The sequence below is a fragment of the Primulina eburnea genome, chromosome 1, assembly GCF_022965805.1.
Source record: "Primulina eburnea isolate SZY01 chromosome 1, ASM2296580v1, whole genome shotgun sequence".
Lineage (NCBI taxonomy): Eukaryota > Viridiplantae > Streptophyta > Magnoliopsida > Lamiales > Gesneriaceae > Primulina > Primulina eburnea.
The window spans coordinates 59,120,031-59,191,805 of record NC_133101.1 but is presented as its reverse complement, the minus strand read 5'-3'; the positions used below and the strand labels follow the sequence as shown (position 1 = coordinate 59,191,805).

General features: G+C 34.6%; 6 protein-coding genes, 1 long non-coding RNA gene and 1 pseudogene across 10 annotated transcripts; 2 read left to right on the top strand and 6 right to left on the bottom strand.

Annotated features, from left to right (window-relative positions):
* Window positions 1-2,534: 2,534 nt before the first annotated feature.
* On the bottom strand, window positions 2,535-4,011 carry LOC140813227 (aquaporin PIP2-1-like; annotated as a pseudogene).
* A 7,754-nt stretch (window positions 4,012-11,765) lies between these two features.
* On the bottom strand, window positions 11,766-12,540 carry LOC140834929 (large ribosomal subunit protein uL11-like). The gene has a single exon (XM_073200133.1). It carries the CDS (start codon window positions 12,446-12,448, stop codon window positions 11,948-11,950), a length of 501 nt encoding a protein of 166 aa, XP_073056234.1. The 5' UTR covers window positions 12,449-12,540; the 3' UTR covers window positions 11,766-11,947.
* Window positions 12,541-25,174: 12,634 nt separating this feature from the next.
* LOC140808994 (protein S40-4-like) lies at window positions 25,175-25,666 on the top strand. The gene has a single exon (XM_073166426.1). It carries the CDS (start codon window positions 25,175-25,177, stop codon window positions 25,664-25,666), a length of 492 nt encoding a protein of 163 aa, XP_073022527.1.
* Window positions 25,667-29,593: 3,927 nt separating this feature from the next.
* LOC140834906 (vacuolar fusion protein MON1 homolog) lies at window positions 29,594-38,524 on the top strand. The gene is given in 15 exon segments (XM_073200105.1): window positions 29,594-30,355; window positions 30,666-30,745; window positions 30,892-30,963; window positions 31,065-31,104; window positions 32,856-32,957; window positions 33,095-33,216; window positions 34,436-34,568; window positions 34,689-34,780; window positions 35,991-36,072; window positions 36,192-36,256; window positions 36,417-36,469; window positions 36,472-36,718; window positions 36,800-36,891; window positions 37,871-37,935; window positions 38,282-38,524. Coding segments are annotated over 15 exon segments (1,914 nt in total). The 5' UTR covers window positions 29,594-29,782; the 3' UTR covers window positions 38,378-38,524.
* A 197-nt stretch (window positions 38,525-38,721) lies between these two features.
* Window positions 38,722-41,434, bottom strand: LOC140834916 (CASP-like protein 5A2). Of its 2 annotated transcripts, XM_073200120.1 has the most exons (4): window positions 41,338-41,434; window positions 40,866-41,259; window positions 39,614-39,746; window positions 38,722-39,289 (listed from the first exon to the last, which is right to left on the bottom strand). In XM_073200120.1, the coding sequence occupies exons 2-4, from the start codon at window positions 41,084-41,086 to the stop codon at window positions 39,098-39,100; spliced, it is 546 nt and encodes a 181-aa protein (XP_073056221.1). In that variant the 5' UTR covers window positions 41,087-41,259; window positions 41,338-41,434; the 3' UTR covers window positions 38,722-39,097. The 2 variants fall into 2 exon arrangements, with proteins under 2 accessions (XP_073056221.1, XP_073056216.1); XM_073200115.1 differs by having other exon boundaries at window positions 40,866-41,389.
* Window positions 41,435-42,608: 1,174 nt separating this feature from the next.
* Window positions 42,609-48,493, bottom strand: LOC140834887 (protein-tyrosine sulfotransferase). Of its 3 annotated transcripts, none has more exons than XM_073200079.1 (13): window positions 48,206-48,493; window positions 47,902-47,977; window positions 47,320-47,497; window positions 47,096-47,167; window positions 45,510-45,798; window positions 44,793-44,933; window positions 44,577-44,681; window positions 44,308-44,455; window positions 44,025-44,071; window positions 43,881-43,949; window positions 43,663-43,782; window positions 43,426-43,560; window positions 42,609-42,861 (listed from the first exon to the last, which is right to left on the bottom strand). In XM_073200079.1, exons 2-13 carry the CDS (start codon window positions 47,945-47,947, stop codon window positions 42,703-42,705), a joined length of 1,509 nt encoding a protein of 502 aa, XP_073056180.1. In that variant the 5' UTR covers window positions 47,948-47,977; window positions 48,206-48,493; the 3' UTR covers window positions 42,609-42,702. The 3 variants fall into 3 exon arrangements, with proteins under 3 accessions (XP_073056180.1, XP_073056194.1, XP_073056185.1); XM_073200093.1 differs by having other exon boundaries at window positions 45,510-45,612; XM_073200084.1 differs by lacking the exon at window positions 47,902-47,977.
* Window positions 48,494-50,824: 2,331 nt separating this feature from the next.
* Window positions 50,825-59,801, bottom strand: LOC140834879 (protein ENHANCED DISEASE RESISTANCE 2-like). The gene is given in 22 exon segments (XM_073200068.1): window positions 50,825-51,253; window positions 51,384-51,485; window positions 52,013-52,108; window positions 52,711-52,854; window positions 52,933-52,983; window positions 53,115-53,216; window positions 53,655-53,830; window positions 53,947-54,010; window positions 54,455-54,759; window positions 55,137-55,283; window positions 55,685-55,756; window positions 55,830-55,894; window positions 55,976-56,071; window positions 56,595-56,692; window positions 56,763-56,809; window positions 56,877-56,925; window positions 56,927-57,002; window positions 57,524-57,579; window positions 57,653-57,718; window positions 57,793-57,846; window positions 57,987-58,061; window positions 59,472-59,801. Coding segments are annotated over 22 exon segments (2,190 nt in total). The 5' UTR covers window positions 59,628-59,801; the 3' UTR covers window positions 50,825-51,160.
* A 6,608-nt stretch (window positions 59,802-66,409) lies between these two features.
* Window positions 66,410-67,489, bottom strand: LOC140813223 (uncharacterized). Its single transcript, XR_012113853.1, has 2 exons — window positions 67,241-67,489; window positions 66,410-66,730 (listed from the first exon to the last, which is right to left on the bottom strand). It is a non-coding gene; the product is annotated as an uncharacterized lncRNA (long non-coding RNA).
* Window positions 67,490-71,775: the final 4,286 nt, after the last annotated feature.

Below are 71,775 nucleotides of genomic sequence, written 5' to 3'. Positions count from 1 at the left end.
TAGCTCACCTATTCCACCCTTTTGTACAATCTGAAGTTTTATTTGGATGAAACTTCAAATACAAGAATTCTTGATTTCCCTATTAAATATAATAATAATAATAATAATAATAATAATAATAATAATAATAATAATAATAATAATAATATATTACTATAATTAATGTGGAGACATAAATAATAATTATTTTTTGTCTCTTATAAATAATAATTATTTTTTGTCTCTTATGTCATATCTAATTATTTCCCACAAAATATCACTATTTTTTAAATAAAAAAACGTAATTAAAAACTAGATTTTAAATATACGACGTGCACGTCGTGTTCAAATATTATAAAATGGCAAGCAGAGTGGTGTGTGTATGATTAGGTTTTTACCACTCATCATTGGGCCTATAGCTGCCCAAAGTAGCGTGTGGAGACTGGACTGGACCGTGAAGGCTGATTTGTTCAAATGGGCCGAATCTCAAATCTCTCATTCGAAAAACGCAGTCCACAGTGAAGTCAGAATCACAGATTTCGAAGGTATAATTTTTTTTACTTTTATCTATAATTTTTTAAGTGTAAAAATACAATATGAGAAGCTAATACAAAAATATTGTTTAGAAAACCATAAGACAATTAATATTTAAATTTAAAGAATCAAGGGCACGAACTGAATAAGACTACAATCATTTGTTACAACAGACTTAAAAAAATTATAGAATTGCATCCGTCAACACCAATTTTTCCTCAATTTGTAAATGAGTAGGTCTCTTGTGAGACGGTCTCACAAATATTTATCTGCGAGACATGTCGACCTTAATGATATTCACGATAAAAAGTAATACCCTTAGAATAAAAAGTAATATTTTTTTCATGGATGACTCAAATAAGAGATCTGTCTCATAAAATACGATCCATGATACCATTTCACACAAGTTTTTGTCTTTGTAAATATTTTCGCGCGAGATCATGAACCACACATGTTTTGTTTTGCGAGATCTCTAAAAAGAAAAGAAAAACTTAAAAATGCTTAAAATATTTTTAGAAATTCGAATAAAGTATCGTTCTCGAAGCCGTCGGTGTTTGTTAGATTGAACCTTAAATCTTAATATTCCTTTTATCATGTGAGTTGAGATAAATAAATATAAATGTAATGTTTAATATTTAATAATGTACGACCTTTAGAAAATTAGTTTCGATTATTTCAACGAGTAGATTTAAATATCATCTATTTCATCACTAAACATCTATTTCACAAATCAATAAAATCATATTGATGCATAAATATAAAAATGATTCCATTAATTTATAGTTTTTGTTAGGACCAATAGAATGCGGATATCTCCACACTAGTATGATATTGTCCACTTTGGGTTTAACCCTCATGGTTTTGCTTTTGGAACCACCCAAAAGACCTCATACCAATTGAGAGATCATTCCATCTTTATTATCCCATGATCTTTCTCTAGATCTTCCAATGTGGGACTTTGGTTGCACCCCAACAATCCTCCCTTCAAACGAAGTTCTACTATTATTCTCATGGTCCGAGCCTCCCCTCAAGCTTTATTCGTCCTCCAATCGAGGTTACTCCACTCCACTGCGTTGGAGCGCGCGCCTTACATGAATACTAGGAGCATAAACCATCCCGAGAGTTTAATCAAGGATTTTTACCGGGAGCCATCACCTCTTTCGTTTAGGTATCGAGGATTCCACCCACATGGCTCGATCTAGACCATGGCTCTGATACCACTTGTTAGGACCAATGGAATCCGGATATCTTCACACTAGTATGATATTGTCCACTTTGGGTTTTAACCCTCATGATTTTGCTTTTGGAACCACCCAAAAGGCCTCATACCAATAGAGATATCATTCCATCTTTATTAACCCATGATCTTTCTCTAGATCTTCTCATGTAATATGTAGGACTTTAGTTACACCCCCAACAATTTTAAAGGTTAAAAAGTCCATGAACAAAGAAGTTATAATAATAATTAAAGAGGAAAACAAGATAAGATCAATTGTCTCATCGACCTCTCTTAATTAAAAATGTCATTTCAAGGAAGGGACAACGTAGATATCGACTTTTTCATTGAAAGAAAAAATTCATTGGAAATAAGACCATTTTTGTTGTTGTATCTCTTACTTGATCTACAAACAAATATCTCGACAAATAATATTAATAATATTTTGTTCTAATAATATTTTGTTCATTTTATCATCGACGGAAATATCATTAGAATATTTCGATCTCGTACAAATTTTAAACCTTGAGAAATAACTTGCAATTCTCCAAGAATTATCTGAGATAGAATATATGTGTATTTTGTCATGTGTTGCATGTAGTATATTCCATATTGTTTTCTGTCACCTATAAGTTATCTATATTTATAAGTTTTCTAGCTTGGCAATGGAAGTTATACTCCACCTCAAATTGTGGATGCATTTATTTGATATATCAAATCTCTCCATATCCAATAATATATTTTGAGATTCTTATTATATAAATCTAATCTTTTAGTTATGATATATTTAATTCAAATCATCAAAATTGTTGTAAGATGGTCTCACGACCGACTGAACTCATGAAAAAATATCAATATTACTTTTCAAAATAATTATAGATCTGAAATATAACCACTTTTTTTTCATACAACTGTGACGACAAAGCATTTCTCCTGAATGATCCCAAAGCCTTGAGAGCTGAAGCTCTCAGTATGTGTTCATGGTACAGCGCAGGCTGCGCAGCTATCGCAGCTCCAATGAAAGGCCCCACCCAGAAAATCCACTGCATGCATCAAATCAATTACACCAATTTTCTTAATTCTTTTATATATGTGTGTGTGTGAATAAAATTAAAGGGAAAGTGAAATTACGCGGTCATCCCAGGCCTTATTATCCTTATTGTAGATTACGTACGGCGGCGTCGATGCTTCTGGCGGGGTTGATGCCGGTGCCGGTGACAGGGATGGTGGCCAGGTGAACCATGAAAACGGAGAATCCAATTGGAAGTGGAGCCAACGTTCACCTATTAATTCAACGTGACTTTAATTATTTATACAGAAGGATAATCATATTTTTGAAGTTTTATCAAAGTATATATATTATTAGAAATACTAGGTGGAATATGAATTAATTTGCAGGTTATTGAATATTAAGAGATATTGTTCGATAGATATGTGTAAATATATAATCAACAGTGTAAATTATGAATTTATGTTTTATCAAAATTATATTTGTTTCGATATTTTTAACGTAATTTTTACTTATATCAGTAACATCACGGTTATAACTTCCTAAGAGTAATAAAAGTTTTTTTTTAAAAAAAAGCAGACTTCAGGTTACCTAATCCTTAATTAATTTGTGCAGTATGAAATAAATTGTGCATTATTATATTATTAGCATTAATTAATTATTCACAAAACCAAGGACTAGCGGAAATGCCGTGAGTAGATTAGATTAGATGCTTACAGGGACATTGGAATCGCGAGCGCTTCGCTTGGGATCCGTGGCAGAGAACACAGTACTGTACACCAACACGAAGGTCCCAATAATTTCAGCTCCCAATCCCACCCCCTTGTTAATTCCCGGGGCGAACACGTTTGCCCCGCTGCCATACTTGTTTGTAGTAAGTTTCTGGAATGATTTGACCAGCCCCACGCCGCAGATCGCCCCCAAACACTGTGCCACCATGTACAATACCGCTCTGATAAGGGACACTTTTCGACCCAGGAACAGCCCAAACGTCACCGCTGGGTTGATGCGCCCTCCTGAAGATCAACAACGATTAATTGACTAAGGTAATGGAACGTTGGAAAGGGTGTTTGTTGGAGGCTTGGAGCCAGGGCGGCGTACCAGAGATTCCGGCGGTGCAGTACACAAGTATGAAAATCATGCCGCCGAAGGCCCATGCAATGCCTAGGATCCCGACGCCTCCGCACTCATCGCCGCCGTTTGCAGTGTCCGACTGCCTACAGTATCCGATAACCGTCAACACACTTACGTAGAGGAAAAGAAGGGTGGCGATGAATTCTGCTAAGGATTGTCGATACTGGATAGACTGGAGAAGGGCTGGTATTTATTGAGAGAAGACTGCAGCCAGAAACTAAATACTAATATTAAAATATTAAACCTTTTTTAATATGTAATTTCATTTTTTAAATATAAATAACAAATGCAAATTAAATAATAAATACAAAGATATAATTCGTTGGATTAGTCTAGAGCCATTTTTTTGAAAAAAAATGGCTCTGCAGTCACCGCTCGTATTAACAATTTTTTTCATTGATAACTTAAATAGAATATTTGTCTCATAAAATTAATCTGTGAGAATGTATCATAAGAGTTTTTGTGAAATCATTTTTATCAATTTGTTATTAATTTTTAATGTTCAAACTTAATAGATTAGTAAATAAATTACCTAATAATACATTAATCTCTCCCTCCTCATCGAACTAGAGATATTAATCATTAGACGCACTAACGTTAATAATTAACAAATCAAATTATATGTACATATATAGTATTTAATATTTTAATTTAATGAGTAGTGGAATAATTTAAAAAAAATTGAATAGAGATTATCATCTCTTAACGTTAATCTCAATTGAATTATAAATACTATGGGATGAGTTGGGAAAGTAATTTAAAAATATTTTAATATTTTATAATTAAAAAACTTAACATATGTGTTTGGATAATATTTTTGTAAAATATTTTAAAAATAATGTTTTCGAGTATAGTTTTTAACGAAAAATTAAAGATTTTTTTTTGATGTTTTAAAAAATCTAGGCAACGCTTGTCAAAAAAAAAAAAAAAAAAATCTAGGCAACGAAGAAAATCAAAACTTTTTAACCATGTTAACATTTTTATATAATAATCATCGAAACACATGTTATCTTTTTTTAAAAAAAAACATTTTATAAGTATTTGTCCAAATATACTTAAATCTAACACTTAATATGAATGCATTGTATTCGACTAGATTTTTGAGTGGTCGATAAATTTTAAATATATCAGAAATAATAAATCCACTTTTTATAATAGTAATAAATAAACTCATTTTTTATATAATTGTTATTATCAATATGTACTACTATTCATGAGGACAATTAATCCATTCAAGAGGAAATCTCTTGTGAGATGGTCTCACAAATATTTATCTGTGAGACGAATCATTCAATAATAATAATAATTAAAAAATCGAAATAGTTTTTCAGTGCTTTCTAAATCAGTAGTTACGTTTAACGAAATGTCGCACTCATTCTCAAGTGTACGTTATGAATTTGCACGGCATAAAAAATGGATATTAATATAACTTAAATAATCAGCCCAATTTATAGCCGACCTTTTTATAACGATCGCGAATTTATATGCTCTTGCATGTCCCACACCATCGTCATCAACCTAAATTTAAAATGCCAACATCAAATATTTATTGCTATACGATTTTATATATTTTTATTAATGAAACGAGTCAATTATATCTATATTTATAATAAAAATAATACTTTTAGAGTAAAAAAAATAATATATTTTTTTTATGACCAAAATAGAATACTTGTTTATAAGTCAATTTTGTGATCACGTGAGATGGTCTCACAAGTCAATTTTGTAAGAGCGTAACTTTTTATGTAATGGGAATTGTCTGTTACTTAAATTTTGCCATATCGCAAACACAAATCCCATCACGTAAAATTGCACTCCTCTTACAAATTATACATGTATTTCAAGAACCAAATTTTGCAATATGGATTCAACAAGAACTTTCCACCATTAAACCCAATTTACACAAAAAAGAGGCTCGAGCACTGTTAACAATCCAAATTCGTGAAATGATAATTAAAAAACATTGACCAAATAACAAATTATATTAAATCTTTAATTGGTAGTGGTGATTCGATGCAATTCATCTGCTGATACTACATCATGTTACTTTCACTAAAAGATTAATAATTAGATGTACACCTTTAAGTTGGCCATTATTACCTAAATTGGCAGCTAACATCCCTTCCTTGCGGTTAAGGTAACGATTTCGGGCATGTAGTGACGGACAATCAGTCTAAGAGATAAGATACTTATCTTTACCAATCGAGTATGATGTTTTTAACGATTGGTTCTATATTAATAATTCGCGACGTAATTAAAATATTTTTGGTCTAAAAAGTCAGTGCATGTACATTAATTAGCACCATTGAGTTGCACACTTTACATAATTAAAAGTGTTTTGACCCGTCCCGATGTTATCATCTTCTGGCACCTCAATAATCATTTACAAACAAATATTTTTAAACAAAAATAAATACGTGATACTGAATATCTCATATTCATGTCAGTATCGCATAAAAAAAAAAGAACTAACTTATAAATAAATAAAAAATAACATATTAAAAATGAAATTTGACGATACGAAAACTAAAATCGCATAAAATTATATATAAAGACCAAGTTTGAAATTTTCCATGAAAATACAGCAGTTGTTTATTAATCACCACCGCCACACCACGGCGGAGCCGACCACTCAAAGATATAAATCCACCTGTCGTTCTTCGTTTGCTGCAGTTTCTTTGTGGTGATTTTTGCAGCACTTGTCCACGAACAATTTGCCATTATAAAATAAATATTTGTTGGTTTAAATACTTGGGTTCTCACGTGAATATGGAAATTATGCTAAGTGCCTCTTACTGATTTGTCCTCACTTGGCAAATGAGGCACGTGTGTTTCGTCAAAGGTTTATCAAAATTACATTGTTTTTATTACAATATTGAGGTAGCGTGGGATATTTTTTTCCCTTTTACGTAGGTTCAAACTTCAAATACACGTTTCTCCTATATTAAAAAATAAATAAAAATAGATGTTTCTCCCTCGAATATTCCATTCCAGTCAGTGATGAAGCTATAAATATTGTTATGCTCGGGCTATAATTTTAAACTCTAAAATTTTTTAATATTTTAAATTAATCTATTCGGACTAATAACATTTTATTTCAAAATTATACAAAATTTACATATAAATTTTTTTTTTAAAAAAAAATTGGGCGAGCCGGGCATACTTGCAAGTGGCTATGCCCTAAGTCGTGGTGGTTATATATAGAAAAAAAAGTAGGCTTATTAGGTGAGACAAACTGATTCAGTCCATAACTACATTGAAAAATTATATTTTGAGATAAAAAATAATATTTTTATATAGATTGGGACGTATCGAAGATTCGAACCAAATTGGAGTCGTGAGAGGGTTTCATAGGAGTTTTTACGAGTGTAAAAACGATATCTTAATTAACAACGTACAATATATGATATATGTGTAGGAAAAATAAATATCAACGAAATTAAAATAATTTTTTTCTCCTAAACCATATTATGGTGATGCGCATTTACATGCATACCGAGAACAAAGGATTTTTATCCACCAAATGATATTTGAGATAAAAGTAGGTCTGTTGTGAGACGGTCTCACGAATCATTATCTGTGAGACGAGTCAATCCTACCGATATTCACAAATAAAAAATAATACTCTTAACATAAAAAACAATATTTTTTCATATTTGAACAACCAAAATTAGTTGGTGAAATTTAAAAGAAAAGTAATTTAACAAACTACGTACCCCTTTTATTTATTTAATTATTATACCAGTTGAGGGTAAATTTGGTTCCATATGATATTTTGTGTAAACATATCATATTCTAAAATTATCTATATACATTATTTTTAGGTTTAGATTAATTAAGTTTGCTTTTGGATCGAAGGATTTGGATTTAAGAAATTATTTGAGCAAATGATTGAATTGACATCATGTTGAGATCGATAAATATGAAATCATAATTTCAAATTTATTGCTGCAAATGTAAAATATGATAATTTTTACACATACGTAATGAAAATTCCAAAATGGAACTTGCGAAGATATTAGGGAGAGAATCAAACACGTGTTGTTCGATATAAGGATTGGCATATAAGATTTTTCGTCTACACGTGAGTTTGGTAGGAAATTTAGTCTTTTAAACGCAAATACTTATAAAACATTTTTATAAAAAAAATATTAAAAGTTTTTTTGACAATAAATATGCATTTGAATAACTATTTCATAAAAAAAATTATAATAAAAAATGATTAAGGTGTTTGGATCTATTCTATAAAAACATTTTAATTATATTCTTTTTTCTAGTTGTTATTTATTACCTGTTTGACCCAAAATTCTTTAATTTTAAAAATATCAAAATATATCTCTCGATTATTCTTTAAAAATTAAATTTGGAGAACAAAATTAAAAAAAAAACATTTTTAAAAAATCTTGTATAAACAAATGCTTTGAGTTTTTCTCACTTATAAACCACTAAAAATATTTTTAAAGTACTTGCTAAAACAGAACTTTAGTAATTTTAAACATAAATTTTTTTTAAAAAAAAAATCCTGTATCCTAACACATCTAAGATCAGCTTGTGTTCTTTAAAGATGGCTCGACTTCAAAAGGCCGGAAGTGATAAATATCTCATATTACTCAACTTCAAAACTGCAGAGATTGTATTTGGATGAATTTGACACTTATGGATTTCGAATTTCGATTATATCTTTATTGTTTAAATGAAACAATAAATGAAATCTTAAATTCACATTTTAGTTATTTATACATTAATTACACAAAGTAGAATGAATTTCAAATAATTTATTATTTAGCGAACTTTAAATTCATCCTAATTAACATGAAACATTATATAAACGTGAAAGTTGTAGATTTAAAGTTTATGGTCTTGTTTCTCTAAAAATATAAAAAAAAATTGAATATATTTGAAATTAATGAATTTGAAACCCATCAATTCAAATACAACCTTATTTATACAAACATTCATCATATAACTCATCTCACATCAAATTTTAAAACTTGAGATAAAATATAAAGTTGGGAAATCAATTACATTAAACTTTTCTTTCAACTAAAAAAACAAAAACAACATAAACAACACCTGACAACTACAAATTCACATTACTTCAACACCAAGTTTAGGTATACCATCAGTATAAAAAAAAAAAGTTTATATATAGTATAATTGATATGAATAATTTTTAGAAACACAAATACACTTCACATACTAGATGGGGTACTGGAATATTATTAGACTCCAACTTTTCACTTCCATCTCACGCTAAAGTTTGAAGTCTGAGACAAAAATATCAGATTCAAGACCTAATTGTAACAAACATCAATCTTCCCCACTAGAAAAACAAAAAACCAAATACACAACAGTGTGGCAACTGCAAATTCACATTATTTCACCACTCGGTTTGTATATAATAGATTCGATATTATGAATATTTTTTTAAAAATACAAAATACACTTTACATACTAGGGGAGATGTATTATTAATTAGACTCCAACTTTCACCTCCAAACATCATGAAGGTCGCGATCTAGCTACATCTCATTCTTCAGAAACCAGAATCCGAGTAGGTCACATAGGTTCCGTAAACAAAAATTGATGGCCGGATTTTCTACCAAGAAAATTTCTAGGACAACCCGCGAAGAAAGCAGACAGGATTCGGTAGAACCACTCGAGGACCATTACATCTCGTCGCCCTCCTTCTGCTCTATCTTCTTTGATGGTTTCTAGTTTAGGATAATGGGAAGGTTTTTGTGGGACTATAAGGTGAGATGGGGCGATTTCGATCCAATACTTTGTTTGTGACGCCTCCTTCGCCATTTTCTTTGATGAAAATAAAGCAAGAAAGATTGAGAAATTGAACAGTTCTGATTTGAAGAGAACTGCAAATGCAAGGTTGTTTAAATAGGGCAATTGCATGCAAAACATAACATATCATGCATCTGATAGAAATTGACGGTATCAAGATGCTACACGTGCGTACGAAGAAATGAGATGCCCTTGAAAACAGGCAAACTGCAGTACAATACTTCGCATGAAATTGATGTCGTGACAAATTATGATAAATGTTTTCTTAATCCTTTGGCACAAAGGCACACCACAAATTTCGTCAGTACAACTTGGTTCTAGAATGATCCATCAATTCCTCTCAGTTGTGATTGATTTCTTGGGTTTAAAATCCATCGTTTAGTTCCATCTTGCATGTTTGCTTACAAAAACATTGAAAATCACAAATTAATGTTTCAAGTTCAATATATATTTCAACTACACTTGGGTAGCTTGAAATCATTTCTTTATTAAAAAAAATACATTATTTTGTCACTCAAAACGCAACCCCGGGTAACTCATGTCATCCTTCAAAAAAAAAAAGTTGACTCGAATTGACCATCTAAGAATTACGTGTACTACACATCTAGCCGACAACCTCAATTTCCTTGCTTTCTTTTTAAGTTACTTTCTATATTTACCTTTCGGCCTTGCCAATATCTGTAACAACCACCATCCGACGTGGTAAAATTATGATTCATGTTGGACTGCCAAATGGCACCATCATGAATCCTATAAAAATGATCCAAATGAATGTCCACCGGAGATCTCGGGGGTTATACAAGGAAATGAGAGACCTCCAGCAAAATAGAATGAGAGACCTCCAGCAAAAATAACACAAGCCTTCGATGAGAAGGGGCAAGAAAAAACTGATACACCACTTAAGATCGACATATTCATGCTCCAGCAACAATCATAAAGCATAATTATTATCAGTTTCATGTTCGACTGATAAATCACAACATTCGCCTATTGAATGTTGCAGGGGTTAACAAAAGACGATGTGACGATGCGGATGCCTCACATTTCGAATCAAGAACCGCAAACTCTGGTTGATAAAGTAAATAGAAGCATGGGAACTTGGCCATTTCAAATGCCAAGAATTAGAGCATATGCACCACGATAAAAAAAAACACCTAATCAATGGACTCTCATCTCAAATAGCTGTTTTCTTGGCCCATGTGAGCCTTAGGCTCTTATGTCAACTTTGAACAGAATGTTCATTGTTTTGTCATTGATTTTCACATTGTCTTGTGTACAAAATCATGGGGATTTTCATAACAAAAAATAAACAAGAATTTCCTCAAATGACACAATCAACCCAAGATCATGAATAAGAGACCACAACAGGGGGAAAGAACAAAATTTTAAACTAGAGAAAAACAAATTAGTTCCAAGAACATCAACGCCTATGTGAGGAATAAAAAGATTTCACGTCCAAGCATTTAGGGCAGATCCCAAACGATTTGATCAAATTAAGTTCGAGCTCAAGATTGACTAAGCTAACGTAGAATATGCGTACCTTAAAAATGAGCTAGATTTAAGTATCTTTAACTCATGTCCAAGTTCTCATCAAGCCACTCAAAGGACAAACTATGATAGAAAAATTATTGTTATTAAATCACAACTTATCCATAATTTTCTTATCAATTACATACTTCGATATCTAATATCATATGCCGAAAAGAACTTTTTGTTCTTTCATTATCCCACATTAACCTTTGATTGATGCATGGAAAAAAAAACAGATAAAACTAAAATTGTTTGAGAGCTCATAATACTTTTATCAATCTAGTTAGAGCTGAAATTTTATTTTCAAGGGGCACTTGTGTAGGAGTTACTCGAACTACTCCGGCCCTTCACTCCGCTAAATTGCATCCAAAATAGCCTTCAAGATTAATCAATAGAACATACTCAACGAAACATCAAAATCAAACGTAGTTTATCCAACCAGTACCATGTACATTTAACAAATTCAAGATAACCATATATTGTTTTCGTATCGACCATGTGTCATGCAAAATAGGATGCATACAAATTAACAAAAAGAAAACAAGTCCCGCAATCAATTAAGACGCATTTCGAGAAAACATTACCCTTCTTCAAATTGCATTCTTTATCTAAAGGTACTCCAATAGTACATTCCGCACGAAGTTTCCAAATCAAAAGAATTTTTTTTTTCATATCGTAATCAAAACACAATGACAACGAGAAACAATCAATACTGGGAACTAATATGCGTACTTAACCTCATCTCAATCTCAGTCCTGTGGAATTTCCACATCTCCATCGGTGATCTCCTGCTGCAAATCCTTAGGATCCTTTCCGTCGACGGTACACCCAACAGAAACGCAAGTGCCGAGAATCTCCTTGACGGTGCCAGCCAAATCCTTAGCCATGGAGCGGGACCTCATCACCTTCGCGATCTCGATAACGTCGTCCAGCGAGATATTCCCGTTGTGCTTGATGTTTTTCGTCTTCTTCCTGTCACGCTCGGGCTCCTTCAATGCCTTGATGACTAAGGCGGCGGCGGAGGGGACAACAGTCACTTTAGCCTGTCTGTTTTGTACGGTAAGCTTGACGGTAACGCGGAGACCTTTCCAATCCTTGGCCGTCTCCTTCGCAATGTCTTCACCGATTTTCTTCGGAGAGAGCCCAAGGGGACCGATTTTAGGAGCAAGGGAACTAGCCGCGCCGACTTCTCCACCGGTGACGCGGACAAATACGTCGACAACCTGAGACGGATCAAACTTTGGAGGCATTGTTCGACAAAATGGAGCGTAGGTTTTGAGTGGAAGCGGGTGGACGTCGGAGCTACCAAGCTGGTTATATGCTAGGGTTGAGCTGGAGTTTCCTTTCTAAGTAAAATTGGGCTAATTTAAATTAGCCCATTAATGTTTTATTGGTTTGGGTTTTGAAACTATGATCCACTGGATCTCAACTTGGCTGGAATTATTAAATCACCTGAAATCGGTGATGATTCCATCCATCCATCCCTTCATTTTTATTTTTTATTTTGGAACCCGCCAAACCCAAAAGATCAACGTAATAGATTGCAAACAACGCTGACCAAGCAAACCTCACAGGACAAGTCATATCTAACGGACTCAAAGCTGGAAAAACAAAAACAAAGATATATTGAACATCTGACTTCTTGATAGGAGTTCATCATTCTCTGTTATCCAAGCTACCTCTTGCGGGTGATTTCGTCCCTTCATAGTTCTTCATGTAGCTGGTTTCAACCAGGCCAATCAGTCATGCCACTGATGGTAATGTAACAACTGGTTTTAGTCAAGTAGCACTCAAACTACCATATTTTTTTTATTTAAAAGATACATTTTAAGGATATTTCTTTTAAAAAAATAAGGACATTTTTTCTCTTGAAATATAAACCTCAAAATATGGGTGACATTTTGTACTTAAATGGGTAAATTGGGTATGAAACGCAAGATGTTTTCAAATGCACATATTAAAAATAATTAAGGATGTATTTGAGTTGATGGATTTGATTGAAGTAGATATTTGATTTGATTTGGAGATCCATTTAATAGATGTTTTTGAAATCAAGTCACAGTTATTATTGAAATTACGTAAGTTGATATAAAATAAATATAAAATTCACTTCAAATTTGTCTATCAAAACAAATCAAAGAATTCGAAATCAATAAATTCGATCATCTCAGATACAATAATCCAAGTATAACCTAGCTCAGATTCATTTTGTAGGTTGGTGTGTGTGCCCAAAAAAAAAAAGCAAATATTTCATAAACCGCATTTATTCAAATATGTGGAGGCTAAATCAAATGGTTTAAATTTATTCACTAAATAAAAAACATATATTATCACAACAAACGGAATTAGAAGGCATTGAATTTGAGCCTAAACGATGGAAACAAAATGTCAATTCTTTAAAAAAGGTAATAACGCCATTGAAGAAGCTGTCGCAAAGTCGCAACTTGTAAGCCACGACTTCGCTGATTCTTTTCTTTTAAAGCCAATAATTCAAAATTGTCGCTCATTTGGAAGTCGTTCTCCAGAAAAAGATGAATGAGACCTGAATTTGGACAATACCACCAACACCAAGAATTCCAACAATGGTCCCGATCCCAATTTTTCCAACGGCATCTTATGGCAGGAAAATGAAAGCCTGCAAGTAGAGAGAACCATCATCCAATCCACAGTTCAATTAAAGAAAGAAAGGTAAGGATCATTTGACTATATTTTTGCTGATATTCGATTTTGCGATTGGTTGTTTTTAGTCATATTAAATTGTAAAATGTTGATGTGACGTTGAAAATTATTGATTTAGTATTAAAAAAAATTTGATTACGTGTCTAACGTCATGTCAACGCCAAAGTGATATAAGTTTAAAAACCAATAAAAAACACAATTGCATGATTAAAACATGATTTAATGTTAAGTTAGACAAGGAAAAAAAGTAAAGACAATTTAGAAAATTTAAATTGACTTTTTCCCCATATATTATCAGCAAAGTACGACTGAGATGTTTTCATATCTTTAAAATGTGAAATTAAGTTTGAAAATATTGTGAAAAGTTTTGTCTTTAGTATTTACTGTAAAATTAATTTTGCATAAGTGTATTTACTGAAAAATTAACGTAAAAATAATGACCGTCTATTATTATTTGTGTCAGGAACGTAGTTATGATAAATTATATTTTGAGACAGAGCTTTTTTTTTAATGATGATTTCACTTTGTTTTCCTTTGTAATGACTCAGGTTTGAGTCCTCCTACCTTTAGATTAGGATTTCAAAAAATAAAATAAAATTATATTTTTATTTTCGGAAAAGGAGAAAAACGAAAAATAATTGAAAATGGGTCTTGTGAAAGAAACAAAATTTGGTTGCTTAATTCGAGAAGAGCCTTTGAAAATGAGAGGTTATGAAATGGAAAGATTATAATAACGTTTGCCCATTTGGGTTCTTAATTTTCTTTTCCTTTTTATTATATTAAAACAAAAAAAAATTTACGATTCAAACAAATTGAGATTCTTTTTCAACAAAAAGCATATATGTTCAGATGATAACACGTACAAATTACACAAACGGAGAACAAATTTATTTAAAAAAAAATATATAAACTTTTTACAAAAATCTTATCAAAAAAACATATTTTAAATTTTGTTTCCATTCAATGCAAAAACTTATGTGAGACGATTCTCATAGGTCGTATTTTGTGAGATTGATCTCTTATTTGAGTCATTTAATGAAAAAGTATTACTTTTTATGTTAAGAATCTTACTTTTTATTGTGAATATCGGTAGGATCATGGACGGAGCCACCCCAAAGACTGGGGTGGACTCAAGCCCTGGATAAAAAAAAAATCATTAGGAGTAATTATAGTATATATGTAATTTTAGCCCACATTAAATTTTTATCTGGTCTATAAAATAATTATATTTACTAACTTAGCCCACTAAAATTATTTTCAACTCATTTAATCATAAGAGAAATTACTCTATCAACAACTGTACTTTTGTAAGCAAGGATCTCGAGTTGAAAAAAGTTGCGAGGGTGAGGATTTGAAAGGAACTTTTGGTAAGAGATTTGAAAAAGCTTGTGTGGGAGAGAGTCTCGATTGAGTTTGCACGATGTGAAATAATTGTTTTTTGCTACATAATTAGTTTATTACATTTATTATGCAGAAAGATTCAAACTATGGCTTGGTTGATTTTGTAATTATTTTTCAGCTTATGTAGTGATGATGTCATAGAAGATTAGATTTTTGGTATGTAAAGAGCTCGAGATTAACGTCCATATGATGTATATTTTTAGTGGATTTTCAGTTTTTCCGCCTCAACGTGAATTTCGAGCAGAAAATTTCACCCGGGTTAATTATCGAGTCATTCAGCCCTACGTCAAAAAATTTTCTGGCTACATCCCTGGGTAGGATTGACACGTCTCACATATAAAGATTCGTGAGATCGTCTCACAAAAGACATACTCCAATATTTTCTGCTTCGTGCTTTTTTTCATGCAACATTTTGATATATGTATTTGAGTAGGAAAAAAACTATGATTCACAGTGGCTTAGATGAATCAATGTGTATATATTGAATTTATATATTCTCAGCGATTTCCAAAACAAAAAATATAACGTACAGAATAAAGCATTTCTTTTGGTTATATATATGTAATTGTATTATATTATGCAGAGAGAGATCGAGTGGAAGATTGGCTTTTGATACATTTGTTGGATAAATGAATAATGAAGAGGTGTTGAGTTGTAAAGGGAAGTGGGATGTCTCAAATGTGGCTTGTCCCACATTGAGAAAATCACCAAATGAAGTTTCCCTAATAAGCTCCAAGTTAAGACAAGGGTTTGGGCCCCAAGGGGTACCAGAAGTTTTTAGAAGGGGGAAGACGCTAATAGGCTGTGTCTCGGTGAAACACACGCGCGCGCGCGCTCGTCTCGGTGCGGTGCGGTGCGGTGCGGTCTTTGACCAAAGTTAATCTTTTTAGACCAAATTTATTTGGAAATTAGATTTTAGCTCAACAAGAATGCACAACAGTGTGCATCGTGCACGCACTCGGGCAGAACTGGGCGCGCGGTGGCGCCACATCCCGCGCGGATGCGCCATGTCACTGGAATTCGAACATCTGGCCAGAACAGGGCGCGCGGCCGCGCGCACCCTACTGTGCGTATGCTGCACATTTACAGTGTGTCGCGCGCGGCCGCGCGTGCAGCGTGTTGCTGAGAATCATGCGCGACCCTTGGTTTCAAAGCACCTGTTCGTGGCTTCCTTTGAGTCAAACAATGTGTTCTTTGGCTAGAATGGTGGCTCAATGCACCCAGTCTGGAGAGACATGTCTCCTCAACACATCCAATGATCACCTATAAATGATCCATCCCACCATTGTCCAAGGCCGTTGAAGTTTTGCATCTTCTCTTCTCATATTGCTGCACCATTTTCGAAAAATACTTGAGAGCTCTTGCATATAATTGTTTGCTGATTTCGAGATTTGAAGTGCTGCAAATTCTCGACGTGAAGTCGTTGTGGGGACGATTGCCTGCGACGTATAGCACTATATACGGGCAATTTCGTCTTGCGGAGAAAGGATTTTCCTTGCCTCGACTAGATTGTTTTGTTGCTGTTGTTCGTGATTCAAGACCAGATTTTCAGATTCGACGAGAAGATGTGACAACAATCGCAAGACGAATTTTATTATTTACTCTCTTCTCGTTTCTGAAGAATGTCGACTCCTCCTACCGTTCCTGCGCCAATGCCTACCGTCCCTACTGCTCCTGCACACGGCGAGAAGCCTGCAAAGTTTAATGGTGCCGACTTCAAACGTTGGCAACAGAAAATGCTCTTCTACCTCACAACATTAAGTCTATCTCGATTTCTTAAAGAGGATTCCCTGTCATTGATGTGGACGATAATGACTCCCAACGAAGGTCTACTGTGGATGCGTGGAACCACAGTGACTTTCTTTGCCGCAACTACATTCTAAACGGACTAGACGACACGTTTTACAGTGTCTACTGCTCTGTCAAGACCGCCAAGGAACTATGGGACTCCTTGGAAAAGAAATACAAGACAGAAGACGCGGGCATCAAGAAGTTCGTAGTGGGCAAATTTCTGGACTTAAAAATGGTGGACGCCAAATCCGTAATAAGCAAGGTACAACAAATTCAAATTATAATTCATGATTTGTTGGCAGAAGGAATGGAAATCAATGAACTTGAACCATTTCAAGTGACGGCCATCATAGAGAAGTTGCCACCAATGTGGAAAGACTTCAAGAACTACCTTAAGCACAAGCGCAAGGAGTTGAAACTTGAAGATCTGATTGTGCGGCTTCGGATTGAGGAAGACAGTCGTACTTCTGAAGCCAAGTCATACAAGAGAACAATGGAGGCCGAGGCCAAGGCCAACCTGACAGAGTCTAGCACCAGTCACAAGAGAAAGCGCCCTCAAATGAGAAGCGAGGGCAGGCCAAGAAGTTCAAAGGAACTTGCTACAACTGTGGCAAGCCGAATCATATGGCCAAGGACTGTCGTCTTCCAGTGAAAGACAACAGAAATCAGAATCCAAGGCAAGCCAATGTCATCGAAGATAGGAATGTACCAATAGACCTATCACGACTTGATCTATCCGCAGTTGTGTTTGAAACCAACTTGGATGGATAATCCAAGGGAATGGTGGGTAGATACCGGATCCACTAGCCACATATGTGCTGAAAAAGAAATGTTCTCATCCTACACTACTGTAAGTGATAGGAAATTGTTTATGGGAAACTCCACGACGTCTGAAGTCGTAGGAATTGGCAAAGTGGTGTTGAAGATGACTTCCGGAAAAGAGATGACATTGTTGAATGTGCTGCATGTGCCAGACATTCGAAAGAACTTGGTTTCTGGATCGTTGTTGAGTAAGGCGGGTTTTAAACTTGTGTTTGAGTCGGACAAGTTTGTCCTTACTAAGGCTGGTGTATTTGTAGGAAAAGGGTACCAAGATAATGGTATTTTTAAACTCAATGTAATGAATGTTTACCGCCATGAGGCGAAGAATAAAGTGAATGATTCTGTTTACTTGTTTGGATGTTCTAATTTATGGCATGAAAGATTAGGATATGTTAACTTCAACACATTAAAAGACTTGCAAATTTAAATGTAATACCTGCATTTAAAAGAAATCTACAAGAAAAGTGTGAGATTTGTGTTGAAGCAAAGATGGCCAAAGCTCCATTCCATTCTGTGACAAGAAGTACTAATCCACTTGATTTAATTCACACTGACGTATGTGATTTAAAGTTTGTGCAAACTCGAGGTGGGAATAAGTACTTCATAACATTCATTGATGATTGCACAAGGTTCTGTTACGTCTACTTATTGAAAAGTAAAGATGAAGCTATAGAAGCTTTCAAAAACTATAAGAATGAGGTTGAGAATCAATTGAGTTCAAAGATCAAAATGATTCGAAGTGATAGAGGTGGAGAGTATGTCGCTCCATTTGAAGAATTGTGCACTAACTTTGGCATAATTCATCAAACAACAGCACCATACTCACCTCAATCAAATGGAGTTGCAGAACGTAAAAATCGTACTCTTAAGGAGATGATGAATGCGTTGTTGATAAATTCGGGCTTACCTCAAAACTTGTGGGGGGAAGCAATATTATATGTAAACCACATTCTTAATAAAATACCACACAAAGGGAAAGATGAAACTCCATATGAGTTATGGAAGGGTCACAAACCATCTTATAAATACCTAAAAGTGTGGGTGTGTTTGGCTAAAGTAGAGATACCAAAGCCAAAACAAGTTAAAATTGGACCCAAAACCGTTGACTGCAGTTTTATTGGATATGCCTATAATAGTAGTGCATATAGGTTTTTGGTGCATAAGTCAACGATTCCTGATATTAGTGAAGGAACAATTATGGAATCAAGGAATGCAATATTCTTTGAAAACAACTTTCCTTGTAAGGAAAGAAAAGAAGGTTCATCTAAACGGTCTTATGAATCTACTGTTGATTCTAAAGAAGTCAATGAAGAACCAAGACGTGGAAAGAGAGCAAGAATTGAAAAGTCCTTTGGTCCTGACTTTATGACTTACATGTTAGATGATGAACCAAGAACTATTCAAGAAGCTCTATCCAATGCCGAAGCTCCTTTTTGGAAAGAAGCTATAAATGATGAAATAGAATCCATCATGCATAATCATACGTGGGAGTTGACCGATCTCCCTCCGGGTTGTAAGCCTTTAGGATGCAAATGGATCCTTAAAAGGAAATACAAAGAAGATGGATCTATAGACAAGTATAAAGCCTGTTTGGTGGCTAAAGGGTTCAAACAAAAAGAAGGATATGACTTCTTTGATACATACTCTCCAGTCACTAGGATTACATCCATTCGTGTTCTCATAGCTATTGCTGCATTGCATAACCTAGAGATTCACCAAATGGATGTAAGACAGCCTTCTTGAATGGAGAATTGGAAGAGGAAATATACATGGAACAACCCGAGGGGTTTGTCGTTCTCGGACAGGAAAAGAAGGTGTGTAAACTTGTGAAGTCACTATACGGACTCAAACAAGCACCTAAGCAATGTCATGAAAAGTTTGACACTACAATGAAGTCAAATGGTTTCAAAATCAACGAATGTGATAAATGCGTTTATATTAAAGGTAATGCTAGTGCTTATGTCATTGTATGCCTTTATGTAGACGACATGTTGATTATGGGAAGTAATCATGAGTTGATTATAAATGCCAAGGACATGTTGAAAAGGTCCTTTGATATGAAAGACTTGGGGTTGTGTGATATCATATTAGGGATTAAAATCTCTAGAATACCTGAAGGAATAGTTTTATCACAAACTCACTATGTTGAAAAGGTGCTTGAAAGATTCAGTACCTTAGACTGTCGTCCTGCTAGAACACCTATAGATTTAGGTGTTCATTTAGCAAAGAATAGAGGAGAACCCATCTCACAACTAGAATATGCAAGGATAATTGGTAGTCTAATGTACTTGACTAACTGTACTCGTCCAGATCTTGCATACTCAGTGAATAAGTTAAGTAGGTTCACAAGTAATCCAAGTAAGGATCATTGGAAAGCCTTAACGAGAGTGCTTGGATATTTGAAATATACGTTGAAATATGGTTTGATATATTCAAAATACCCTGCAGTTCTAGAAGGATATTGTGATGCCAATTGGATATCTGACACAAAAGACTCCAAGTCCACTAGTGGATATGTATTCACAATAGGTAGAGGAGCGGTGTCATGGAAATCGTCTAAGCAAACATGAATAGCTCGATCGACTATGGAATCCGAGTTCATAGCATTAGACAAAGCTGGGGAAGAAGCCGAATGGCTAAGAAACTTCCTAGAGGATATTCCTTGTTGGAATAAGTCAGTGCCTTCCATTAACTTTCATTGCGATAGTCGATCGGCAATAAGAAGAGCACAAAGCAGCATGTACAATGGTAAGTCTCGTCACATTCGACGGAGACATAATACCATAAGACAATTGATCTCAAATGGGGTTATTTCTGTTGAATATGTGAAATCAAAGGAAAACCTAGCGGATCCGTTTACTAAAGAATAAATAGAGATCAAATGTACAAATTGTTGAGAGGAATGGGCTTAAAACCCACAAAATAAAATATCTATAGCGGTAACCCAACCTTGTGAAGTGGAGATCCCATGACCTTGGTTCAATGGGACAACTAAGTTATAAATATTAGTTTGAGTACTTGGAATAAATAAAGGCTCATTCCTACGAAATCCAAGTAGAAAAGACCTGCAACATGTGGTGAGGTTAAGTTTCTTTTAATGATTCCTATACCTATGAGGTAGAGTATGGCAGGATACTCTACATAGGAGATCACCTATATAAGTGAGAAGTAATGGCCGCTTCAATGGAAAACACTTATGAATCTAAGATATGGTCCAGGGCCGAAACGGACACAACGTGAGAACAAGAATATGTTAGAGTTATTATTGTGTAAATACTATTAACTTGGTTTACATAAACGGTTGACTAGTTCAAGACATCGTGTCACTACTCAACTAGTAAATCCTATAGTATGTTACTAAGGAAGGTTCAAAGTCAAAAACTACCTATCCCAATGCAATAACAATTCATAAGAGCTTTCAAGTAAATCTGCATTCATGCATTAAGTTCATTTATGAGGGGGATTGTTGGATAAATGAATAATGAAGAGGTGTTGAGTTGTAAAGGGAAGTGTGATGTCTCAAATGTGGCTTGTCCCACATTGAGAAAATCACCAAATGAAGTTTCCCTAATAAGCTCCAAGTTGAGACAAGGGTTTGGGCCCCAAGGGGTACCAGAAGTTTTTAGAAGGGGGAAGACGCTAATAGGATGTGTCTCGGTGAAACACACGCACACGCACGCGCTCGTCTCGTCTCGGGTCGGTGCGGTGCGGTCTTTGACCAAAGTTAATCTTTTTAGACCAAATTTATTTGGAAATTAGATTTTAGCTCAACAAGAATGCACAACAGTGTGCATCGTGCACGCACTCGGGCAAAACTGGGCGCGCGGTGGCGCCACATCCCGCGCGGATGCGCGCATGTCACTGGAATTCGAGCATCTGGCCAGAACTGGGCGCGCGGCCGCGCAGCTGCGTGCGCCCTACTGTGCGTATGCTGCACATTTACAATGTGTCGCGCGCGGCCGCGGGTGTTGTCGTGCGGCTGCGCGCGCAGCGTGTTTCTGAGAATCATGCGCGACCCTTGGTTTCAAAGCACTTGTTCGTGGCTTCCTTTGAGTCAAACAATGTGTTCTTTGGCTAGAATGGTGGCTCCTCAATGCACCCAGTCTGGAGAGACATGTCTTCTTAACACATCCAATGATCACCTATAAATGATCCATCCCACCATTGTCCAAGGCTGCTGAAGTTTTGCATATTCTCTTCTCATATTGCTGCACCATTTTCGAAAAATACTTGAGAGCTCTTGCATATAATTGTTGCTGATTTCGAGATTTGAAGTGCTGCAAATTCTCGACGTGAAGTCGTTGTATCTTGGGGACGATTGCCTGCGACGTATAGCACTATATACGAGCAATTTCGTCTTGCGGAGAAAGGATTTTCCTTGCCTCGACTAGATTGTTTTGTTGCTGTTGTTCGTGATTCAAGACCAGATTTTCAGATTCGACGAGAAGAGGTGACAACAACATTAACTTTACCTTTTCTTCCAATCCGTATACAAAAAGAGGAATCACCTTCCCTATGGAGCATTTTAAAAGGTAATAATAGGACCATGATTGATACAAAGAATTACATAATTTAGATTAACATTCAAATAATATATTTAAGAATGTACAGTTAGCATATTATTATGTTAAGATAGCCACTATCATTAGCTAAATATATGAGAATACGTTCTTTCTCCTCCTTAAAAGGCTCGAAGCATTAACGTTGAAATTTTATGTGACAAACTGATCCGATCATGTATTAGTAAGGAGAATTAAACTTATGATTATTTATCAAACATTCACATATTTTACCAACTCGAAAACCTAAGACAACGTGCGACGAAATAATTTCACACACAAAATTTTACGTAAATAAATCAAGATACAAAATAAATATGCGAGAGTGACAGATCTCAAGGCATAAGATGTGTGAGAAAAATAATTAGATATTTTATGAGATAAATTTACAATCTATTTCGATATTTTGTATAAAAATATTTCATACAGATTATAAAATTCATCTTATAATTAAAAATGTGTAATACAAAAAAAATTACGCAATTATTAATTTCCTCAAACTTTGTATTTGGTGCACACATAATTGGGCAGAAACGGACAAAAGAGAAGATGAGATGATAAGCTGACACGTGACTGACCATTTGTCACCATTGATGGGTACAGAGAGCAGATGGCTTGTACTGCGCCTTCATCATGATGCCCCCGCATTTCTAATCTTATTTCCATCACCATTTCAATATATATTTTCCAGGACCAAATTTTATGTTATATATATACGAATTTGTTACTCTTCGCATCATGTGTATACGGTAATATGAGCACCGTTTACATAGCGATGTATGATTGATTAGTTTTTTTTTATAAAAAACAAAACAAAAAATTTTGTGTGGTCGTGGGCGTGTCACGTAGGCAGACGCACATAAATGTGCAGAAAAAGAGTGTAAGGGTATCATTACTTATATATATATATATAATATATATATATAGGGGGTGATTTTTTTAAACGATTTTGCATATTTTTATTTAAGAATGAGTTAATTTTTTCTATATTTATAATAAAAAAATATTATTATTTCATAAATGATCTAAATACATAATTCATCTCACAAAATTAACTCATTGAACCATTTTATAAATTGCGTGTGTATATATCATAACAACCCCAATTAAGGAGTAATCTTCATATTTAGGACAAAGGAATACTTAAAATTTATTTTTCGTAAAATATAATTTTTGTATCCATCGATACATCAATTTATATCATACCAATGTGTACATACGAAATATACGCAGACATGGGTCCCAGTTCACGTGCGATCACGCATCCTACAAGCGCTGCGCCACGTGGCTTATTCCAGGGACAGGCGTACACGTGTTGGAATTTCTTGGAAGCCTCAACTTTGAGAGCGGAACCAGGTGAAGGGCGTCTCCCCTAAGCGACAAATTTGGAGGTCTCTCTTTAAAGATACAGGGGTATGATTTTACCGCTGTGCCCCCAAGGGTTTCTGATTTTGGACGCACTCGAATTTAACAACGGGGACACGTGTATTGGAGTGGTGGCGAGTGAGATATTCTAATGCAGGGTAAATGCGGACATTTATTGTTACCTGAACAACTACAGTTGAGCCGATTTTAGTACCTGGAGGATGATCTTTCAAATAATTTCTTTAAAATTTACTAAATAATAATTTGTGTTAGATGGTCACACATGTCATTTTTTATGAGCCGAATCTATTATTTGAGTCATTAATGAAAAAATATTAATTTCTATGCTAAGAGTATTATTTTTTATTGTGAATATCGGTAGAATTGACCCGTCTCACAGATAAAGATTTATGAGACTGTTTCACAATAGATTTACTCAATTTCTTAATATTTTGTTTTTTGGAAAAAAAAAATTCGTCTTTATTCATTTGAAATTTCTTAATATCGTCGTTTTTGGGTGGACAAAATTTTCCCCCCAAAAAATACAATATTAAGAAATTTTTAAAAATTATTTCTAGTCCGATTTGATTCGGTTCAATCTGAACCCAATTTAATCGGTTTCGGATTGAATTGACTCCAACGTGAATTTTGGATACCATTTTAGAAAGAAGCTGAAAATCCACAATTCTTCCTAATGCATTCTTAGCATGAAAATGAATAATCTGTGAGACGGGTCAATCCTAACCATATTTACAATAAAAAGTAGTACTCTTAACATAAAAAATAATACATTTTCATGGATGACCAAATAAGAGACCCGTCTCACAAATATGACCCGTGAAACCGTCTCAAGTTTTTACCGACTAATTATACTATCAACTACGGTAAACTAATAAGAGGCATAGTCAGTAAAATATTGTATGAGAATATCATATACTAATCAAAATTATTTAATTAATATATTCTAAATTTATTAATTAAATTATTATAATTATATTGTAATCTCAATTTAAGGTCCATCCAATAATATTCTTAATCGTCACCCACGTTGTGAAGTGATGAAATCCTTTTTCTTCAAAAACAAAATGAAAATATTTTCTCTCGTAAATTCTCTATCCTAAATTAATAATAATTAATAAATGACGTGGCCATCTTGAAAGCTTTTCGGGGGTAAATTTGTAACTTCGAAGTGTCTCGCAGTTGCAGTTGTAAATGCAAAATACAGTTTTAGAGAGAGAATAAAGCTTATCCATTTCAAAAGCCCTTTATAAAAGCAGAACAAAGCCCACCTTTCTCAGCACGCCCTTCTTCTCCATACATATCTCCCACCTCCGTACAATTTCTTTTCTTCGGTCTCACATGTCGGCACCGAAAACCTGCCTCCCAAGAGCCAGTAACTACAGATTCCTACCCGCAGATCACGCACACGCCAACGATTCGATGATCTTCGAGCTCGACGAGTCCGACGTCTGGAACACGGCGACTCTCTCGGCTTCTCCGGAGTACCTTAAGAAGAGTACCAGAGTTTCCAGCAGGAATCCCACGGTTGCGGGGACGAGGAGTGTAGCTGGATCACCGGCGTCGCTTCCGGTGAACGTCCCGGACTGGTCGAAGATACTCAAGGATGAGTATAGGGAGAATCGAAGCAAAGACTGTGGCGATGATTACGAGGGGAACGACGCCGGGGAGATGGAGGATTGGGTTCCGCCGCACGAGTTTTTGGCAAGGCAAATGGCGAGGACTAGGATCGGGTCGTTCTCTGTGCACGAAGGAATTGGGAGGACTCTGAAAGGTAGAGAACTCCGCAGGGTTAGAAATGCGATTTGGCAGAAAACAGGGTTCCAGGATTGATTATTGATGGAGGTTACTAATTACCATCACTTTGTTGGAAAAAAAATTAATGCAATTCTAACATTTTGGTGAAGAAATCTGTATTATTTAATTAAAAATCCGAAATCTATAAATTTTGTCGAAATGGATAAATTAGTTAGTTGAATATCAATGCAGTTTCTTTTTAATATTGATATATTCTTCAAAGTGTTCCGAAGGCATAATAATATTCTGGAAATATTTGAAATCCATCCTTTCAGCAGTATATTGGGGACATAGGCTCTTCTATATTTTCTTATTTAGGCCAAATGAATTAATTTGGAATATTTGAAATCGATCATTTTAATTCTATATCGGGTTGGGGGACTCAAAGGCTTTCTTTTAAGTAATTGGGACAAGAAAAGCATAAATCCACTTCTGAATCCAGTTTAGAGATGGCAGTTTTGTCCATAGGTTTGGGGCCTGTGGGGAAAACCGAAAATGGGACAGAGATGTTTGATTTTTTCGGGTTTGGGTTCGGATTCGGAAATTTAATTTTTTTTTAAATCTTCATAATTCTAGATGGATATAAGATTATTATTTATATCTCGAAATCTCCGAACTCGTCCTGAAAATAAAATTAATAATAAAATAATAGTATTATTAATATTAATAATATAATAATATTATTATTTTTTTAAAATATTAATAATCTTATTATTATTGATATTGATATTAATATTATCTCTAATAATAATAGATAATAATAAGTTTTAGTTTGAAAAAATTTCGAAATTCGTCATCTTTTGTTATATTAATATGTTTGAAACGGGATGGAGGCAGGAATGAGAAGTTGATCTTCGAAATTTTGGGTTTGGGGATTCTCCGAATCCGAAAAAACGGGAATTGGGACGGGTATGAGAGTGAAGATGAAATTCGAAGATGGGAATGAGGATGGCAAACCCGCCTCTGTCCCGGCCTATTACCATCCCTAATCCAGTTTGCTTTCTAGGCTATATGGGTTAATCCTTGTTTGTTATGATCGCGGATAAATTTTGTATTTTGAAGCAGAGTTTTCTTCCCACAATCTCCGGTTGATAAATGTGTGTACGCATATATCACACATGTTTTGAATGACCAATTTTATTCACACCCAAAAGAGAACGTTTTACAACATAATTTAAAGCTAGTCGTATTTGAATTAATAAATTTCAAATATTCAGTAAATTTTTGTTATTTCAGAGAATTAATATCATGAATTTAAATCTATTTTTCTATCTTCTAAAAGAGACTTCGTTCTTTATAAAAGAGCGATGCAAGATAAATTTGAAATATATAAATTTTGATTAATTTTTATATTAAATTTTAAATAATATTTTATTTTCATATATGAATAATATAAAATATATTGAATTTTTAATAACGTCATTATTGAGTGTATTCGAAAAAGTATATATAAAATGTAAGTTCTGCATAGCAAAAATTTTAGAATGTGTCTCATGTGAGACCGTCTCATGGATCTTAATATGTGAGACGGGTCAATTTTACTCATATTCACAATAAAAAGTAATACTCTTAGCATAAAAAGTAATACTTTTTCATGGACGACCCAAATAAGATATCCGTCTCACAAATACGACCCGTGAGACCGTCTCACACAAGTTTTTGCCAAAATTTTACTCCACAAGAATCACGAATTTGATTGCATTAGATTCATATGATTTTTTTAACAATGAAACTCGGTAAAATGTTAGTAATTTGAAAATCATATTAGTTAGATGAATCACAATGAACAAACTATGTGCGATGTAATTTTTCAATAAAATTTTAGTTGAAAGAATCGAAATTCTGATAATTGAACTCACTATATCGAGGCAAGCACAAATCAAGGGCAGATTCAATGATTTTTCATTTATTTTTTAAACACTTGGTAATTTGATTGTATAGATTCGCATAAAATGATGAGCCATTGTTTGATTCAAATTTTAGAAAACAATACAAATATAAATCATTGTCATTATACTATATATATACATACGATTCCATCTTACATCATGTATTCATCGTTTTCCAATCCCATAATTATATTGTATCTGCATATTGCGTCCCAAAGTTGTCTTTAACGACATCAAATTTTAAAACATCGTGAACCCACCGGACACCAATTATCCACACACATAATTTAAACTTTTAGTTTCTTTTCTTTCTTATTTATTTATTTATTTTTCAAATTAAGACTTTTCTTATAATGTTACGTACAGAAGTCGTTCATTCTGTTTTAAATGATCTAAAATTATTTTTGGCTACAATCTTGGTCCAAAATATGCCATCTTCAAGAAAACAGAAACCCGGAATAAACCTTAAATCAAAGAATATAAAGATGGCAAAGCACTTTGATGAAAGTGTAGGATTGGGGTTGATATGTTCTTTATCACTTTCAGTGGGGGGCTTGTGTAAAGGGAACGTTCAGTAGAAATTTCAATGAAGAATAAATTCTTGATCCTTTGCTAATATGGTTCATTTTTTGACCAACTTTAATAATTATGGAACAAAATGTTTCAGGGTCTGGCATCTGTTAATTTACAAACTATTCCTTTTTGAAGTATATTACTTTTATTTACTCATATTTAAAATTAATATATTGTATTTTCATTCCCAGTGGAGCTCGTTGAGCTACATAGAAAGATCTGGTCATGCCTCGTGATGCCGGTCAGGGTTATCTAATGTCCTAAAATTTAGAAGTTTACTAAATCGTATGAAAAATTTGTTGAGTAATGGATATTAATTGTAACAAATCATGGATTGTAGACCGATTCGACATGAGTCTCAATTCATATCTATGCACCACTGCTGGTCATATCTCGTAGTCTAGCATTAGCTGTAACCTGTAGCTCATACACATGCATCGTCATTCATAGAAAGCTCAATTGATACCAATACTCTACGAATCTAGGTACTTAAGTCTGTATGGCCTGAGTTCAAGTATCAGAGAAGACGAAATAAACCGCTTTCCTAAGGCGAGATATTTTATAAGTGACAATGCATGTTTATGAGCTAAAATCACATTATGTCTTGCGACCATCATCGTAATATGTCAATAGTTTCCCCTTCTGCGTCACTAAAATAATTCATATGTTTCTGATTGGAACTTGAAAATCCTCGTGGATGTTTCGATCATTCCCTTAATAAAAGCTTTTCTTAGTAATTTTTAAAATGATATTACTAGTAGTAGTGGATTGTACTTTATGTGAATATTTTGAGAGTTTATAAAGAATTGAGAATTAAAGATTGAGAATTAAGAGATAATTGTATGGAAAAAATGAAGAGGTGTGAGTATTTATAAAATAAAAATCAGCCAAAAAAGTTCCACATTTGACCAGACGACCCAGGTCTAGGTCAACCGTTACACAACGGCCACGTTATTGTGATCCTTTATTATCAATGGCCACAAATCATGGCCGTCCATTTCATATTTAAATAAAATTTAGAAAGTGATTAAACGGTCGACCCGACTGTTCAAATTTGTCGGAATGTTGATCTCCAATGACCACGTGATCGGTTGATCGTGCCCGTACATTTTTTTAAAAATTAAAAGCAACCAACCCGCTTGGTTGAACGGGTCCAACCAGACGAGTCTATGAGTTTTTAACCATACCGGACGACATTGGATTGGTCACGGCCATAGTTTTGTGTCAAACCCATCGACCCGATCAACCGACTCTTTGGCCATTGACCAGGTGTGGTTCGGGTCTGGGTAAAACCCGAACAGTGGCCATGTTTTAATAAAATTTATTAATTACTGGGTATTGGACATCATCTTGAGGCCATCTTCAGATCAAAGAAAACATATAATTTCATTTTTAAAAAAATGCAGGCCTGTGAGTAAGCCCAAATAAAGTTTGGGCCCATATTTGCTATTCATTCTCAGCACTCCCAGCCCGACATCATTGATCAGACATACGCCGTCGTTTACCTATTGTCCGTCTCTTTCCACCACCAGGAATGGTAGATACAACGACTCCTCTTCAACATTCCCGACTTTACTCTAAATTTGCTGTTCGATCGAATCCAATTTTCTCTGCTAAACCCTAAATTTAATGATCCAGAAATCTAGTCCCATTGTTTAGTTTACTTCTTTAGGTAAAATTATTATTAAAAATGGCTTCTGATTCAATTGCTTCATCCCTCAGCTCATCCGCCGAGAGCAATGATCATCAAAACCCTGATTCCAGTTCGGATCAGGATCCGAACCCGGATTCGATTGATCAATCACTCGACGCCTTGGAAAATCAGTTAGCTTCTATCTCAATTTCTTCCAATCCTCCGTCGATTACTCTAGATGATGATGAAGTGGAGGAAGACGAAAAGGTGGAGGAACCCGTTGAGCGCATCAATATCTCGAATGAGCCGTTGAACGGAGAAATTAGAGGTAACGAGGTGGAAGATGAGATCGAGGAGAAGCAGTTCGGAGGTAGGTCGATGGCGGAGACTTCGGGTGTGATTAAAGAAAGCTCTTCGTTACCGTGGAGGAATATTTCTGAGGGAGAAGAGACTGAGCTTCCCTTGAGCCCGAGCAGCAGCGGATATGCCGGTGAGAGGGGAAGCACCAGTGGCGGTGATGAAATTAATGATGATGATGAGGGGGATGAGAATGAGATTCGCGAGGTTAAAAACGATGGAGTTGTGGGGTCCCAGGAGCCAATTATCTCCGGCAAGCGCCACCCAGATGAGGTCAGCTGGGTACATATCTTTCAAATTTGAATACCAATTTGGCTTTGTATTTCCTGATGGAAATAGTTTACAAATTGTTTTCAAGTGTAGCAGTAAGACGAAGTTAGTCAACATCGTGTATTTGCTACTTGGAAAACTGAATGCTATACAGTTAACGATCTACTGTATGAATATCATATGCTTAAATTGTTTATTATTACGTTATAAAGCTAGATATTGTTTGTTATGGTCTTTATAAGAAAAGAAATATAAATGAAGGTAAAATTCTCTTGATCTATGTTATATGGGATGTTTGATCGTTTAATTACAGGACGATGCTTCAATTTCATGGAGGAAGAGGAAGAAACATTTTTTAATTTTGAGTCACTCCGGCAAACCTATATTTTCAAGGTTTGTGCCCCTGCTCTTTTACTAGATTCTGGATTATGAGGCCCGTATTCTTTTCTTATTAACATGAAGTCGTTGTGCTGTTCTATGAACTTCAAGTTAATAATGGATGATATTTCTCTCTTCTGGTTTTACTGTTGACTTCAAAGATATGGGGATGAACATAAGCTAGCTGGGTTCTCTGCAACGTTGCAGGCCATAATTTCTTTTGTTGAAAATGGGTACGCAGTGTTGCAACAACAGTATTGTTACATATTAATACTTTCAATTGTTGTTAAATTCATTGACTGGATGCCATTTATTACTTTTTTGATATTCTCAGGGGAGACCGGGTCAAATTGGTGATAGCTGGAAAACACCAGGTTAGACGTTAGAGTGTCAACTTTACTTTCAAGTAACATGTTTTACAGTTTGCTAAAAATCTTCTGGTTTGTCACAGCTTCTTCATAGAACAATTTTAGGAGCTACCTTATGACATATAAAGTAGGTCCAACAGCACACATAAATTTATTGCCGTTGCCACCTTTGTTTGCTTGTGATGTTTTCTGTTCTTGTATGACTTTGCTGGAAAATAATAATGAGCTCACATTTTTATTTATCGAAAAAAAATTTGCAATGTTAAAATTCAGCTGTTAAAGCATGTAAGTTTTGCTGGCTAGGTTTCAATTTACATGAATTTGAGGTTTGCCTCCTTGGTTAATGTGGAGAGTTCGGAAATTAATTCAGAGAGCATAATCATAAATGAAACATTGTAAAAATGATTTTTTTTAAAAAAAATAATTTTCAGAAATTTACGAGGAAATTATAAAGCTTCATCACATTGGTTGCTGTTTTCAGAAAGAACCTACTAGATCTAGTGACTTTAAGAAATTCAAATTTCATATCCATCTTCCTGGTTCATTTGTACGAGATTGTATGCAAAATCGAGCTATTCTGGAAAATTTTATTTCTTGTAGGATTGCCTTCCATATTTGAACCAAAATTCATTTCTATATGGCTTCATACCTGCTGCCAATGATTGTCTGACGCGACTCCAATGGACAACTTTATGTGATGGTTGAACTCATTCAGATCGTAGTGAGGCTTGTAGAGAATATTAATGTGAAGTCGAAAAGAAGATTGAATTCAGTTGGTATTGTAATAGGGAGCAAAGGAAATGAAAACAAATACCCCTTATCATTCTTTGATTTTATTTATTTTGCTTATTATGGGTGAAAATCAAGAAGTGCAATCAATGGTTGAGATAGTCTCAATGCCAAAATAGTCTTTTTCAATTGAACAAAATCACTTAGCTTGGCCTTGGGGATCCTTTTACGATTGCTCTGTTTTCTATGGTTTCTTTTGCTGTTTGTGGAAGAGATACGTGAGAAAAAAGCAAAAGCATTGATCGTATCAATGGTAAAAAAACTACATCCACATGTTTCAAAAAGGTCATTTGTCAAACTTCACACACTCTACTCTAGCATCATGAAGCATGTATCACCAATTGTAAAAGTCTTAAGAAGGCCAAAATAATTCTGAGCTGTTGTTACAAATGCTCTCAGTCTCTGTCCCATAAATTTTTTAACTGCTGGGAACATGTCTTTTTAACCCTTTTAAATAATGCATCAAATTTGTGTATGTTTTTTTTTTCCTGATTTTATGATTTAAAAATTATATTCAGTAGATATCGAAATAATGTTAAAATGTTACGTGCTGGAAGGGTGATTGATAAAGAGCACCATTCCATGGTAAAACTAAAACTCATCTTGACTAAATGTTGTGAATGATCTATTTACTTTGAAGCAGTAAGTTGTCCCTTGCTGTAATTCTAAGTGCAGCGAGAATAACTATTTCAAAATGGTACTAAAAAATGTAAAAATATTTGATTCATCATGGATTGTAACACTTGCCTGTTATATTTCCTGTATTTTAACATGAATCTGAAATGCGTGTTTCTTTGCAGTTGTTATTGAATAATTAATATCTCTGTGCTGTCTTAGTTTAGGCGAATAATGATCTTTTCTAACTTTTTTCCCCTAAAAGGTGATTTTGTTGGAAAACTAACTACATATCCTATCTGGTGTTGTATTTATTGCGTTTTTCAAACTCGTATAGAAGGTTCATATTTCAGGTAATTTTTCTTGTGAAAGGACCTATTTACTTGGTGTGCATAAGTTGCACAGAAGAGCCTTATGAATCTTTGAGGGGACAGCTAGAGCTGCTTTATAGTCAGGTAGCTTTTCTTTCCTCTAGTTATTGGTTTATTTTTATGGCTCTCAACACCCAGCCTATAGTTTTGCCTCTTCTAGGTTGCTGGATTTTTTTTCCCCAAATGGATGTCTACTCACATTAATTCCTATCTATATCCAGATTATACTCATCCTCACAAAATCTGTATATCGATGTTTTGAGAAGAATCCAAAGTTTGATTTGACATCTCTGCTTGGAGGAACTGACACTGTCTTCTCCTCTCTCATTCATTCTTTCAGTTGGTATGCCTGATGCTCCTTAGCTTGTTGAATTAATTTGGTACAGCATCAGCTATCCAATTTCTTTATTTTATTTTATCGACGTCTTGTTTCTCTTCTCCAAGATGTGTTGTATAAGTGGAAGTACTTTATGTGTGACCAAAAGATGTTAGAAGCTTAACTAGTTGCGAATCTATTTTATGGTTGTCCAGGTCGCAGTTCAACAGTATAATTTCTGCCGATAATGCTACGAGTTGCTTTGATTTCTTTTCTTTTCATAAAGTTAAGAGTGAGAAGGGCATTAAAGAGCACAAACTATATTTTACCATCTACTCTTGCAAACTGATGAAATACTCACTCTTCTTCCTTTTATTTTCCTCTTGCCCTACAATTCCTATCTCTACTTTGATAATATGCTGTTATTTTTGTCCTCTAGTTTGATTTTTTACTGTGATGATTTGATGCTTCAAGTCCCATGATGACCTTTGTGATTGTTCCACCAATCTGCAATCTACCAGGGTTGACTGTTTTCAACAAAATGTATAATGTTTATCAATCGAGTCATGAGTCATTATCGTACGGATATCTGGTTACAATCATTAAGCCTAATATTTAAAGAAAATCCAGTTCCGCTCCCCAAACATTGTAAAACCCAACTCTGGATTCCCAGGCACGTGAAAAATGAACAGAAATCCATAGGAAACCTAATATTTAATGAAAATATAGTTCTGCTCCCCAAACATTGTAAAACCCAACTCTGGATTCCCAGGCACGTTAAAAGTGAACATAAAATGTGTATAAGCGGAGGCTTTTGAAAGCAGTCCATGTGATACGCCTGTCAACCCATTGCTATGCCAATTTATTTATTAGAAAAAAGAAAGCCTGTCCACTGCCACTTATACTGCTGCTCTATGATGTATGTGCATGCAACATATTGGTGCAATGTGGTGTCAGATTCTCTTCGGACACAGATGTGCTGCTAAAATAGAAATTACACTTGCCCAAACGATTGTAAGAAGTGTCCGACTGACGGACTGCTGCAAAAAATAAGACATAAAACTGGTAAAAACTTTTAATATTAGTTGATTGAAATTAAGCAGTGAACCACATGATTTCTCATGGTTCCAATTCAAAGTGTTATCTAGTCAGTCATCTAATCAAGTCAGTTTAGAGTCTTTAGACCATAAATTTTTTGAAACTAATTAGTGGTTTATAATTATATTATTCTCGGTTGTAATTGTAGGAATCCCGCCACTTTTCTTCATGCCTACGCTTGTCTTCCACTTTCTTATGTGACACGTCAAGCTGCAGGTGCCATCTTGCAAGACATAGCTGATTCAGGAGTTCTGTTTGCACTCTTAATGTGTAGACATAAGGTAATTGTGCCATTCTCGCCTTTATTTAAAAGTTGCCTGATCATATATTCTTAGTTACTATGATGCCGGAGTTATTGATGATTTATTTGTCAAACCATCTTAGAGTGAAACGTGATACAGGTTATCAGTCTTGTTGGTGCACAAAAAGCATCTCTTCATCCCGATGATATACTGTTACTCTCAAATTTTATTATGTCTTCTGAATCATTTAGGTAAGTTTATATAGCTTCCACATGTCACTGTTATCTTTCTTGATTGATCGAACTGCAGGCATCATTCATTCAATAAGCAATTTTTTCACGCACACATGCAAACTTATTTTGTTTGTGAAGTTTGCCCGCCACTTTTTTGTTGCTGTTAAATGGTCCAAAATACTATCCCGATATTTCGCAACAGGGATAGAGTTGTTCATCCTGGGAAATCCTATGAAAAAACATGCTATCTCCTGTTATTTAATGTGAATCGACTGACTATTTATGTAGTGTTTGTAAATACTTAAAAAAAAGTGATCATAGACTTTTCTTTTGTAAATTTGTAAAGGAAGAGTCCTTAATTACTTTTTTTAAGCATATGCAAACACTACCTTAGACTTTTTGATTGTCCTTTAGCGAACTGCATTCTTGGATTATTATCATTATGATCCAGGCGTTTGTTCATGCATAATGGTCTGTAAATGAAATTTTAGGCATATATGATGAAGTTTCTAGACATAGACTTTGTTACTTGCACATAATTATGATATGTGACTTAAATTCACGGAAGACAATGGGAACATTGACCATATCGGGTCCCCACTTTTATGAAGAGGAGGCAGGGTTAGAAAGTAGTGGAGTGCAAACTCCAGCTTCAAACATGAAACGCAGACGCCAAATATTATGGGGTTGGATAGCATAAAAAATGAAAAGTAAATACCTCTTCCAAAAGAATCGTCAATGAAGGGCTCCTAGAGTTCTGGTGGATGAATTTCTATGTCTACAATCGTGATAACATGCAGTAGAAAATCAAGATCAGTTAGGTTCTTCATCTACTTATGTTCTGCACTTCTGCACTAAACTTTGTATGAGTTTCTTCATGGTTCACAGCACACGCATTCCTCGTATTAAATTGCCTTACTTTTCCCCCAGCCTATTTGATAGATCAGCAGTGTGAAGTGTGAGTCTGCTATGCACGCGTCGCAGTACAACTTAATTGGTAGTACTGAATGTGTCTCTTTTCCCTCCTTCTACAAACACAATACATCTCACGTGAAACAGATAAAGAATTTGTATTGTCTTTAGCTACTTGTTTATGGTCCTTAAAATATGTTAATATATGTTCTATGTCAGCTAGTGTAGTGACCAGAGGTTACCTTTTCTAGGTAAGGGCGCTTATTTTTTTACGTCTGTCTGACGCTTGTCTCTTACATGATTCAATTTCATGCAGGACTTCAGAGTCTTTTTCACCAATTTGCTTGCCTAGATACAATTCCATGGCATTCCTTTATGCTTATGTTCATTATTTTGATGTAAGTTATGCTTAAGTTTGGAAAAATAATAAATATTACACAGGACATTGTTGTAGAATCTTTGTATTTGGTTATTGTTCATAGATTTTATGTTTGTGAGTTGTTGAATTTGGTGACAGATCAATACTTATCTGATATTGCTGACCACAAATTCAGACGCCTTCTATCATCTAAAAGACTGCAGGTAAATTTTTTATGTTTTCTGATTCTAGAGAACAAAAAATTTGTGATCTCCAACTTTGTGGGAGATTTTTCGTGGTCTTATAGAGAATCTTATTTTTGGGCAAATTGCTCTGTTTTGGTCCAGTCTTTGCTGAAACGAATATATCTGGCCCATCTTGTAGGATTCGAGTTGAAAGTGTACTTTCGAAGTCAAACTTACTAAGTGAAGTTCAAAGATCCTGGCACATGGTGGCATGCGTGTTGAGGATTTGTCAATGGAACCCATTTCTCGTGCTGGAGCCACATCTCCTCATTTAGGTCATCCACGATCTGCAACAGATTCCCCGGGTAGAACAACGGAGTCGTATGTTGGCCTTGGTGGTCCAGATGGATTATGGCATTTCATATATCGAAGTATTTATCTTGACCAATATGTGTCATCTGAATTTTCATCTCCAATCAACAGTTTGAGGCAGCAAAAAAGGTGACTAGAAAAATCTGACTGCAATTTGACCCTCAAGTATTCTCTATCATAATAACTTTACGGAAGCTTCTTATTTCACAGATTATACAGGGCTTATCAAAGAATTTATGCTTCCATGCATGATAAAGAAGTAGGACCTCACAAAACCCAGTTTAGAAGAGACGGAAATTATGGTAAGTAATCTTCATTTTTTACCCTTTTGTTCTAGTGGAGCTATTTTAACTGTTCTTTGTATTGATAGCATGATATCCAGTATGACCAGTTATTCTTTGTTTTTTCGTTCATAAATAATTCAAGCATTTCTTGATGTTAAGGATATCAGTGGGTTCATAACCAGCCTGTTTACCTAGATATATTATTAGCATTAAAATTGTTTCTTGCACAGTTGCATCACATCCAAAATTCTCGGAGGAAACATATGCTGCGGAACAAAGAGTTTTCCATTATTTTTTTCTAGGTCAACTCAAAATAATGTGAATGTCAATTCAAAATAATATGAATGCATGGCTCAATGACAATTAGTTGGAAGTGGGATAAGGAGTCATTTCAAGGTTGCCACCTTTGTAAGGTTCTGCATCGGCATTTTCTGCCCTCAGTTTCAGTATAGAACAAGTCGACCACACCTTCCTATCGAAAAACAGTGGACTAGATGTAGGTAACAATGATGGTGAAAGTTTTGTTAATTTTGCAGAAATTTTCCAACATGAGTGCCATATAATTGACTGGTTTGAATGTTTTAATGTAAATAAACAATTAGTTGCCTCGAGCTTTGTTACAATGCTGGTATTTTTGAAATTAATGCTATGGAAGAAAGAAATTATTTGCTTAACTTTAATATCATACCATGTGAGGGGCTCAGTTTGGAAACAAAAATAATTTTGATTTGTGGACATCTTTGGGAATCCCACGTCCAGCAGCATTTTTATCAGTGTATTTCTCCATGATTCCGTTGCAAGCTTTCTTATATCAGTTGACGACGACATAAATGCTCCTTGCAATCTAGGAAAAAAGCGATTATCATTTTTAATGCCTAATGATGTCATATGGGTTTAGTTGGCAATTACTCTTCCTTAATGCATTTGGCCATTTTTTAAATTCAATTCCTGTTTGATTTGCTTTTTTAACTGTCCTTTTGGTGCTAAAATGTCACAGTGCTACTCTGCTGGGTCACATCAGATTTTGAACTGTATGGAGCTTTTGACCCCCTCGCAGACAAGGTTTGTCCATTCAAATCTGTGTGCTCAAAAAAGAATTGTACCCATTTCCGAAATAGTGCTGTTGTCGAGTTATGTAAGATACAATTTACTCTGGCACTTCTATCCGTGTTCTTGTTGGTTGGAACAATATTACATGTGCTGAAAAGCGAGCAGCCTGCATTTTCTTACGTATGTAAAGTATATTTTGAACGCTTGGCAGTCCTACATGCTATGAATCACCGCTAGTTTGTGTGGCCTTTGGTCTTCAGAGAGTAACTGCCATGCAAGATGCCAATCCATGTTGAAAATTCGAAATATTCGTCATTGTTTTGTAATCTTTACTGAGGACTCCCATTGGATTTTGCAGGCTCTCGCCATAAAAACTTGCAATCGCGTTTGTCAGTGGGTGAAAGATGTAGAAAACGAAGTTTTCTTGTTGGGGGCAAGTCCTTTTTCATGGTGACGATGCTCACTCCCATGTATCCTAGACTTTTTGTTCTTGCAATATTTTATCTTTTCAGCTTTTCGTAGGTTTTTTAGGCTTTTTGTAGCATATTCTTGTACCCTACCATCTTAACTCTCAAGAAATACCATATGTAATTTTCTACTATATATGACGTTCATAGTAAGCTCAGGTGACGGGATTTTTTCCCACATATTCCAACAATGAAACAAACTATGACTATCCAGACATAGTATCGCTTTGCGAATGCTGTATTGTAATCTGGAAAATAAATCATTGCTGACTATTTTATTTTTTATACCAATTACAATTTCGTTATTGTCTTAATTTGAAGATACAAGATTCAGGACTCCCTACAACTTATGCACGTCATAAGGGTTTATCAAAAACTGACAGATTGACATTCAACTTCCATCGCGGCGACTTTTGATCAAGTTCTCACATAAAAACAACAAAAATACCAATTTACAGCTGAGAAGACCCAACCTTTTCTCGGAGTCCTGAAACTCAGGGATATATCCACATCTGTTCATGTTGCTATAATATTATAACTAGCACCATTTAGAAACAGTAAATTCATTACGACTAGAAGTTCCCAGGTTACAAACTTCACACAGAATCTAGTAGATGTACAACACATGGCTGCTCTGATTTATGGAATCACCAAAACTCCAAATAAACTTAATATGGTTGTACTTCATAAAATTGTAAATCTGTTCTTCATCGTGATGCCAATGACCAGAAATTCAACAAAAAAGATGGCAAGGCAGCAAACCAGCTAAGGAAGGCCATAGCCGTGGCAGTTTCAAACTGTGCGCAATGATTCTTTCCACATGCCCCAAGATCATTGCCGATTAGAACGGTGATGCCAGCAGATGCACAGGCTGCAGCAAATGTTAGGGTCGATGTCACCTGCAACAGTCAACAAGAAAAATCAAACTTAACAAAGAAGAATGATGTTTCCTATCTTACTGTTCTGTAAAGCAATACACGTCAACAGTTTCATTATTTTGTCACACCACAATTACATTTAGAAGTATCAATTCCATTGACTGCTAAATCTAGCACATAAACTCGTGCTAAAAAGAGAGATAAAGAACACTAAATATTGATTCTCATCACATGTCAACAAAATCAACCACTTCATCGCACTGATATGAATACATGGGATTTTATTGCCATCCCAACAAGAATATTTAATATATAACACCATTTATTGATGGGTATCTAACTTACCCCATCACCAACAGCAAATAGGCTAACAACTCTAGAACTCTGCAAGCGACGTCCCACAAGAAGTGCATAAGCATCTACAATTGATAGGATAAGGCTCCACATGCACTGCAAGCCAGCAGCAGCAACCAGGTAGCTGAAAAGGGAAAAACAAGATAAAAGTGAAGTAAATTTACAACCAAGATATACAAGACTAATCATATCAGTTCACTATATCTCCCTCTGTCATATATTATCGACGAGAACTGATAGAGATTTTTCCTCGATGACATACCAACAATACAATTATCATCCGCAGCTATCATACATTAAGCACAAAGTATTATTTCAACTATTTTTGGTGAACAATAATTTTACTGCAAAAATATTCTACACAACATGGTTATTGCGAGTTCATTTTACTTTTACATAGTTTAAAATGATCTTATAACAAATAATTAATAGTTCTGTTAAATAAATATATGATTTTAACATACATAATTCGCTGTTCACAATCAAGCTAACTTTATTAATAAATTACAAAATAATTTTACGATGCACATATATTACTTCCATAAACACAAATTTTTATGGACACACCTCCTCGCATGTGCTTTGTTCCCTAGTTTTATAATGAATGGGCATGGTCTTTTGAAATTTACTTTGGTAACACGCTGACACCTTCTCATTGAAACTAGCTAAATTTGGTCAATAATGTAGTTCATGTGTGTTTCTAGGTGCAAGAGCATTCTTTCGTGGTCAGGATTGTAGAGTTTTGCATTTCCTTGGGAACCACCGCTCCAGATAAAAAAAGTATAGACCATGGAGCCGGAAACTAATAGAGCACCCTATGCACTTCCCTGAATCTTTTTTCCAAATAATCTGAAGCGGAAATCTCAAACTTGTCCATAGCATTCAGCGTGAAAAAATCAGACACGATCTCAACAAGCACAGAACATCTCAGATAGATTATCACGATGCATCCAGACACCATGCAGAAAAACATCCAACCCAATTACCACAAAGAACAAAGAATGAACCATCTTTCCCCTAATTCAACAGCAAAATTTTCAAAGAAAAAGCTGAGACCGTTGGAGAGCAAAGAGAAAAGATAATTTCTGCTCGCTAATGTTAGAATAAATTCAATTGGTTACTAAACAGAACATCAATCTCAATTCCGATGTACACAGCTGAATACAAAGAAAACCTTAATCGCATCAGCACAAAAAGAGGAGCAGTTACTGCGTAAAAAAGTAAAATAAAGAGGTTGAATTACCAGAAGGCGGTGACGGAAGGAAAGTCACTCGTGGTTGCCATGACCGTAAGCGCCACAACTGCGAACAAAAACTGGCACACTCGCAACACCCAACCCCCCACTGTCCCCGGCATCCCTTGGAGATCCCTCATCCTCACTCGCGGAAGCGGCACATTAGCTGCACCCTCCGTCTGCGGCGGCGGCGCTTCCACTGGATGCACCGCCCCCTGGCTGACATTCATCTCTCCTTGAATCTCAATCTCAACCTCGACCTATACAAAGAATTACTAGATCATCCACCAACAACAGCCACTTATGTCTGAGTACATAAATCGGCGGCGGACGATTGTAGGGTCACGGCGATCGCCTTCCACGGCGTAACTTCGATCTGATTCGATTGGCTATGAGTAGTCGCCTGAAAAAATCGAGAGAGGAATCAGAATGGTGGATTTGTGGATACAGAATTCAGCATTTTCTAGTTCGACGGGTCCACCTGAACAGCAGAAATTTCACCTCCTACGTTGTCTGGTAAACTATTCACAAGTCATAAAAATGATATTTTCCCTTTATTTGCTATTTTCTACGTCAAACAAACAGTGTAAGCCTAAGCCAAATCATTGGGCTTTTGTTTTCCAACGATAAAAAGTCCAATTTAACAGTTAAATCGGTTTGGTCATCGATTGAACCAAAATCTATCGCAAATGTTGAATCAGATTGAGTTGCTTAAAAACAAATCTCGATCGATTGAATTCGATCCCGTAGTCGTCAGTAATATAGTTAATTCACGACCAATGTTATTTTTAATTTTTTTCTAAAGAGTTTTGAGTTCTTCTTTAGGTAATTATGGATTGAAAAAAATTGATTCCAATTGGAATTCAATCTGATTTATTCGATTCCACAATCCGATAAATCCAATACAATTTAGCATCCGCAAAATTTGTCGGTTTCTATAAAAACAAAATCTAAAACCGGGTTAATCCAATCCGGAACGATCCAATTTGACTCGGTAACATCCCTATGGCTACTCATGATGTAACATACAACCTCCCGCTCGTCGCTTGTACTTTACCGAAACCAAAGCGCTACCTGACAATGGCTCTGGTAATTTAGAACAAGAAGTTTAGACAATTTATCAGATGCCGCTCAATCCATAAATTCAACCTTTGATGTAATATATTTTTGATTTATGACGGTTTTTCTTGATTCTTTTGGCAAGGCAAACTCTATAAAAAAAATAAATAGACAAATTTCATGGTACACTGTCAGACTTCTTTAAGAGTGAGTTTCATGAAAACCGTCTCACGGATCTCACGTAGAACTTAATCTGTGAGACAAACCAACCCTACTGATATTGACAATAAAAAAATAATACTCTTAATATAAAAAATAACATTTTTCCATGATGACCTAAATAAAAACCCGTATCACAAAATACGATATGTAAGATCGTCTCATACAAGTTTTTGCCCTTCTTTTTTGCAGTTACATTCTGTGTGTTCTGAACCCTCGCACACACCCGACGCACATACACGCACATAGAGAGTGCAGGATTTCAATAATATATGGAAAAAAAAAATCAATGTTACCCATGATCATAATTTGTTGCACCAAATACCAATTCATCTAAACCAGAAATCCTGGATTTTTGGTAAAAAAACATTAAAATTACAAACCAAGAATTCATTCACAACGAGCATGCATCTGATAAGAATAATGAGAGACAAAATTGCTCAACTTCTAACGCTCAAAAGCTCTAACTCTAACGCTCAAAAGCTCTGTTATCTTTACGGCGATGCAACCGAATTTTCTACGGTATTCCTCAGAGGTCGTCATATCATAAATATGAATAGAAACACGTTCATAATTTGACTTTTGATGTTCTTCTGGAACTTAGGAAAATAAATATGAACAGAAACAACAAAAACCCGGAAATGGCTAATAAAGACGGGAATTTCCAAGAAGGGGGCCCATAAAAGTCGGCATATGCACTTGAATTGAAGGTGCTTTCCACCTTCTCCTGCAAATCGATGGCATAAAATGAGACCTTTCATGAAGAAATCATCTCAAGTCATTCAAAGACTCGGAATAAGTGACCACTGAGAGAAACTACATAATTTGTTACACTAAACATGGGACAATTAGGAGAAACTACATAATTTGTTACACTAAACATGGGACAATTAGGAGAAACTACATAATTTATCACACAAACATCAGACGACTTTGATAGGAATGAGTAACCCCACATAAACTGCACAAGGAGTTGATGCAAATATCTTTCAAATTGCATAGAACTGCAGGATGTGATATGGATTCTCATAAAAGCAACGGCCCGAGACCAGAAGGGGCAGAAAGCTTTAGTTACATGCACTAGTTCAAATGCCACAACCCTTTAAGATCATCAGTTAATTCTACGGTTCTGTTTCCAATATTGATTCATATGATAATTAAACAAGATAAAATGCACCCTAAACACTTTTGCAATGTGGTAGGCACACAAAGCACAAAGGACAAATGAGAAACCTATTTATCCAACATAAGTGCATTGAACTTAGACTCAGAAAACGAGAAGGGAACTCACAGCATAAGCCATGCTTTGCATCATATGTGTTTGCTGCTTAGTAAAAATGTCATGAGCATAGTTATAGAGTTCTACATCTAAGCTGTTGAGTAAAGTAATTTCCTGGATGAGTGCTTCCGGAACCATAAGACGAGCCTGGAAGTCAATTAGTGGGATCTGAGCATAATTATATTGATCCTTAAAAGCAGATAGTAAATTTGTTCTGTGCACAAAATCACAATTTTAGGCCCATTATACCTCTTTAGTGAGGTTTGCAGGAGAAATTCGCTTCAGAGAATTTACACGTCGCTCTGCTTGGGTGTTTCTTAAGGTTGAAATACAGGATTCATATGCTTCCATAAGTTTCCCCACGGTAAGCTGAGACAGTGAGAGAAAATTAGCTCTGCATAAAACAAGACGCTGACCAACATATCCAATCTCAAACATTAATAAGCAAGCCAATTCTATGAGCCCACATTTTTGTGCCCCACTTCATCCTGTCTGGTTGAGGAAATATTCTTTAGCATTTGATGAGCATCATTGCCCTGTTATCAGTAAATTGAAATTGTCGTTACATTTAATATTCCAGACATGCTCAGATTAAAATATTAGATTCTCACTTGATTATTAGCACCATGTTGTGCATCGGAAAGTGAGGAGCTCTGTTCTGCATCAACATAGAACATGGTTAAAGAAAAGTGATACTTATATTAAGAGCGGAAGTACCTTTATTCTAATACAAAATGATTATAACACATTAAAACTCACTTCCGCATTCAGAACTAGAGGATAGAAGCAAAACACAGGTATTAATGAGAATCAAGCATCGAAATTTCCACCAAGTAAACCAGAGGATGCATAAATGACATGAAAATTGTACTTGAAACTTATGTAGCCCACTACCTGAATCATCATTACTTGCAACATCTGCATTGGAGCCCGATGCTAAGTGTTGAGATATCACTTGTGCACCAACGACATTTGCAAACATAGTGGCCGATTCTCTATGTTTCTCAGTGAGTCCAACATATAGCATATCATCCAACCTCTTCTGCAAGATTTGTAATGATCTACCATGAATAAACCACTCCAGTAAAGAAATCATATCACCATGGAAATGGCCAAACTGATATCTTGCATGCTTATGGAGACCATCTAATCTTTAACAATACCTTTGCAACTTTAAGCACATATTCGCCCAGGCTCTTATGCTTGAATACACAATGACGAATACCATGTGCCTCCACAAAATAAGAGTTGTTTGTGAGACCTACAATCTGGAAATTCGAAAAATAAATCATCCAACTGTATGCATTTAAGGTCCAAAGCACACCTTTGCCGCATCAAAAATATCATCAAAACGGAGAATTCGGAACACACTAAAACACCTGGAAAGTGGCCCCATTGTGAATAATGTCCTGGGAAATAGGGTTGTTAATGTACTCATGTAGAGGCATCAAGATGTCTTCCATGTCATATGGGTTATTGGTTGCTAAATAAGCACCTGTTTTAAGCTTTCTAGCATCCCTCTGCCATAAGATGTAAAGCACATCATTAAATAGGATGTTCAATGCGCAAAGATAGACAATGGCCGTACCAATACTTTTCCAGAATGGAAGGGCAAAAGAAGGATAACAATCTGAAATATTTTGGTGCAAATATAGTTTGATTGGGTATGCAGATTGAGTGGGAACAGATACCACTGAACAAATTACAAAGGAAAAATATGCATAATACACCTTCATTAAAGAGAAATAGTAAACTTAGAAGCATTACAATTGAGATGTCATACTATGGTGGAAGGGTGGTACAAGCTGCAAAAAGCTAGCTAAGGGGCTGGAAATGAAAAAACAATCTTCATGTAGGAACTACGAATATACTATACATCTTAATTCTTAGGCTGCGTTTCTTTTCATTGCTGGAAGGGGGGCAGAAACTATTGAAAAGATAAGGTTGCTCCAAAATCAAGGGAATCCTATAGCATCATTTATTTTCAGCCACAATCTCTTTCCAATTGATCAGGAATTTGAACAAAAACCTCCTACCCAGAAAATTGCAAAAATTCGAATGGTAAATAACATTACAACACTAGTTTCTGAACTTACCCGAGCAAACAGATCTTCCCTCATCCAAGGAACCAAATATTTCCAAGGCCAGATATCTAGTGTGCTTACTCCAGATGTCTTGCCACGCACACGTTTAACCATTCTTGCCACAGATGTTAAGTTAGGATGAATCAAAAACCTAGCAGCCACTTCCACAGAAAATTCATAGGTGCTAAAAATACGGTCAATTGGATTTCTAAGTATTGTCACCACTGAAATTTTCTCCTTGGGAAATTTGGAAATCATACTATAGTCATCATGGGTACTTAACAATCGACAATTGGATTTTCTGCAGGATAAAAGAGAAGTGTACATCTGAAACATCTAGAAAAAAACTAAACAAATAGGAGAGAGAATTTCACATAATAAGATCAAAAAATGTTAATATATAATGGTACAAATTAAATTATTTTTCCATTTTGTTTATGTAAAGCAAACAATTGCCCACGGAAAGCAAACCAGCAAGTAATAGTTTCCAGTACAAGAGGCAACAAGCAAAAATAAAACCATTCCATTAATTGATGGATCAGCTCGCTAGATCCTGAACCAACTAAAGCAATGAAGTCATGACTAGCCATTCAATCAGTCCTTTTCATTTCCCATTATTCTTCATCAATACTAGCAATTTTTGGCACGCATTTATATCAAATTCAATATAAAGTATAATTTTATATAAACTAAATTTGTAATATCGTGTAATCATATTGGCGTAATTTTATTTACCTTAATTTTTTTTGTTTGAGTTTTTATTTTATTATACTTTTCTCACAATAATATAATAATATAATATAGATATATCATTACAAGCTTTTATTATTTTAAATTAAATATTAAAACTAATTTGGTATGTTATTGATTAGATGGAGTGTTTTGAAAATTTGAGAAATAAATCAAAATATTAAGAGCAGTTATCTGTATAGGGGTATTTTTAGAAGAATACATAAAAACATACCAAGAGACCAAGGTTGTTTTAATGTGGTGTTCTTCCTTCATAATATAGTGATAGATTGTAACAGATAAATTAAATCCAATTTTTCTTTTCCTTTTCCTTTCTGGGCTTCAGAAAGTATATCTTTGGCAATATCATCATCAAAACACAGTAGTCCCACTCCATTAAATAACCTACAAGGAACTAAATCTGTCTGAGTAATCAAATTTCAATTCTCTCATGTAATACCTGTTTCAAAAAAAACTTTCAACCCTACTCTTCTGCCTCAAAAACACGTATATCAATAACTGGAATGTTAATCCACAACATACTATCAAGGCGGGATACAATCATAGTTTGATATTTCAAATTCAGTACAATGACCACTCTTTGCAAGGTCATGGAGGATTTTCAAGATTGAAAACATTTGGAAAAAACTGAACGTCTAACTGTAGTTCACAAGTATTTGTGGTCTCGGGCCTCTTGCCTACCAATGCACCATCTAAAAATATCTCAAATTGTTTCTAAAGGAGTATATTACAGAAGAACAAATGAGTTGGCTGCTTCATCAAGATCAAACACCGCATAACATCATCCGATCAATATCTGACACACAACTGATTTGGATAGACAGATAATTAAAGGAACTAAAACATACCTTGGATTAAACCTTAACTTATCATAAGACCGGGGGCATTCCAGGGAGTTCGAGTAAAGCTTCTTCAGGAAACTGTGAACATATATTAAAGAAATGCAAAGAATCAGTAATTTGCAATTTGGAAAATGTTTGATTACTTTTAGCCAGATAATGCACTGTTTCTCTTACTGTGAGTGTGGTGTCAAATGTGCCATACTCCAGTATTAATATAAATAGAAAGTTACCAGTGGAGATAAGTTCGCCCTCCTGTTCGAGGTATATGAAGAAAAAATAGCAGGTCACGCAATTCATGTTTGTCACCTAAAACATCAGAATCAAGGGAAGACGATGCCCACTTCTTGACAATATGTTCGCACTGCTCATAATTATCAGTTATGGCAGATACTGTTTCTTTGATAGAAACTGCAGAAAGGATTTCCAAGTTCAAAAGTTTGGTACACAACCTCATTTATTTAAATTAAAAATTTTAACAGATCTTCATCTCATTAAACATACACTCAGGCACAAAATCCCATCATGGTCGTAAATGATCACACCACAATTAAAATAGGATTCTCACGGGGAATTAAACTCCATCATATTATTTTCAGTAACAGAAGTACTGCAAAGAATTAAAGTTCTGCCTATGCCCTAAAACAAAAATCTTCCTCAACCACCTTCAAATGGCTTTAAATAGTTTTAGACAACGAAATTTTCTGACACAAAAAGAAGAAACTTTTATACGTTACAACCATTTGCTTGCATAGTATATAAAACATCAAATAAACATAAAAAAGATGTACTTCAACAAACCAAAATAAACATACCAGATAAAAGAAGCAACAGGATTATCCCCAGCTTAAAGTAAACCATCACGCACCTTGTTCGCACCTCACAATAAAACTGCTTAAAAGGGGAAAAAAGTATAATCACTGATTTCAAAAAAACGAACAAAAAAAATCCAAGCTTTTTCAATAATGCATCAGCCTTTCGAACAGAAACACAAAGAACAAATCTTTAATACGAAATCGTGACAAAAGGACAACTATTACCGCGTTATACGCGTAAAAATCCCTATATGACAAACTTCGAATATTATACACATCGAAAGAAGTAAAAATTCGTGCTTACAAATAAGTATAGAGTGCCGAAATCTCGTGCTCATAAATTCCAACACATTGTAGGGTTTCCGGCAGACAAACTTTACGATCAGACCGAGGGGGCTCCCACTCTTCGTTGCCCCCGGTCGGACCCCCTCCGATTCGTAAAGCCTCTGACCCAAACTCTCGAAGCTTTTCCGAATCCGTACAACTCCACCAGAAAATTTTTAAAAACCCAAAATTCTCTCTTCGAGCGAGGGGACAACGGCTGGGAATTGTTAAATAAGGGGCAAAACTTGTAACGTGTAGCAGTAAAATGGAAAATGAAAAATTCCCCTTTTATATTTTGTCAAATGGGTTGACTTTTAAGAGACTTAAAGCCTATTTATTTCAAAATTCCATATTTTCCATAAAGAAAAGAGCACTAGTTGAGGATAATAAAATTAAATATAACATCATCATCATATTAAATTCTCATTAATTATAAAAAGGATTGAATTTTAAATTGCCTATATGCTCAATCTCAAAATAATATTAAATTTAAACACTGCAAGGTCATCTGGTGGATTGGATGCTACTGGTTCATTCGTTGGGTTTGGTAGTATCGGTATATCTAGTGCTTTCGACACTTGCAGGGTCATCCGGTGGCTTTATACGATCGGAGTAACAATTGGTTTTATCACCCCACGACAGCAATCATTGTCATCGGCTAGACTACATTTCTCCTTAGAAATTCTAGCCAAATACATGTGCGTCAAACTGTTTTTATACTTGGTTGCTTTATTATCGTTTCGAACATAAAAATTTAGTGTTGCGTACCCATTTCCCATCATAAATATTTCAAATGCACATCTTTGAACTTCACATTAAAATTTGAGTATACACATCTCAAACAAAAACGTTTTAAATCATGTGGTGATCGAAAATATGGTAGGTCATCAATCGTTCCCACAATTCTCTTATTCTTATAAAAAGAATAAGACACACATCGTTTATACCACAAACAACATGTCGGCTAAGATTCTTCCATAATCATTTCCACGAGTCAAAAGTTTCTTCATCCACTATCGTGAAAACTAGTGGTAGAACTAGATTGTTTGTATTTGGAGCAACAACGATCAACATTTTTGCTTACATTTTGTGTAAAGATGTGTAGCATCAATACTAATGATTTTGCGATAGTGTCGAAACCATCTATGTACGGCTTGAAGCCCAAAAAGTGTAGTTCAATGTTTTTATCGCTCGGTTGTTCGGTATGAGATGGTTTCACTCCACAACTGTGTCCGTATTATATTTAGACATAGCACTCATATATTTTGGAAGAAGTTGCATGGAGCTCTCCTATGTGCCATAAACAATCTCCAGCATGTTGCAAACTTAGCCATACCTTTGTATACAATATTGCGTTTTCAAATTTTTATTTCACTTGCTCAATTATATACTTGATCTCGAACGAGAGATCACATTGTACAAAGTCCAATAATGTATTTGCCACCATCTTACCACTTAAGTTGCGATGATCATGCTGACATTTGTAGAGATACATATATGCAGCCCACCATATTTTGTTAATTTATAATTACACGTCTTCGACTTGAAAGAAGCTTGAAGATCTCATCGACACTTGACAGTAGATGAAGTGTTTTTGCACCATAATTTCCACAAAGGTCTTGTGCTCTCAACAACGCTCTACTCACGTATGACAACTCTAACTGAGGAATCTTTCATAGATTGTGATGAAATTATTTTTATCCTTAAAATTCATGTTTACAAATGACTATCTTTTTTCCAGATTATAATAGATGGATATCAGAAGATGCACCAATAGAATCAGAAAGCTTCTCCCCAAATGCTTTATCAAAAAATGATGGCATCTCAGATGTGCCTGACACAAATGGTGTAACTCTTCTCTGTAATGTGTCACGAGGTGGTTCACGTGATGACGTTCCTACACGGGACATGCACACATATTATCTTCTATATCATCATTTATCTGATATTCGTCTTTATCATGTTCTTATGAAGACTCATTATATGACATCTCGAGTTCAATATCACTCATAAAATCATCATGATTATTTTTTCCATCATATGAAAAACGGGCCTCCGCATCAACCACAACATCAATTGGATCCAACATTTTCGACCAACCTGGTGCTGTATTTAGCCAACATGAGGGATTGACTTTGAATGGGCGGATGATATATCAATCCATTTTCGTGCTCGAAATTTACATTGCTTAATCCTTCAGTGACCTGTACAATATTTGAGTTCGTCTCAGTAAAACCTCGGTATGTAGAATTACCGTGTTAGTTATTGAAACTACATTTGAGAAATGTATGATTTAGGTTCATGCACCCCGAAATCATGGTTCGTTGGCTCAATTTCCATGTACAACTGTAATAGCCACAAATTTTGACATTGCATGATAAGCTTTAAAACATCTTCATCAACAATATTGACATGTACTTCATTCCAAAACTCTTTTTCCATGAATGAATAGTTAGTTGATAATTTGATAGTAAAATTAGCTGGATCAATGTTTAACTTCATGCTCACAACTTGGTTAATTTTAGTAGTATTAGTGATTTAGTGAAATTTTATAATAAAATGATAATGATAGGGATTATTTCCATTTTTGCACTTCCAATGCAGTTCAATCCAAGTAGTTTGCTTTCACGACAATTTCAATATCGTTATTGGTGATTTGGTAACAAGCACATATCTTAAAATTCCAAGTATAATATGAAGTCTCTGGCAAGATCACATGGAACCTAGTATATGTTATTTGTTATCCACATATATATGGGCAATCAATATGATAATTCCTGGTGTAATGAAAGAATTATCAGTAGCAAGAACACGGCCATCTGCATTAATTCCTTTGTCAACACTCTTTACAATTTCTTCGCAAATCAACACACACTGCATTTGGAGAGCACCGGCACTTGCTAATGAATGAACATGTAGTTTCATTTGCTCGGGATTATGGTTTCACTAGTATGGATTTGGAGACGTCCAAATGATTGAGACGACATGTTCCAATGAGATATTCAGGTAGCTCTTCTGGTGTATTAGCCTGTGCCAGAAAATATCACCAGATTCGTGAACATAGCAACAGCACAGAGATTAAATAATAGTTAATTGAAAATTTTATTTGGATATGCCACTTTATAGCGCACGCTTTGTGAGAGTTACAGTTAGCTTACCTGTATTAGAAATGCCATCTCAATGACCAGATTGTTCAGGTAACCTAGAACAAGGCTGACCACACCTCGTGCAACAGTAGACGAGCCAATGTCAATCCCAAGCTGAGATAATTGGACATAATGATTATAGTGTTATATTGTAGACGAGATCAACATGTTACACACGGACGCATAGATTGGGGAAAAAAGCAGCAGCAGAACTATCATTAAAATATCCTAGTTTTGATGGAACATATCTCTTGAAATCATAGTACCAGAGGCCTAAAAAGTAATGTCTCGACTATACTTTTTCCAGGACAGCTCACACGTTTTGTGCTACACCAGCAGGATTCAGGTTAACAGATGTTGCAGATGACAAAAGTTATAGCTCATTCATTAACTACTTCGAAATTGAGAAAAAGGAGATTATATTATGAATTGAGGCATTTATCCAATCAAGATCAATTTATCTGGTGCTCAAAGATGTATTAAAGTAAGATTAAGAGAACTAAATTAGTACGTACATGGAGCCCTTACTTTCGATGTTGAAGAATGGTCATGCAAGGAAATGAACGAGGGGTCAAAATGGTAAACAATCCCATGCAATGAAAATGCATAAAAAAATCATCTTGTAGTCCCAAACTGTATACCTCCAAGTAGTTCTTTCCGCGAACATAATTAATTTCTAATGCTTGACCAATCAGACATGCCTTTTTTCCGACGCTCTGTTTGACTATCCATGAACCCTGAGAAACAAATATCATGACCAGTGAGATCTGCATAATTCCTAGTCTTTCATAAATAGGCTATAATTCTCATGGTTTCTAGATCAAGAATGAAAACAAAAGAACTTGGAGGAGAAATTATTAGATGAGAGCCCACTAAAATATTCATGAAAAGAGAATGTCTAAGGAAAAGAACCACTGATAATCGAAATTTTTTAACTTTAAGCATGCTATTGACAAATAAATAACCAAGTTCCAATGTTCAATAAGTTAGATTGCTTCTCTATGAAATCACCACCTCCACAATACACAAGTTCTTCGAGATATCACACAACCAATATAACCACCAACCAAAGGGATGAGTTGCCAGTCAGTTAAAAATGGAGTTAAGAATGTGGTATTTGAAGAATGCGCATAGGACATACAAAAGGAAATCCAAAATGAAGTTCAGAAAACAGTATTTGAAAAATGTATCCTCAGGTCTGAAATACAAGGATCTGGAGTCAACTCATGTTAGTTGCTTTAAAGGTAAAGCAGGCAGATCAGAATGCATGAAATAGAAAAAGAAATGACCATTAAGTTAAACATGAAACACTGAACCATGCAGAAACAACTCGACTGACCTTGGAGATGTATGGTATGAGCTTGAATCTTGGATTTCTGTAAGTATCATCTCCATTGACAAAACTCTCAAGCAAAGGAGCATTTTCTAAAGGAGTCCTCATCATATAGTACAACACAAGGTTATATGTCGTTGAACCTGGGACCTAGTCCAACCAAATATTTCACAAGTATTTCACAAGGACAACTGGGAACTTGTTTAAAATGATAGAAACTTGATTCACCTGTATGTTTATGACTAAGAAAAATTCGGGACCCCCCTTAGCAGCATATTTCTGCATGGTAAACATAAGAAACCTCTTTTTCAGCTTCAGAGATTAATATGCAAATTTTACAAGTGAATGATTACAAAAAGTTCACTAGAGAATACAAACTGTAGAAATATATGTTCTAATAATGTCAGAACCTGAACAATACCCCCAGGACGGCCTCCAAGATCATCTTCTCGCTTGTCAGATCTCAACCAATCAGCGCCTACCATTTCCATCAAGGTACCTTTCGCCTTAATCTGGGGTGAGAACCATAAGAAAAATTACCATAAAACCAAGCCCACACAATTTTATTCCTAAAAAAATACTCCGTTCATTCTATACATAAAAGCCAGTACTACATATAACTGATGAAAGCTCTGTTTGCGGATGTCAGACAAAAATAAAAAAGAAAACCGAGGAGTTGGTGACGAGTTTGAAATATGGTAAATTATATGCAAATTAGGATTTATGTACACCATTCTCAAAAAAAAAGCAACCAAAATGGAATAACTTTGTACTTTAGGTGCGTAATGGACGTAAAAATTTCATTTCAATGGAAAAGGATAACTGCAGTTCATAGTGATTTTGGAGATGTGCAATAATGGTGAAATTAGAACCAAACACAGAAGGCTCAACACGCCGAGAAACGTATGGTGATACGTCGATCAATATTGAAATTCAAAATAGGGAATCACCTTCGTTCTGTCATCCAAATATGTCTTCCCACGAATCAGAAATGTCGACGGATCTGTTTCTGTCCAACTACAGAGCAAATTACAGGCCGAATCCTTTGGAAGAGTGGAACCATAGTTGCATGACAAGCTGTCTTCCCTTGACATCTCATGCAAATCAGCATAACCCTTCTTTTGAACTATAGCAACATCATCTCAATCTCGTCAAGTTCAGAAACCTAAAACTATATCACTCTACAGAGGAGTAGGAAAAGTGGGAAAAATGATGACTCATATACATGAGTTTCAAACAAACCTGCAAGATCATGCAATTTTTTTACAAAGACAGCAGCAGTTGACAGTCTGGGTTGACGTGTATCCTGAAACACTCAACTAGTAAGGAACATATATTTTTAGCAAAATAAGAGCAGGCAAGAAGCGTAAGGTAGTATTTAAAACAAAGATTGGAAAATTCTTTCTTTTATTAAAAATATAGTAGCCCTCGGTCTGAATAACTAAGAAAAAAAACCTAGCACTTTTTCCGCAGAGAATTATATTCCTCATATCCATCAGACTGAAATCATCCATTCAGGAGTTATTTCCTTTCACATACAATATAAAAATTGTACCTAAAATTTCATTTTAAAAAAATTGTGCTACATCTAGCTTCCAGTAATGTCATTTACTCAACGGGCTGACAGACGTGCACTTGACACACAACTGGTAGCCTCTGGATTTAACATATTCTGATCATTAATAATTCCCCAATAAAACTACGTCCTTTAACAAAAATATACGCAATAATGGTAGCATATCTGTGGTACCTGTGAGTAAGTTTCTTGACCAAAGTCGGAAGGCCAACCATTTTCTGACTCGTACTCAAGAGGTTCTGAAACATCAAAAAATTCATCTGCTGCGTCATGTAATCCCATTAAACTTGAATGTTCAGAAGGCGTCTTAATCATTTCTTCCTCCACATCCTCCTTACTGTACCCATTGTCCTGCCTAGTTCGAACTTCAACCCTCAATGTGTTTTTATTCTGCTGTATGCTCTTGCTGCTCATCAACTCATTTGATGAGAAATCAGGTGGCGAACAATCTAACTTTGCTCTAAAGAGCTCCCGCAAGGCTAAAGAAGGTAAATTTTTATCAATCCTGAGAAAAGAATAATCAAATGCATGAATAGATAAATGAAAGAAGGCTACATTTTCAGATGAAATCTCGCTTAAGAACCAGAGATTTTCAGCAAATTTCATTTCAAAAGTTCTATTTTTGTTTTGATTTGATCATCCTCTCTATTTTTATAATAACAATGATACCCATATATCCAGCATCTACAGAAAACCAAATACCTTAAAGACAAGCATGCACATGGAAAAACAGGTATAATCAAACTTATGAAATTAGAAATTGAAACTGTGGAGACTGAAGAAAAACATTTTTCAAACTTTAGACTGAATACTGTGACGTGCCAATTGAATAAGCGAACAAAGATAAGGAGCACACCAGAAAGTCTCCCCAGCATGCTTATCGTAATAGATCTGGCAGATGATGTCTTTAAATATGATTTCCAGTATTTCCAATCAATAGCAAGCATATGCTTCACCACTGAACGTTTTCCTTCATTCACTGGAGATATAACGTACCCTCCACCTGTCAGGAATACATAATGTCATTCCCAGTCATCCAAGTTCAAACCATAGGCATTTTGGATTCAACACGAACTTAAAACTAGAAATCAAAATATAAAGAGCACAGATGACAGCGTGCAACAGGATCAGAAAACGATCACAAAGAAAATGTCAAGATAGTAATAAGGCAGCAGAGGAAAGCCATCAAATTTCAGGGATCATGATAAGTCATTCATGCAAATCAGTAACATGGTATGCATAATGTGTTTTGAGTGTTTCTGACAAGGAACACGAAGAGTAAATATACAGGAAACATTTCTGCACAATCTGAGACAAACATACCAGCTAATATATCTTGGAATTTTTAGTGCTAAATATCATGATATAGATAACCAGCAACTCCACATGAAAAGCATACATTACTTTTAAGACAGGCGCGTACATAATCCCTTTGAGGTGGACACTTCTGGTGAAAGACTGAATGGTACAGAATGACTGCAGGGAAAAAAAATAGAATAATTGAAACCCTAAGTAATGCTTGTTTGATTTTGGTAAATACTAGCATTACCATAGGTACCATCATCCTCTCTTCGCCAATAACGCCGTAACAAAAGATCTCTTCGTTTCATGCCCCTGCAACAAGCTTAATCACGTATAAACTCTGGAAAAAAAATAAAGGAACCGTTTTTGTACAGGCAGAGATAAGGATCATGCCATGGAAGCCAATGACGATGTAGAAGCTTGTGAACTATATCGGTATGACCGTCAGCATGTTCAATCACACAACCCATATCGAAACAGAAATCCCACCTGCACAAAGAAAACATAGACTGTTAAAACAGAGTATGCACATCAACTGGATTCAACTTCTTGAAATTTATTAAGTTATATATATAACTCAACAAAAGATGACATCATTTTCAACTGAGGCTAAGGTTATTGTAACAAGACCTTTGGCTACCATCCAAAGCAATATGGGTAGGCTTGTCAGTACCCTAAAACAAAAAACAATCAAGGGCAACATGGAAGTTGCTAGTTCAAAAAATTTAATCTTAAATGCTTCACTTGGGAATGTAACTTGTGTATCTTTGGTACGTGTTTGGTAATCAAATGTTTTGGATAAAATTTTTTTTTAGAGAAGGCAATTCCTCAAAAACCCTCACAGGTTCCCTATGCTTAAACAACAACGATACCAAATAAACTAATAAAAATTATCTCTATCTCTCTATGTATACGTCTCTGTGTGTCTACATAATAAACACACACATATACACACATGAATGCACGAGGATGTGGTCCATCAAATATTGTCTATACATTATCTTTAACTTACTCTGATCTTGAAGGACCAAGAGACATAAGGGTTTGGAAAATAGCCTCAGAAGTTGCGTCCACTACACCAACAGCCATTATTGCAGGATGATCATCCCACTACAAAACATGAAATGTTGAAAATAAAGACGGTTCTGAAGACTTTAGTGGTTTCATAAAATCAACCAACCTGCTCATGAAATTCTTTATCCTTAGCTTCTTTAAATAATCTTAGACCTGCAATTTTTGGTGTTAGACAAAGCATTTAGCCATATAGCAAGACGGTAATGAGCTTAACCCATACCGTTCTGGCAACCAAAAATTTTCCAGGGTGATGGTGCAACCACATCAGACTGTCATAGCATCACTGACAGAAGACAAACAGACACTCCAGTTTATAGATCGTGAATTCTTATTGGAACAGTTTAGCCTGCACGAGATGGAAAATGGATTGAAACTCAATTTTCATGTCAGCTATATCTAAAAAATCTAGAAGAGCCTGTAAATCTGTCTTCAAAATCATCAGCAATCTAACTTTCTGATAAAGAGCAAAGCACAATCCCTTATGTCCACATTAAGTAGCACATTGAAGTGATTCAAGAAAACATATCCTGGCATTTTTCAGATCACGCTTGGGTTCTAGGCATGTCACGTACAACTTATAGTGTGTGGTCTGCACACAAGGGTAAAATATTTGATGGCAGCACCCTTTCTATGGAGGCTTTCTAAGGAAGATTGAGGTTCATGTTCCTAATTGCTTACATTTCTTGTATCCGAATGCTACTCATTTTGATATATTAACTTAAGATTGTCTTTTTGCCCAGATATTGCCAGTGTACCCGCTCTTGATTTTTAGCTATGAAATTTATTTATTCAATAAAAAATGACCATAAGCACGAACAATCAACTCCACAGGATCAGCAACTAAGCATTTTTAACTTAGCTTTATACCTCAATGACTGTGGCTCACTCCCAGAAAATTCAAAATTTCTTTGACTCTGATCAGGCTGCAATAATTGGAAAACTATCATTTTTGTCGTACAAAAAATCTTGTCCCTCAATCGAAAGAACAGTTTCAACCTTCAATGCTGACTCCTGGAAGGACTGGATCCATTTTGCAGCTTCTTCAGGACTCTTTGCTCCTAACTACAAATTACAAGGTCTTCAAATTATATTGACTTAAAATCAACAGGACCAAATGGGAAGATAAATTTGCACACCTTCAGTTGATCATTGGGATTAGTTGTGTTATAAAGAGTGAAAGCAAAAACGGCCTGCAAAGAACAAAATTGTAGCAAGAAAGTGATAATCAGAGAATTAAAAAATGTCTCTCATTCTCTTATGGTAAATGCAGAAGGTAAAACAAACTACAAATGGATCATTTCCATGAGCAAACATGGCTCTGTGAGTCTACCTTTCTTTGAATGTTCTCTCTCCCATTGTCAGTCACCCTTATGCAGGAATCGATAATAGCACTTCTAACAGGATCCTTCAGGAAAGTTAGAACATGGTTAGTCAGTTAATACTGTCAGCATAAACAAAAAATGATTAAGATATAATACGCACCTAAAATTTTAATGAAGCTCGAAATTGTATTTACTTCAGCGTTGACAGCTGAGAACAACTTTATGCCATGTAATTAAGTGGTTTATTTTCTGATTTGTATATGCTAAAACAAATTTTATGCCCAGCCACCTCGAAAGAAATATATAAACATTGATAAAACCATTGAAATTGGCAGTAACTGTCAGGGACAACACAAATCAGGCTGATGTGCGTATTTTAGTGACAACTGAGATGATACACAGTCTCCATTGAAACCAAATGCAAGACATTAAAACTTTAGCTCATCCGTTTTACTGGTTAAAAACTATATCTACAAGTCACTACAAGTTAAATTCCTCGAGAAAACTTTAGAAAATACAAGGTTAGTGGGACCTGTTTTCAGCGTGCTTTTCTAACTTGCCTCCAGATTTTCCAATTCCCATGCATAAAATGAAAATACGTACATAATCACCTTATCTTCTTGCGAAATCCATTTTCAACCAAATCACTTTAATTACTGGATTCTCAAAATCTACTTAGGAATGGAACAAATTCAAATAAGAACAAGAATGCCCTTACTGTCAAGCATCCTATAGAAAGCTTTCGGGTAATTGACAAACAAACTCTAAAAATGATCCTACATTCTTTCGAGAAAGACTGCTATTCTATCCAGAATGCAACAGCCAATCAACCTGACACAGGTGGCTAAGCACTGGGTGATAGTAACTAAAAACTAGAATTAAGTGACAAGAGTTGGATGTTATTTCATGCCCAAAAAACAATTTTACAAGCACACCCTTAGAGTTAACATGTAACTATGGCATCTCATCGTTACCACTCCAAGATACAAATTTCACATGTATTGCACGTGAAATTGTAACTCACATAACATGATGGCTATACAAGCTGAATTTAACGATACTAAGAGAAGTGCTTGGTTTAATAGTGATATATTCCGTCAATGGACTAGGTGTAGGATCTAACAAAATCATCAAAATAATGCCATTAATTAAAAATGGACAACAAAAGAAACCTATAAATATCACAAAACAAACTTTCCTCGAGTGGTAAAGGGGCACCTGACGTGATAGCACCCAAGGTGTAGTGATTTAAGTTTGAGTTGGTAATTTTTATGAGCTCTAGTTTTCTAGTGAGCTAATTGACTTCGCCTGGGACTTGAACTTTAACTGAACAAAACCACACAAACTCCAAGTTTCTTTGATCTTTTAATTTCTTGAATTATCCTATTCAGCTAATCAGTGCTATTTAAAATCACAATTCTTGAAATGAAGCTTTAAAACTTGAATTCTACAATAATATAGCACTTGAGACGAATCAAGAAAACGAAGTAAACCTCATCATTAGAGATCGGAACAGATCTGAAGCTCTTGAGCAGGTGATCTTGAAGAACGAAGTAGCGTTTTCTTGGATACTGAAACCCAATCCGATTGGAGCGAATCAAATGCAACCACCCCTCCATTCTGCAACCATCGCTCTGTGATACAGCCATTTCACTTCTTGTTTCCAACAATCCTCAAGAACCCAACTCCCAATTCCACCAAAAACGAGTAAAAATAGCCAAGTTCTAGTTTCAATCCGGTTAAAATGACACCAAGCTCACGTACATTAACACGGAGGCACTGCTGCTGCTGTTTTTTTTTTTAAAGAAAAAATCTCAGCTTGTAAAACAAATGTTTTTAAAGTAGCCTCCAACAAACTACCATTATCAAATTTTAAAGAGAAATTTATATTATGTTAATTTATATATGAACATTTTTATATTTAACACAAACTAACGAACATTTACATTTATAATTTCAAATAATAGTTTCTCAAACAATAATTTATAAACATTATTATTGCAATTAATTTGAATACCAAATCTAAAATTGCCATGTCTTTTATTCGTAAAAAATCTATACTTTTTTGGGATACATTAGGATTATTTAACATTCAAATTTATGGCTTTATAATAATTTTTAGGAGTGATATGAATATATAGAAATTTCAAAAGAATAAATCATGATATTTTTTTTACTAATCTCAAAAGGTGGATAAGAGATGATAGTGATAGGTTGTATTACGTCGACGAAGTCTTGAACCAATTTAAGGAGTAGATATAGAGTCTTATGAATCTTTATCCGTGACACGGGTCAACTCTAACGATATTCACAATAAAAAGTAATACTCTTAACATAAAAAGTAATAGTTTTTTATTTTTGACCCAAATAAGAGATCCGTCTCACAAAATATGACCCGTGAAACCGTCTCACACAAATTTTTGTCATAGTTAAGGTTGAGTTGAGCCTTGTTAGTCTTTGTATATTCTTTGTCTGAGATAAGCAAGTCTCGGGTCCTCGTTCAAGTCCCGTCAATAATGCAAACAATTACATTAGATCTTTATATTCTAGAATAATATCATAATTGCAACTAAAAAAATAAATGTATTACAAGCTCATTAAAATAGATTTGCATAGTAGTTTTATTAAATAAAAATGGTGAACCGACATAATTTGAGAGTCGTATTTTTGTTAATTTAAATTGATTTTTTATTATAAATTTATAGAACATGAAATTTACCGTAAAATAACTATATGAAGAATTTTAAATTGAAACATAGTCTTTGTAATTAATGTTTACTCATCGTAAGAATTTATATTTAAAAAACTATTTCAAACACAATATTTTCTAAAATTTACAATAATATAATTAAAATTATATTATATTATATTATCCTAATAATTTCAACATATTTACATACTAATTTTATAGTAAAAAAAATTCAACAAACTTCGTAAAATAATACTCATAAATATTTAGGAATATCGCTTGTCACTTTCGTCAAAGAATGCTCCTATATACTTTGAATTAAAAAAACAACTTACACAACTATTTAAAGTTAGACAAAATTTATTTATTACATAATAATTTAAATTTATGAGATATAAGTGATATTCATTCAAAATCAATTCTATTTGAAGTTTATATATAAACATTATATATGATTTTATTTTAACTTATTAGTATTTTAAATAATATTTGAGTATGGATTATATTTTTAGAAGATGATTTTTATTAATTATTAATTTTAATATTTCAATAAAAGGAATATGATGTTTATTGTAATATATATATATTTTAAAACTTCAAGCAACTAAATAACTTTAAAAATTAAAATGTGTCTCTTTAAAGTTAATAACTGTAATACTATCCATTGTCTCACATCTTAAAAACTAAAGATTTGAAATGAGTTTATAATGAACTTACAATGAACTTCTATAGCAATTTGGGTTAATCATTTTCGTAAAGCGATGACGAATACAAAGTAGTTGTTATAGGGACCCATTGTCCAGTCACGCAGGTGCGGGCCCTCGAGGCGTTACAGAATGGTATCAGAGCCGGTCACCAGCAAGGAACACCGAGAAATAATTGCTATGCGGAGCAAAGTGCTACATGACGGGAGCCACCTCTTGAACTTGTAGGAGCCACCTCTAGATTATCGGTGCTGGTGGATCGAGGGTCAGGCACGATGAGGACGTCGCGTTCTGAAGGAGGGGTGATTGTAATACCCATTGTCTCACATCTTAAAAATTAAAATTTAAAATGAGTTTACAACGAGCTTACAATTAACTTCTATAGCAACTTGAGTTAATCATTTTCGTAAAGCGAAAATGAATACGAAGTAGTTGCTATAAAGGTCCATTGTACAGTCACGCAGACGTGGGCCCGGGCTCGGGGCGTGACAGCCGAGACCGAGGTTAGCCGACACCGACAAAACAGCAAGCATCGTAGTATATTATAAACAAAAAACAGTTTATTACTAATAATCAATCATAAAATTGTCTTTAAAATGTAGATTTTTAAAATAATAAAAATATGGGGAAGCGTTTACAACTTATTAAGCGAAAACTAAAAAAAACTTCTTGATTCATCTTATTATCAGCCTCAAAACTGGTTTGGTTCATCATGCATAACATGATCCTCATAACATGTCACCATCATAATCATTAACATAATTTTGGCCAAGACACTGAGATTCATCTACTTTCTATGGTTTATTGATATCATTCCCTAGTTTCTTACATGTTTCACTAAGAAAATAAAAAAGTCTGAATATATAATCAAAGTTTTATGTATTGTTGAGTAGCACATGCCTTGAATTGAACGTTTATAACCTTCATCAGAATTACAAGATAACTTTTAGAAAAAAAAATAAACTGATTAGGCCGTTCTTGATTTTAAGCTATCCAAATTGAAAAATGGTGAATTTTAGAGAATGAATAGTTGAGAACTAATTGCACACTCTGTATAGAAAAATAGGAAAAAAAAACAATATAATTACAACAGTAAAGTATACTAATTCAACAATATGGATGGATATCAAGCTAGAATAACGTCACTTTTAGAATACTTCTATATATCGAAAATTGGTACATAATACTTCAATATGAAACCAGTTGAAAAAGTTCAAACACTACTAAGATATCAAAACCAAATGAAAGTTTAACAAAACTTCAAGGGAAAAAAAGGAACTACGTTCCAAGAAGACTATTTGAAACATTATTCTCAATCCCATCGTCCATCGTTACTATTGTGATCGCCATTTGACTAATGATCACAATCATCAACCGTTGATGATAAAGGTTTTAACTGGCCTTTGCAAAAATCTTTTGTTTCCTTATCAACACCATTTTTCCTTGTTTTCTTTGCTGAGGATGACAATCCATTGTCATTTTTAATCTCTTTGTTCTCGGTTGACCCTTATATACATTATAAACCACCCAATCTCTTGATTACACAAAGAATATAAAATATTAATATAGATTTAGCTATATATCTAAAGTATTAAAATGGACCGAGAGGAAAAAAAAACAACTTACATGCTTTTGATTATTACCTTTGTGGGGTTTATTTCTCGGTCGACTGTATATTCATGCATCTTGTAATCAGTTCTTTGTCCATTTTCATAGAAATCGATCACTCTTTTGTACCCGATTGTGAGAACCTCATTACTGATAGGCTTATGCTCAGACGTAATTCGCCAGTAACCACCTTTAGCTGAACGATTTTCACGTGTAGTCTTCTTTTTCGGAGTAAAAAAGTACCATTCTTTAGCTTCTACGATTGTGTACATGCCTAATTATATTAGCATGGATGAATGATAATGCTTCTTAATTTCTGGGATATATTTAATCAATCTCGGTGGTTATTTTCCACATTAGCATCTAACGGCTCTCTCACCTGATTTTCGTCCGACTTAAACGATCCCCAACTAATTATCACTCACCGACCGTCTCATCAAATATATTTCTCCCACAAAAAGATTTAACTAGGCTATGTGAGATACTCCGTGTAAATTCCGTTGATCCATCTTCCCGCCTCCTCGTGAAAGGAACACACTAGGAGTCTCTGAAAAGCAAGACAACTCCCTGATACCAAGAACGCGGCCAGCCTAATGGATCGCTGGACGCAGCTGCAACTGCGAGAAGCCGAAGCAGTCACTTTAATTCCTGGGCTCAATTTTTGTCCGACTGATCAAGAAATAATATTTCATTACTTGGTAAATAAAATTGTCAATCTTTCGTTGCCCGATGGATCCGAAAAATTTATCCACCAAGTTGATTTCTACGAGCATAATCCTGAAGAACTAATGGGTACGTACGTGATTTTTTTAACCAATCACCAGATATTATAATCTTTTTTACAATTCATCCATGTTTACCCCTCGGCTCTTCATTCATGTTCTTTAAAAATTAGTGTGTAATTAATGTTGTTTTTGAAGTCAAGTTCGATCAACAGAATCATCAAGAACTCATCTGTGATTCATTTGATCGGTTTCATATTATGAATCATTATGAAATTTCTTGATTTTATATATAAGTAATTCTTGCTTTCATGCCACGGCCCTTTGGATGATCGGGCCTAATTATTTTGGTAATTTGTAAACTCAGCTGCTAATTATTGTATCCTACTCTTTATTTGTTTGTGTTTTACATTTGACAGTTGTGCTACAAAACAACATATATATTCAGTGATCAAACTGCTGATAACATATATATATATATTGTGTATTTTCGTACTTGTAATTGTCAAAGGATAATTTCTTCATGCATAATTGATAATGCATGCATGTTTGTGCCTATTTTCTCAAAAAGAACAAACTAATTTATCAACAATATTGGATTCTCAAACTCTAACTTAACTTTCTCATTCATCCATGCTTATGTAATTAGGCATGTGCACAATCGTTGAAGCTAAAGAATGGTACTTTTTTACTCCGAAAAACAAGACTACACGTGAAAATCGTTCAACTAAAGGTGGTTACTGGCGAATGACGTCTAAGCTTAAGCCTATCAGTTATGAGGGTCTCACAATCGGGTACAAAAAAGTGCTCGATTTCTATGAAAATGGACAAAGAACTGATTACAAGATGCATGAATATACAATCGACCGAGAAATAAACCCCACAAAGGTAATATTCAAAAGAATGTAAATTGTTTTTTTCCTCTCTGTCCATTTTAATACTTTAGATATATAGCTAAATCTATATTAATATTTTCTATTCTTTGTGTAATCAAGAGATTGGGTGGTTAATAAAGTATACAAGGGTCAACCGAGAACAAAGAGAATTAAAGATGACAATGTATTGTCATCCTCAGCAAAAAAAGCAAGGAAAAATATAATGATGTTGATAAGGAAGCAAAAGATCTTTGCAAAGGCCAGTTAAAACCTATATCATCAACAGTTGATGATTGTGATCATTAGTCAAATGGCGATCACAATAGTAACAATTGATGATGGGATTGAGAATAATGTTTCAAATAGTCCTCTTGGAACGTAGTTCCTTTTTTTCCCTTGAAGTTTTGTTAAACTTTCATTTGGTTTTAATATCTTGGCAATGTTTGAACTTTTTCAACTGGTTTCATATTGAAGTATTATGTACCAATTTTCGATATATAGAAGTATTCTAAAAGTGACGTTATTCTAGCTTGATATCCATCCATATTGTTGAATTAGTATACTTTTAACTGTTGTGATTATATTGTTTTTTTCCCTATTTTTCTATAGGAGTGTGCAATTAGTTCTCAACTATTCATTCTCTAAAATTCACCATTTTTCAATTTGTATTGCTTAAAATCAAGAACGGCCTAATCAGTTTACTTTTCTTTTTCTAAAAGTTATCTTGTAATTCTGATGGAGGTTATAAACGTTTAATTCAAGGCCTGTGCTGCTCAACAATACATAAAACTTTGATTATATATTCAGACTTTTTTATTTGCTCAGTGAAACATGTAAGTTTTTAAGCAAGAATTCAAAACAGAACATGAGGAAGAAGTGAGATTCAATCAACCAACACCAGTATAAAGGCTTACTTGATCTCAAGGGGCACACGATCATTAATACCTGCAGCCTGCTATGGACAGTTGGTTGCTACGATCTTCTTGTCCCCTTATCATCGTTTTTCTTGTCTCTTTGCAGAGCATGAATCATCGTCGTCTTTAGTTCTCTTGTTAGTCACAAAATCTAAAAACCCTTTCTCCATAATTCTCTTAGAAAACAAGCTTTTTTTTTCTACACCAACGTGGAATCCTTCCCGTCGTTTACAAATATTTACCTTAGCCGATCAAGAAGTGAGGATGGATCGATCCTATTGCTCTTCCCCGGGGTGACAGAAGAATCCATTATTAAACAAGAAGTGGTAAAATTGTATGTACCCTAACATATTATCTTTTTAATGAACGATTTTCATGAGATCGAACAAAATTATAACAACAATTGAAATAAAAAACGTACCATACCACCGACGAGTTCTTCCACTCGGATCATTAATCTGTTTTGCTGCATCGAGGGATCCCATGATCTTTCTCTTCTTCTTCTTCTTCATGTTGATAGAACAAGAGTATGTGTTTCTTTTTGGTTTCTTGAATTTTGAAAAATTAATGGCGACATGTTGATGAGCGTGTGTGTGTATATATAATAATTTTGAAGGTGTTTATCGTTTACGGGAAACTCGGGATTCAATCTTGATACGATAAGCATGAGTTATGCGTATGCTGTTTATCTAGGAATAAAGACCGTTATTTATTATAATTTATTTTGGTTTCACTTCACACATTCACAAAGTAAATTTAATCAATTGATTTAATTAACGTTATATATATAATTAAATCAACGTTATATATACATATATATATATATATATATATATATATATATATATATATATATATATATATATATATATATATATGTGTGTGTGTGTGTGTGTGTGTGTGTATGTATGTACATATATGATCGAAAATAGATTTTATTTCATAGCCGGAATTGTTCCGGAAGCTCTTTAATTTCCAACATGACAAACTACTAATCATTATGCATTTCTATCGTTTTAAGCATGCTGAACTACACATGTACGCTCCTCTTCTACAAGTTCAATGCAGCGATATAAAACCAACTCTACAAGGTTGAGAGCACAAATTGAATCATACAATATATGACGATCACAACCATTTCGGTTTTCTGCAGACACTAAAGGCCTCAGAGGGAGAAGCCATTCATTGAAGGCCTTGTGCAAATGATCTTTTGACAATATCCCAGTGTAATTAGATTTCCCTGTCATAATCAACAATCAAATCAGTAGCTATAAGAACGATTACTCGATCTCGCGAATTCATCCCACGACCATCATAGTAATCCAAAATACCAATTTACATAAGCAATACAGATCTAATAATTTTCACAATTAGGTACGTATTTCCTCAAACAAGTTGATATCAACTGTACATAAAAGTTTCTTCCATTGTTCTACATGGAATTACAAGCTCAAATATCTCCAGGTATCAATGTCACACAATAATCGGTGCCATGAAATTTTAAAGTCCATATCTTTTCTTGAGAGTACTAGAACTATTTACACCTTCGTTCAAAGATGTGTACCACTAGTAAATACTGAATATGCCATATTATCTTAGCACCTCCTCTTTTTTATTTTCATTAATTTTTATAACATGATCATTTGTAAGTTGAGAAGTAGATGTATTAGGCTGTGGATACAAGATATACATAGAAGCATAACGAGTCAATGGAAATGGAAGCTGGCTACTTTTTAAAAGCCTCAAATACCTGTTGATTCTGTAATCAATAGGTATCTGTAAAAGTTAAGGGCCGATAAAACTTGAAACAATAAGAAATACATCATTGGTTATTCAAGTGAAAAAATCTATCCAACATTAAACAAGAAAATGTTACATCCAGGCTGCTATAAACTAGCTTAAAGATTAACATTCAAATCTGGCATGCATGCAACACTTTGATTTAAGGAAAAGACGACGTTAAGGAACTGAGCTGCTCTTCGGTAAAATCACAAAAAAAAAAAAAAATTAAAATATACTAAATTTTCTTTTGTAAGTTCTGAAACTTCTTGGAACCTAATTAACAAAAGTCCAGTCACAAATTTTGTAGGAGTAATCCCCATCTCAGAGTTCTCAAAATTCTTAAACAAGTTCATGTTAACTTCTGTGAAAAGATCAAGTGGCTGCAATTCTTTGTGATGCGTAATGAGTTCTGGAGGAAAGTCTCTTGATACATAATTATCAGCTAGAAGAGCAAGAATCAGTGAATGAGTGATCCTATTAAGATATTTTGATGAGTCTTGAATATCCATTATAGGGAGAAAAAGGCTTTGAAATGTTTTGTTGAGTTGGGGAACCTTTAATTCATAGTTTTTATGGCTTTATTTCATGGGTTAAAGCACTATGGTTTTTGTAGTGGTTAGGGAAGAAAATTCCACCAAAGTTTCGGGGCCGTTAGGGGGTCATAAACGATCTGGTATTGATGATTATAGGGCGTTTAAGATGTGTATAATGTGTGGTAAAATATTGGGAAAGATTTGGTTAAGTTTCGGTTTGATTCCGGTTAAAACGGTACGCCGATCCAAGTTTTAAAACGAATAGTTTAAGTTTTGTAACGAGCTCGAGTTTACGTCTAAAGGATGCTTATAAATATGTTTTGGGATGTTTAAAGGAGTTTGGTAAATTTTGGATCAAAATTTAGGGGTCCAGGGGTAAAACTGTCATATTAGGTTTCCGATGGCAAAATTATCATTTTGCACTGGGGTGAGTCCTCGCAGTGTCCTCAGCACAAATTTAACATGCTTTTAAATGTTTATGCATCATGCTTATGATTTTATGAAATTATGAAAATTACGTTGCGTGCTTGATTTTAAGAAAATTTTTGTATATGCATGCTTTTGTTAAGTGATGAAAATGATGATGCTTTGAAGGACGTGAATTATTTGTGACTAACAATATATATGTAAATGATAATGATGAGGCTTAGGCACAGTTGATGAGTAATACTATCGCTGATGTCCGACAACCTTCGAGTACCACAGTTTATGTAGAGGGTCCATCGATTAATGATGAAACGATAAAGCTGTTACGAAATTCACAACTAACGAACTAAATTCAATTAACGTAAATTCACAAATATATGATGTTAAGATGAGCTGTTTGACACGTTATGATTTATACGTCATATTTATGTTTATGCTTTGAATTTCATGAAATGTATGTTCATTACAGTATTTTTCACTGTTGTGTACTACTATGTATACGTATTTGCTATTATTCGGTATATGTGTATTGAGTCTTTCGAGTCACTTGACGTGTGTGATGCAGGTGAGCATTTGGATGAGGAGACTGGGGTTGCCGAACTCTGAGTTGGCAGGGCTGGATGTGTGCACACGACTCGAGGACCACACTTTTCCGCACATCACGATTTTATGAGCTTTGTGTAGATATGATCAGTTTTATACATTTTTATGATATGTTGTTGGCTTTCAGGATTTTTACTTGTTTCATTTTATTTATGCATGATTGTGGACCGGGTCGGCGATATTTTTAAACTACAACATTTTATCTGGCGATTGTTTATAATTATTTTTAAATGACATATTTTCAGTAAGGTTGTATGCATGCAAAATATTTAAATGTTTGATTTAAAAAATGTGAGCTCTGCAAAAAAAATAAAAAATAAGCAACATTTTAATTTAGTGGACGTCAAAGTTTGTATCAGAGTTAGGGTCCTCTATAGGGTTGTGTCACCGCCTGCTTCTGCAACTCAGTCTTCAAGCTTAAAGTCTGTAAGGTTTTATATTTTAAATGTTTTAAATTATTTATTGCTATCACCTGCATGATTTTTTTGGGAGAAAATTTCAAAAATTCTTGGGAGCACTTGAGAGAGCAAATTTCGAAAATTGCTTGCTAGAATGAGGGGTGAAATTTTTAAAGGCTTATGGGATATTTATAGGTGTTGTGTGATAATCCTACCATAAACCGATTGATTTTCCTTCCAAAATTGCGAGATAATTAGTCCATAATTATTGAGATATGTATTCTATATTTAATGACATGCTTCCTTGTTGAGAAAATATGTCTTGTATGTAATATTTCCTTCCAAATTGATCGATATCCAGCCTTATTTCGAAATTAATACACGATTTGTACTGAATATTGAATTTCATGTATTTATTGACTTAGAATTTCCAATACCATGTATTATTTAATATTTTCGATTTTATTATAACTCGAAAATAAATTCTTATAAATATCTTTATTTATCTGCCAAAAAATTTGGGTTCTCACAAATAGTACAAGGGAAAAGAAGCATGAAGCTAGAAATCAAACAAAATCATAATAAACTATGATATATTTCCAATAAGGCAAATCAAAAATTGAGAAAACCCGATTTCAAGTTGGCATACCAAGGTTTGAAGAAACATCTCTCACTTAAATTTTGACGGTGGTGGTAAAATACATACTTAAGGTTCCTCATCAAAGTATCATGGTTTGACCACTTTTTTTCAAACTCCAACAGCATGGCCTCACCTCGTTTTTCACGCAAAGCTGGCAGTACCTATATTGGAAACGAGACTGCTAACACTTGACACAAAGACTGTAATGTATCATAGACAAAATGGTCAGAAGACCAGCCAGCAAACCAAGTGAAACGAAAAAGTCAGTGGCAAATGTAAATAGAGAAAGAAGGTTAATGCCAAAAATGCAACTTTTCGAGTACCTAACTGCTAACCTCTAACAAATCTTACTACAAGGACTTAAAAATGACGCAATAAGACTTTCAAGAGTATGAAACACTACAAAAGAATCAAGCAAGCATATAGTTGAATGCCTTAACAAATGATGGCACACCGAACTAGACGACACGAAACATAACTATATGATAATTGCCAAAAAGAAAAATCGATAATAAAATAATGAAAACTCTACCTTACTTTCAATGTAGTTTTCAATGACAACAATACATAGTAAGGATATTTCTTGCTTATCATAAATTGGTTTCTTGACAAATTCTTATACAAGACTAAAAACAAACATAAAGAAACAAAGCATGACATCATAAATTTCACATTATGCTATAAAGATACAGAAAAATTTCAAATTCTTACTCGTGAAAGTCCATCGTATCCTCAACTGTGAACTCTATGGATGGATCTTCTAGAGAATCCAACAATTTTTCCACCTTTGGCACTCCCCATAATGCCCATTTATTTTGACACGTCAATTCAAAATCACTCATCTTCACAAATGAACTTAGATTTCACCCATCTAAACCTGATCAGTAAGTAAAAGATTGTATACTCCAGAAAAACTCTCATTATAGCAATGTGGTATCTTTTTCATCTGTTGAAGAAAATTTCAAGTTCAACAAGATTTAAAAATCATCACTTGTTAAGAAAATTTTCATAAAACTCATCACTAAACAGAGTTAGTTTTTAAGATGAATGATAGAAGTTGCACGTAAACAAACACAGTAAGTATTTTTATGCTCCCGAACGTAACTCTTTCACTCCGTAAATTTTTAAGATGCATCACAGACAAACACAATATTTTTGTGGTCCAAAATATTTTAAAACAAGCGCTCTTACCTTAGACTGGAATAAAGCGTGAAGAATTCGGAAATCCTAGAAGAATCATGCAACCGACACCTCGAAGACGCAGCAAACATTTACGGGAAAATCAGCCGTTTGAAAAATTCACTGCGCCTTATTGCACCGTTGGATCGGGCTCAAACTTTTACGGTAAATTCATAAGTACGTCAACTAAATTATGAACGGTGAATATTGAGTTTGGAAGTCTTTTTGATCTGCTTATGGACAAAAACCAAAGGTAAGCTGAATTCCCGCCTAAAATCTGAGCAGTTTTCTTGCGAAGGCTATAAACAAAAAACTAACTGTTGGATTTCGCTGAAATTTGGATATGTTATTCAAAACATATGGAAGCATATTCTGAATGGAGAAGATCCGATTCTGGGCACTCGAGCTAGAGAAACGAATTTCTGAACTGGACAGAATTTTGATGACTCGTGCAGAATTTTTGGGAGAAAATTTCGAAAATTCTTGGGAGCACTTGAGAGAGCAAATTTCGAAAATTTCTTGCTAGAATGAGGGGTGAAATTTTTAAAGGCTTAGGGGATATTTATAGGTGTTGTGTGAGAATCCTACCATTAACCGATTGATTTTCTTTCTAAAATTGCGAGATAATTATTACTTATTTATTGAGATATGTATTCTATATTTAATGAAATTCTTCCTTGTTGAGAAAATCTGCCTTATATGTAATATTTCCTTCCAAATTGAT

Coding starts and splice junctions, on each gene's coding strand:
- LOC140834929 (XM_073200133.1), bottom strand. CDS start 12,448: ATGCCTCCAAAGTTTGATCCGTCTCAGGTTGTCGACGTATTTGTCCGC.
- LOC140808994 (XM_073166426.1), top strand. CDS start 25,175: ATGTCGGCACCGAAAACCTGCCTCCCAAGAGCCAGTAACTACAGATTC.
- LOC140834916 (XM_073200120.1), bottom strand. CDS start 41,086: ATGAATGTCAGCCAGGGGGCGGTGCATCCAGTGGAAGCGCCGCCGCCG. Junction 39,747..40,865: donor CCTTCCGTCACCGCCTTCTG/GTAATTCAACCT, acceptor TTCCCTTTTCAG/CTACCTGGTTGCTGCTGCTG. Junction 39,290..39,613: donor TATTTGCTGTTGGTGATGGG/GTAAGTTAGATA, acceptor TGACTGTTGCAG/GTGACATCGACCCTAACATT.
- LOC140834887 (XM_073200079.1), bottom strand. CDS start 47,947: ATGGTTTACTTTAAGCTGGGGATAATCCTGTTGCTTCTTTTATCTG. Junction 44,456..44,576: donor ATGTGCTTAAAGTTGCAAAG/GTATTGTTAAAG, acceptor CAAATCTTGCAG/AAGAGGTTGGATGATATGCT. Junction 43,783..43,880: donor ATGAAGTGGGGCACAAAAAT/GTGGGCTCATAG, acceptor TCACTGTCTCAG/CTTACCGTGGGGAAACTTAT.